Genomic DNA, 72089 nt, shown 5'->3' on the forward strand with positions numbered 1-72089 from the left:
AAGCATTGTTGATAGCCCTGCTCAGTTCTCTCCTGCTGGACTACAGATCTCCTCCCTCTCTCTCCTTTCCATAACATGAGAGGGGGTGGGGTCTAGGGATACACCAATACCAGTTTCGGTGCCTATACTGAGTATTTTCACGATTATTCGCACTCGTGACGATGCTCCCGAAACCGATACTTTGCTGTGCAATGTGCGTCCATACAAAATGAATGGTCTCAAATCGCACTACAAAGAGTCACATTGCGATTTGAACAGAAATGCAGTGTGATTCCTGTCTGAATTGCATTCGAGTTCCCCCACCGCTCCTGTGTGTGTGAACCCAGTAAAGAAAGCGAAGCGCCATGTAGTGCAGAAATAGGCAGCTTATTAAAATGTTATACATGGTGCTTCACTTTCTTTACTGGATTCACACGCACAGGAGCGCTGGGGGAAATCGCAAGCGATTCTTTGCAGTGCGATTTGTGCCTATTCATTTTGTATGGACGCAAATCGCACTGCAAAGTATCAGTACTCATACTTGACTGAAAGTAGGGTTTTCCTGATACCGACCATTTGCGTGAGTACTTGTACTCGCACAAATGCTCCCGATGCCTTATCCGATACCCGGGAAAGGTGGGCGTAGTCAGAGGCTGAGAGGGCGGGGGCGGAGTCAGCGGAGCGGAGAGCGAGCCCTCAAGGGCAGTGGAACTAGCTAGGTAAGCTGGCAGGGGTGCAGGGCGCAGCTGCATCAGGAGCGGTGACTGGCGAGCGGAGCCATCACATTCGGTTGCTGTCAGCGGTTGAACATCCCGACGCCCATCTTGATACACCCTGCACTTGGCCACAGTAAGTCAGCTGCGGACATCTTGTTACACCCTGCCCATATAATCCGGGCTGGGTGTAACAAGATGTCTGCTGCTGCTTACTGCGGCTGAGTGCAAGGTGTACCAGGGTGGGCGTCGCGGCATAGCATTTCAAATTAAATCCTTTCCTCTCATGTAATTTATTGCTACATTTCAGTGCCTGCCCATCAGTGCCCATAAGTGCCACCTATCAGTACGAGCCACCTGTCAGTGCCAGCCACCTATCAGTGCCCATAGGTGCCAGCCATCAGTGCCAGCAACCTGTCAGTGCCACTTATCAGTGCCCATAAGTGCCGCCTATCAGTGCCAGCCATCCGTGCCAGCCATCTGTCAGTGCCACCTATTAGTGCCTATCAGTCAGTGCCATCTATCAGTACCGCCTATCAGTGCCAGCCATCAGTCAGTGCCCATCAGTCAGTGCCATCTATCAGTGCCAGCCATCAGTCAGTGCCACCTATCAGTGCCCATTAGTCAAACTGTCACATGACATTAAAAAAAAGTATCGGTATTTGTACTCGGTCTTAAAAAAGTGGTATCGGGACAACAGTAACTGACAGTATCGGTACTCGAACTTGCCGATAAAAAAACTGGTATCGGTGCATACCTTGTGGGGTCTGTATTCGAGAAGGGGAGAGCTCAGCAGGGCTGACAATACTGCATAGGAGGAGTGCAGCAGAGGCAGCGTTGGCAGCTCCCTACAGGAAGTTTTGAGCTCATTGGATTTCTGGCAGAACCAGCAGGTATATTTCTGTTCCTGCAACATTGATAAAAAGATAGAACATGGTCAAACTGTTCAAGTATTGCAGAGATGTATTACATTGTTTTTTTTATTTATTTTTTATTTTGCCCAGGCATACACTTTAATGGCCCCTTTAAGTGCTCAGGTTTTCAGATTTGTGTATTGTTGGGTAGGAGGTATATTATGTATATCTGTAGGAGAAATCATCCTGTGCAGAGGCTTGCGTATGACTGTCCTGTCCCTCGCACCTGTCACTCCGTCACCGAGTGTTTCCTGTCACATTCCCCGCGTAGGCTCGCTCTCCTCCTTTCCACCTCTCAGCTCGCATATATGATATGTTTTGATGCAGTTCTGGCTGCCTCTCTGGGAAAGGAAATAAGCTGTCAAATGTAAAGCCTCAAGTGAAGAGAATGCAAGATAAAAGCATGCCCAGATCGCTGACAAAAAAAAAAAAAAAAAATTTCAAACAAGCCAAGTGTCCAGAGGCAGGCGATTACATAGAGCCATTTGTGAGTGCTGCACAACGTGGCTGATAATGTCTCATAGTTCTCCTGGTGCCATACAGTACATGCGTGTTTGCTAATTCTCAAGACATCTGAATGAGAAACATATTTCACATACGCGTTTTTTGAGAGGTGTTTGGAGGATTAGCGGTAGCCGTGATTTTAGAAGGTGACATGGCAGTCAGACAATTGACATTCCACCCTCCAGCCATCTTCTTACTAATGCCTTTCACTCATCTAATAGTGATTGTTCAGAAGAATGTCAAAGAGAAGATTGAAATGATTTACTGCATAATACCAAATATTAATGTCTCATTTAACCACTTCAGCCCCGAAAGGATTTTTCCCCTTAATGACCAGGCCATTTTTTGCGATACAGCACTGCGTCGTTTTAACTGAAAATTGCGCGGTCATGCGACGTTGTACCCAAACAAAATTTACGTCCTTTTTTACCCACAAATAGAACTTTCTTTTGGTGGTATTTGATCACCTCCTGCGGTTTTTATTTCTTGCGCTACAAACAAAAAAAAATTAAAAAAAAAAAACGATTATTTTTACTTTCTGCTATGATACAAATCCCCCCCAAAAATAAAAAAACAAATGTATTCATCAGTTTAGGCCAATATATATTCTACATATTTTTGTTAAAAAAATCGCAATAGGCGAATATTGATTGGTTTGCACAAAAGTTATCGCGTCTACAAACTACGGGATAGATTTAGGGACTTTTTAAAATTGTTTTTACTGGTAATGGCAGCGATGTGCCATTTTTAGTGGTACTGTGACATTGCGGCGGACAAATCTGACCCCAAATGACACTTTTTGGTGACCAGTAACATTATTACATTGATCAGTGCTATAAAAATGCACTGATCAATGTAAAAATGTCACTGGCAGGGAAAGGGTTAACACCAGGGAGTGATCAAGGGGTAAGTGTGCTCCCTAGGTGTGTTCTAACCGTAGGAGGGAATAAGCTCACTGGGACATGACAGAGACTCCTGTTCCCGATCGCTGGGAACAGAAGATCTCTGACATGTCATTAGGCAGAATGGGGAATCGCCTTGTTTACATAGGAAGTTCCCCATTCTGCCTCTGTACACCACGCCCGCTATCCTTTTTGCACAGACCGATGCACAGGTACGCCGGTTCGCGCAGGAGAGCCGAACTGCTTCAGTAAATGTATGTGAGCTGGTCAAGTGGTTAATAATCCAAGGTATTAAATAGTCTGAGATATGTACTAGAGCAGGGGTATGCAACCTTTGAGAGGTGGAGATCTACCTAGACAACATGGAAATATCACGGGGTACAGCGCCCTTTTAAAAACCAGAGAGTGCAAAATCTGGCACAGCTGTGCATGGTAGCCAATCGGCTTCTAACCGCAACTTGTTCAATTAAGCTTTTGACAAAAAAAAACAAAAAACAGAAGCTGATTGGTTTTTAAGCAGAGCTGCACCAGATTTTGCACTTTCCAGTTTTAGTAACTCAACCCCTTAGGCCCCTTTCACAAGCTTCACTGATCCCTGCCAGCAGGCAGATGACAGGTCCATCACTGCTCACTGTGAAGAGCAGAGACGGACACAGTCTCACTCTCCTCTATGGGGAAATCGGGTGAAAATGGACAGCCTGTCTGTTTCAATTTGATCCTATCCAGTCCGCCAAACGAATGGAAAATAGGACCACCATCCATCTGGATTTTGCGGACAGGATCCGATCAGATAACGGCAGATGTCAGCGGACATGTCTCCGCTGACCTCTGCCTCTTCATAGGGGTGAATGGAGGGTCCGATCAGGTCTGCTTGAAAAACTGCGTTTTTCAGGCGGACCTGATCGGACAGCCCGTGTGAAAGGGCCATAGCGTGTCACAGTTGTGTCCTCTGCTTCCCTTCACATCATTTCCCACAGTTGTAGTAAGATGATACCAAGATGATACCTAAACCTGCAAGCATCATTCCAGTATAACCACTCAAAGTCCAGCAACATACCAGTATGTCGCTGGTTCTTGTTGGGCATATATTGTAATGTTCATTTTTTTCATGCAGCCTGTGGTTTAAATGTTAAAGAGGCTAACAGATTCCTCCATTCACATTGATTGATCTGTGGTATGACGTGTGACGCTAATACAGCGATCAGCAAAAAAAATCTGGACACTATACTAATACCACTGTGACAGACAGTGTTAATTTTGGCAGCAAATTTCGATTTAGTTTTAGTCTTAGGGCTAAAATGGCATTTTAGTTTTAGTCCCATTTTAGTCTTCTGCAATTGTTTTAGTTTTAGTCGACTAAATCTCCAGTACATTTTAGTCGACTAAAATGTCCTACGTTTTAGTCGACTAAAATGTCCTACGTTTTAGTCGACTAAAATCTTCAGTACATTTTAGTCGACTAAAACTAATTTTTCTCAATTGTTTTAGTTTTAGCCGTATTTTAGTCGACTAAAATAGTATTCATTTAGTCGACTAAAATGTTTTAGTCGACAAAATTAACACTGGTGACAGGGATTGAAAGGGTTAACTGGGGGGTAAACAATGGGTTAAACCTTTATTTAGGGGATATATGGGGGGTAACCTAAACCTATTAGGGCCTACCACCAACTGCCCTAACGCTGATTAGTGTCACAAGTGACACCAGTGCAATGATCAGTAAACTGCACTTGGTGACACTGTGACAGAGCGTGACAGGGAGTGAAAGGGTTAACTGGTGTGGGGGCGATCAGGGGGTGAAAATATGTGCGTACGTGTACTGGTGTTAGTGTAGTGTTGGTGTACTCACTGTGAGATTCTTCGCTCCAGGACGGGAGATTGCATCACTTCCTGTGCCTGTGTTTACATTAGACAGGCATAGGAAGTTTGTCTATTAGTCAGAACCGATCAGCAGGACCATAAATCATTGGCGTGGACCTGTTGAGTGATCGGTTCTGAACCGAATCGGGTCATCGTGGTGATCATAGGGGCACGTGCACGCCCCCCGATTCGCGGGTGCGAGTCACGTACATGACTTTGCACAGCCAGGCCACCCTGCCGCAGTAAATGTACGTGGGGCGGTCCGGAAGTGGTTAAAGTTGAATTCCAGGCATGGTATATTTTTACCAGCCTGAAGCAATGTAACTACTGTAAGTATATACCATACCTGGCCAGTTCCCCTGGAAGCTGAAAATCACTGAAGTAGACACTGCTACTCCACTGCTACTCCAGTGATCTCCACTTCCAGGTCTTGTGCTGAGTGGCTTGCCTGATGCCCTGGCAATTCAGGAGTTCAGCCACTCAGCATGGACGCCATTCATAGAATGCTCTGCATTTCTGAATGAATGGAAAGCTTTCTCTGATTGATGAGGTGGAGATCGTGACGTCACTGCCCTCCCTCTCGACCTCATCCACAGTTACATTGGTCCAGCTTGGAAAAAGTGTTCTTTGATTGAACGAGGTGGAGAGGTGTGGAGGTGACATCACACTGTCCACCTCGTCTAACCAGAAAATAATTTGCAATGAAAAGCATTCCCTGAATAGTGAATAACAAAATACGTGCAGCCCAACTTAACATATCAATATAAATACCAGGAAAACATGCCAAAAAGATATATACTGCTAAATATATCAATACAACTAATCCGTATTACTTATCAACCTTATAATGCATTGTGCTGGTGTACAGAAAATATTTGAATTTATATCCACTCAGAATAATAAAAAAAAAGTCCAATCATTAAATGATGTACCTCCACGTTGATAATGTGCACTGAATAACATAATGTGCTTTGTGTCTCCACCACCCAGATAAGTTGGCCGCTCACCTCAGGGCTATGACCCCTGCATTACCAGGACGGTCAAAGCAGGCTCTGATGATCGCTCAGTAAATCCTTGCTCTTTTCCCCAGAAAATACATACACTGATCCTCAGGAGCTCAGGATCATCAGGTGCCTACATGGGAGGCAAAGAGTAAGCACACAGAATTTAGTGTTCTTCTTTTAAAAGATTTAATATAATTAAAAGATATAGGTATTGCACTTACAAGTGTAGCACTGCAGCCAGTGCTAACTCGAACACACGTGTACTAACAACAGCCGTCATACAGCTCACTTCCAAGATGGTCACAGGATGATGTCACGCTCCTATACGCGTTACGTCCAAGGCGGGGACTTCTTCTTTCCTGAATGGTGCCCATGCCGAACGGCTGACCTCCTGTGTTCACAATGCAGCCTCTCAGCACTAGATGTGGAAGGTAGCAGAAATCACTGCAGTAGCAGTGGCTACTTCAGGGATTTCCAGCTTCCAGGTGCATCGGCCAGGTATGGTTTATACATATCCAAGGTGGACCAATGTAACTATGCAAAAATATACCATGCCCGGATTCAGGGCCGGTGCTACCACTGCCTAGGCGCGCCCGGCCGCTGATTTCCCTCCGCGTCTGAATGCTTTGCAGGCTGCAGCATGTAACTAACTCAGTCTCAGGCTCTGTCTGTCCGGTAGTATAATTAGAGGCACAGCACAGCACTGGAGCCAGCGCTAGAAGAAGCAGAGCCGATACTTCCAGTATAGCGCCGCATCCTGTCACATGGGCAGAGCAAAGGGGGTAGAGTCAGTGGAGCCAATGGGGGTGGCAAAATGAGGTTTCGCCTCAGATCTCAGCTGAAGGCTGCTGGTGTTCATTTGTAGAGCAGTGTTGCCTATTCCTTAATTGATCCCTATGCAGGGCTATTGCAACATCCCCACAATACTTTCAGTGGCTTTGCAAATGTGACATTGGAAAGGGAATGTTATTTTTTTTTTAAATCAAAAGGTTTTTTTTTTTGAGAATAACACAACCAATTACAATGCAAGGGAATGTTATTAAATGGATGCATTGCCTCCCGTAGGAAGGGAAGAGGTTAAATATAAATTGATGAGAAAGGTCTTACTGGCACCGTATGACTTATTAGAACTTCCCACAATAATTCTGCAGTTTAGAAATCCTCTGAGCTCCCTGCGGATCTGGGTTTTGAGAAGTTCCATAGCTGGCGGGATGTGCGGTTCATGCTGCATATTTTGACATGCGTAAGGTGTCATTGCTCATCCGCTATCTCGCCAGCCATATCTCAGGGAGGACTCAGTGTTCCGCTGACCGTCCCTTATCGCTGCGTCCGTCCACTTTTAACAAGCCATCTTGGAAAGTGTCCAGAGGCTCTGGAACTGGATCCCTTCCACCCCTGAGCAGCTTTAGCTTCCAATTTCAGAATGTGCAGCCGGAGTTTAATATTGTACAGACCCGTCCCCCCTAATGAATTAAAGGCCCGCTGTTATTACATTGTCATCTTACTCGCTGCTGATGAGCCAAGTACATTTTCTCTGTAGTTGTAAAAATCTTAAAGCCTCTTAGGAAACCCGCCAACAGTGCGTGAGGAAAAGAAGAACTTGCTACGCCAACACCGAGAAGGCTGCCGCCAGCTATGCTGTTTGATATGACATGAGAAAGTGTCATGGAAGCCTAAGGAAGCCTGGCTTTTTTTGGTTTGTTTTTTTCTGCAGAAGTGTATTTCCCACTGTCCTCCTGTAGCCATCTTGGTATATTAAATCTGCTTCACCCTGAGATTTTGCTTGCTGTTTTGGAATTGTCTGCATTGCATGTGAGATTGACTTAATGTGATTTGTAAACCTCAGAAATGAAAGCAAAGAAAGACAAAGCACATCTCTCTATAGTGTGTGCTTGTCTTAGTCCAAAGCACTAAGGCTCCGTGCACATCTAGGCGTTTTTGGGCTTTTTCTGCTCTAAGCCTCAGCTCTAAAAACGCCCAACAAGACAAATCCCATTAATTTCAATGGCCCCTGTTCACTTCTGATCGATCTGTCACCTAAAGCAAAACGCCCGTCGCTCAAAAAAGTACATGAGCTTCTTTTTTGGCAGATTACAGGCAGTTTACTGCTTTTACATTGAACTTCAAAACGCCTGTACAAAAACTCAGCAAAAATGCCTGAAAAAAACACCTGAAAAAATGCCTGAAAAACGCCTGTAAAATAGCAACGCCTAGATGTGAATGAAGCCTAATGCCCCGTACACTCGAGCGGAATTTCCGTTAAAAAAAGTGTGATGGGAGCTTTTGGACAGATATTCCGACCGTGTGTATGCTCCATTCAACTTTTTCTGTCTGAATTTCCGCCAGCAAAAGATTGAAAGCTGGTTCTCTATTTTTCCAAAGGAAAAAGTTCTTGACGGAAATTCCGTTAGTCTGTATGCAATTCTGACGTGCAAAAAACCACGCATGCTCGGAAACAATTCAACGAATGCTCAGAAGCATTGAACTTCATTTTCTTGGCTTGTCGTAGTGTTGTACGTCACCGCGTTCTTGACTGTCGAAAGTTCAGAGAACTTTTGTGTGACCGTGTGTATGCAAGCCAAGCTTAAGCGGAATTCCGTCGGAAAAACCATCCAAGATTTTTCTGATGGAAATTCCGCTTGTGTGTACGGGGCATAAGTGTAATTTTTGTTTGCTGCCTCCTTCCTCTGCTATCAGCATGAAACACTTCTGACACCAAGAGAAAAAAGGTGACGGGAGGGACCTCCAGCTGATTGGCAGCATCAGCTCTTTTCCCGTGTGCTGTGTGAAGGGGGGTGTCCCTTCCCTCCCCTCCAATCAGCTCTCATAGCTCTCCTCACTGAGTTTTGCAGAGTGTAACTTTAGCTCTCCATCCCCTTTTTTCTGACCTCTCAGACAAGCATTATAATTCAGCATTTTGAACAGATGTAGAGAAGAGAAGACCGCAGATAAACAGGTACAACCTATGTAGGAGGATTTGTTTAATCTCTATGTATCATCTGAGGCCAGTCACTTCACTGGGTAAATGGAAGGGTTTACAACCACTTTAGGCCAGCCATAGATGGATCGAATCTCGGCTGGTTCAGCAGATCAGGCTCCGCGGTGATCTACACTGTGTCCTGCCCCTCCTCCGTCCCCCCCGCTGTCTTCTGGGAGACAGACAGGTCCCAGAAGACAGCAGGGACCAGTGGGGATGCGCAGTAGGAAACCAGGCTGTGAAGCTGCAAGGCTTTACTTCCTGATTCCCTTACCGAAGGTGGCGGCACCTCCACCCGAGAGCCGAGGGACGGGTCGACTTCGGGTGAGGACATCATGGGCACCCTGGACAGGTGAGTTTCCATATTTTAAAAGTCAACAGCTGCAGTATTTGTAGCTGCTGACTTTAAAAAAAATTATTTTTGCCGGAACTCCGCTTTAAGTGCTAGTTCACACCAGATGCAGTTACATGCACTTTTTTCTACACTAAAAATACATGCAGTGTTTTTAATGTATTCCAATAGCACTAGTTCACACCAGTGCGATCAGTTTCCGGTGCAGAAAAAAAAGTAGAGCGTGCTGCATTTTTTCTGCACAAAACTGTACTGGAACCTAGCAAATTGTATCAAAAATGCACTGGAACTGCGCGTGGTGTGAACTGTAAGCAAAAAACGGATTCGGAACGTATCCAGAGTGCATTTTTGTGGTGTGAACTGGCCCAAAAAATGCATGCACAGTGTTTTTTCCATGTATTCCAGTGGCTCTAGTTCACACCAGTGCAGTCAGTTCCAGTCAGTTTCCGGTGCAGAAACTGACTGGAACTGACTGCATTGGTGTGAACTAGAGCCATTGCAGTACATTGAAAACACTGTGCATGCATTTTTAGTGCAGAAAAAAAGCGCACGGATTTGCATCTGGTGTGAACGGACCCTTACAGGGATAGAGAGGTTAGTTAGTGTTAGATCTGTGCTGTCTATAGATGCAGGGATTTTAGATTTTGAATGGACTTCCACTTTAAGATCAGTGGTAATGGTGGCAGGCTGGTGTTTTTGTACCATAACCTACATTTTTGGACTGTGGATTTGGAGAATGTTTACACGTGGGGCACCATGGACCTTTGAGAACTGTAAGGAATCTGTTGTGACTTGTAGTTCGGAGTTTGTAGTTACGGAGGACTGCAGAGTTCTGATGTCTATGATTGCACCTATCCAGAATTTTCCCTCTGATTTCTGTACTGCTGACGCTCTTTCTCCTTCTTGGTTAGTGAAGCATTTACATGGAAATCTGGATATAGAGCCTGCCCAGGATTCTAGGATTACTTCTTGTAAGTTGAGGGAGAAAGTAGTGACCATCGCACAGCTGTGCCAAGAGCACTCAGTCTTTCTCACCTTGTATCTCTTGTTGTTCTCTTCACAAGTGACCCTTATATTGTTCACTTTGACATTGGGAAGGGCTGACACTTGTAGCGTGTTTCCCGTTAATAGATTTGTATGGCTTCCTTCCAGTATTGCTTTTCTAAATAAAGAACGGAAATGACACTGGACATTTTCCCATTTTCTGCGCTCAGCATGGTCAGTCTGTGCTGGTTCTGTATTGTGCCGTTTTCACCAAATTGACTGAAAGGTATAAAATGTAAATTGCTTGTACCCCGCCAGGTGTAAGGAGCAAAGTATGCTGGACCTGCCATAGCAGGCAAATATTTGTCTACATCTGTATGTAAAGCATTGTTCTGTGTTAAAGTGGTTGTTAACGCTGTTACACCACTTGTACCACTTGTACAGGAAAGCCTATAATAAGGCTTACCTGTAGGTACTGTAAATATCTCCTAAACCTGCACGGTTTAGGAGATATTTATCATATGAGCTTGCGTCAACGTCATCGGCGCATGCGCTGTAAAGAAACGGCCCTCCGTGTCGTTTCTTCACTCCCACGACTCCGGCCAGTCACAGAGCCAGAGTCTGCGGCCCTAGAAGGAGAAGGGGCGAAGATGGATGCGGCCACCAGCGGGGACATCGCGGGCTTCGTTTGCAGGTAAGTGCCACATAATGGGCTAGTATGCAAAGCATTTACTTTGCAGGGGAAAAAAGGTGTATAACAATGAGCTTTATTATTACTATTATATTATTATTATTATACAGGATTTATATAGCGCCAACAGTTTACGCAGCGCTTTACAATATAAAAGGGAGACAATACAGTTATAATAAAATAAAATACAAGAGGATTAAGAGGGCCCTGCTCAGAAGAGCTTACAATCTAATAGGGTGAGGCAGATGGTACAAAAGGTTGTAACCGTGGGGAATGAGATGTTGGAAGTGGTAGGAGATTAGTTGGAGACGTGATAGGCTTTCCTGAAGAGATGAGTTTTCAGGGATCGCCTGAAGGTAGCAAGAGTAGGGGATAGCCGGATAGATGGAGGTAGAGAGTTCCAGAGGATGGGAGAGGCTCTGGAGAAATCCTGATTATTATACAGGATTTATATAGCACCGACACTTTACGCAGCACTTTACAAAATGAGGGTAGACAGTACAATTACAATACAGTTTTAATACAGGAGGACTCAGAGAGCCCTGCTCGTTAGAGCTTACAATCTAAGTGGGAGGGTCAAGAGATACAAGAGGTAATAACTGTGGGGGATGGGCTGATGGAGAAAATAAGTACAGTACAGTTGTTAGGTGGGGGCCAGATAGGCTTCTTTGAAGAGGTGAGTTTTCAGGGATCATCTGAAAGTGGACAAAGTAGGAGAAAGTTGGACAGATTGGGGTAGTGAGTTCCAGAAGATTGGAGAGGCTCTGGAGAAGTCCTTAAAGTCTCTTAAGCTGGCCATACATGGATCGAAATTTGGACAGTTCAGCAGGGACTAGCCAAATTTCGATCCATCTATGGACAGGATGATTGTACCCAAGTCGATCCATTGATCGACTTGGGTCCAACCAGCCTGTCAGATTTTTCTGCATGTGATTACTGCCAGCGGCTATACCTGCTAGCAGTAATCATTGTATTCTGCCGGCCAGATAGGCTCCCTGCTTATTTGTTTAGGATGGGTTCAAATCTATCCCTGTCTGTTTTTGTCCATTTATTAGGCTACTTTCATACTAGGGCGGTGAGGGCGCCGGCCGCTAGTGGGGCGCTTTTAACCCCCGCTAGCGGCCTAGGAAGGGGTTAATGGCGCCCGCAAAGCACCGCTGCCGAAGTGCTTTGCAGGCGCTTCAGCAGCGCTGCCCATTCGCTTCAATGGGCGGGGCGTTTTAGGAGCAGTGTATACACCGCTCACGCACTGCCCCAAAGATGCTGCTTGCAGGACTTTTTCTAACGTCCTGCAAGCGCACCGCCCCAGTGTGAAAGCACTCGGGCTTTCACATTGGAGTGACAGGAGAGACGCTTTGCAGGCGCTATTTTTAGTGCTAAAACGCCTGTAAAGTGCCTCAGTGTGAAAGTGGCCTTAGTGCATTATTTAACGTGCATTGCAGTACATGTCACATGTGATTTCAATATTCTGTTGGGCATCACAGCGCAAGAAAATGCACAGAAGATCGGACATGCCTCATTTTTACCAACACATTGCAACACAGCGAACAGACGTGAAGGAACTCATTGGATTCAATGTATTTTTTATCGCACATGCGTCTTTGTGCATTCCCAATCGCACATAACGCCAACGTGTGAACCAGGCCTTAAACAGAACAACTTTAAGAAAACAAGGGTCACGAAGCCTTTTCTTTTACTTGACCCACAACGCTTAGACTGTCGAGAGCTTTCACAGAGATTTCCAGAAGCGCATTTCAGCGTCTGTACAATGGATTCCATTGCACACAATGTGGTTTATATCTATCTTCGTTCAGCAACCATGTAAGAGGAGCCATTACGGCTCTCACAGAGCTTGGCCAAAACTTTATTACAAGTCGCAAATCGAAGACCTATTTATTTATTTTGGCTCTGCCGCCCCGGCTTGGAAAGGGGCCTGTGATTCATTTAAGAGCTGCGGTTACTAGTCACTAAATATAGTGCATTTTTTACTAATTGTATTGATTGTGCAGAGTGCTTTTCACTGGATTCTGTTTATAGTCCTGTTGCTTTCTTTCCCTCCAGATCCCCATTAAAGTTTGCTTTGTTATCCTCTAATAATTAAGCAACATTACAGAAACAATTTTGAGAAGTGGAGTCGGTTATAAATCACATTTAATGGTACACTGGGTCATTTTTTTTGTTCCTGTAGGTAAGAAAGGAAGGAACAGTGTGTACACGGCAGGATGTGGTATCAGAAGTTTTGCTTATCTTCGGTGCATGCTGTTTCTACAGCGTTAGAGGAAATTAATTGAATAAAATAGCAAGAAATTATTTGAAGTGCATGATAAACCATAACAAGGAACATAGTTGCTCACTTTTGGTCTGTTAAAGCGCTATTAACCCCTAAGGCTCGGTTCACACTAGGACGACTTGGGATCCGATTTGTAAGCCCTCAAGTCGCCCCAAGTCGCCCCAGAAAGAGATTCACATTACAGTGAATGGGAGCGTCTTAATAGACACTACTGAAGTCGCTCCGACTTCAGAGCGTACTCCCTGTACTACTTGGATCCGACTTGGTAGGCGACCTGTACCATAGAAATCAATGGAAGTCGCCTCCAAGTCGGAACTCTCTCTACAGTCAAGCGACTTTGCAGGGAAAAAATTTAGTTTGCCCAGGCAAACCCCTCCCTCCCAGAGAGCTGATTATCCTGTGATTGGCCGCAGCCAAAGTCGCCTGTCCTGGAGGCGACTTGAAGTCGCGTTGTAATTTGCTTAAGTCGCGCTGAAGTCGCGTTGAAGTCGCCGTACAAAGTCGCGCTGAAATCGTGTTGCCCCTGTGTGAACCGAGCCTCAAACAATTTCAGCTTACCAATCATGAGATGTGGTGGCTGCATTAGTTTTCTTTATCCACTTCAGCTCTGGAAGGTTTTACCCCCTTCATGACCAGGCCATTTTTTGCTATTCGACACTGTGCTACTTTAACTGGTGAATGCTTTACGCAAACAAAATTGATATCATTTGTTTCCGACAAATAGAGCTTTCTTTTGGTGGCATTTGATCACCACTGCGTTTTATTTTTTATTTTTTGCGCTATGAACTAAAAAAGAGCATACGTTTTGAAAAACATATATTTATATATAAAACATATCCTTTAAAAAAATGTTCCTTCAGACTCGGCTTATCACAGAATGGGGTAAAGGGCCAATGACAGCAGCCCTTTACCACATGATCAGCTGTCAGCCAATGACAGCTGATCACTGAACTAAACAGAAGCCGGTTATCGGCTTTTTTTTCTCCTCACGATCAGCATGAGGATAAAAGAATAAAGCCGGTAACCAGCTTCTGTTACAGGGACAACGGTCCCCTTCCTTGGTGCCTACCAATGCTGCTAATTAGTGCCACCTATCAATGCCCACAAGTGCTGCTAATCAGTGCCCACCAGTGCCACCTATCAGTGACTATCAGTGCCTCATCATCATTGTCATCTATTAGGGCTGCCTACCAGTGCCCATCAGTGCCACCTATCATTGCCCATCAGTGGTGCCTATCAGTGCCACTCCTCAGTGCCCTTCAGTGCTGCCTATCAGTGACACCTATCAGTGCAGCTTCATCAGTGCCTCCTCATCAGTGCAGCCTCATCAGTGCCGCCTCATCATTGCCATCTCATCAGTGCCTATCAGTGCAGCCTCATCAGAGCACATCAGTGAAGGAGAAAAATTGTATAAAAAACTATGAAAATCTTTATCCCCCCCCCCCCCCAATTTTTGGTCTTTTTTTTTTGTTTCATTAGCAAAAAATAAAACCCCTAGTAGTGATTAAATACCACCAAAAAAGCTCTATTTGTGTGAAAAAAATTTTAAAAATGTTATTTGGGTAAGTGTTGCATGACCGTGCAATTGTCATTCAAAGTGCAGCAGCGCTGAAAGCTGAAAATTGGCCTGGACAGGAAGGAGGTATAAGTGCCCAGTAGGCAAGTGGTTAAGGTCATGCCACAGCATCTCAATCGGATTTAAGTCTGGGCTTTGACTAGGCCACTCCAAAACCTTCATTTTGTTTTGTTTTTTGAGCCATTTAGAGGTGGACTTGCTGGTGTGTTTCGGATCATTGTCCTGCTGCATAATCCAAGTGCGCTTGAGCTTGAGGTCAAGAACTGATAATCGGACATTCTTCTTCAGGGTTTTCTGGTAGAGCGCAAAATTCATGTTTCCATCAATGATGGCAAGTGATCCAGCTCCAGACCATCACACTACCACCACCATGTCTGACACGTTGGTATGATGTTCTTTTTATGAAATGCTGTGGTCATTTTACACCAGATGTAACGGGACGCACACCTTCGAAAATGTTCAACTTTTGTCTTATCAGTCCACGGAATATTTTCTCAAAGGTCTTGGGGATAATCAAGATGTTTTTTGGCAAATGTGAGATGAACCTTTGTGTTCTTTTTGGTCAGCAGTGGCTTTGGCCTTAAAAACAAAGAAGAGAGCCATCTAAGTGCAACGTGATAAAAACATTTTAATATAGGACAGATGATTTTAAACTCACAAGATTGTAGAGATTACAGCGCATCTGAAATGGTATAGGAAGTTCATCCACTCTTGGGGGGAAGGCGGTCGGCTTGCAGGTGGAGAGGCAGCTGATGTTCCCGGCTGCGCTGGTGGCTCCCAACGCTTCCTGGTTCTCAGATTCGGCTCACGGGTGGCTGGACACGTCACTTCCGGATGGTGAGAGAGTGGGGAAGAGCGTGCGTTCGGAGCTCGCATGCTCCTTCATCAGTGGCTTTGGCGTTGGAACTCTTCCATGGACACCATTTTTGCCCAGCTTCTTTCTTATTGTTGAACCATGAACACTGACTGCACCTGAGGCAAGTGAGGCCTGCAGTTCTTTAGATGATCTGGCTCCTTTTATGACCGCCCGGATGAGTCGTTGTACTCTTGGAGTCATTTTTAGCCGGCCACTCCTGGGAAGGTTTACCACTCTTCCAAATTTCTCCATTTGTGGATAATGTCGCTCACCGTGGTTCACTGGAGTCCCAAAGCCTTAGAAATGGCTTTGTAATGCTTTCCAGACTGATACATGTAAATTACTTTGTTTCTCATCTGTACTTGAATTTCTTTATATCGCGGCACGAATTGTTGCTTTTTTAAATCTTTTAGCCTGTTTCGCTTTGTCAGACAGCTTTTATACAAGTGATTTCTTGATTCAACAGGTCTGGCACACTAATCAGGCCTGGATGTGGCAAGTGAAATTTAACTCAGCTTTCTCTAAATGTGGTTAATCACAGATTTAGCAAGGGGGGGCAATTACTTTTTCACAAAGGGCCTACATCCCAGGGGATTTCCACAGTCTCCTTGGCTTGTAGTGTAATGTATTGAAATTGTAGGGCCACACCACTGCTAAGAGGTCCAGATACAACTTTATTACATTAAAAGTCAGGAGTACAATCCAAAAGAGTATCCAATGCGTTTTGGGGTCCAGGAGCCCCCTTCATCATTATTTTTCTAGGGTAAATTACAAGCACGGCCTTATCAGCAGCTTGTTTGGACCCCCGAAACTCATTGGCTAATCTTTTAGATTTTAACCCTTGACTTTTAATGGAATAAAGTTACATCTGGACCTCTTAGCAGTAGTGTGGCCCTACAATTTAATTTTTCATTACATTACACTACAAGCCAAGGAGACTGCGGAGATCCACTGGGGTGTAGGCCCTATGTGAAAAAGTAACTGACCCCCCCCCCTGATGCATACACTTCACATCAGTCATATATACAGTTACCTAGCCTGCTTCGTGGCTGGTTACCCATCTGGAAGGTTGCCCTGAGTTGGGGGTTCTTGTGGACAGGACATTTCGGTGGTCTAGGGACTTTTTTTAAGTCATCACGGTGACCTAGCAACTAGGATCTGTCCAGCCCTGCTTTGAATACTTTGCCGATTACCTGTCATGTTAGCATCTCATTCCGCTGCTTGGTGCAGACTCTTCATCAAGAACTTCCCACAATTACCATCGTAGTGGCTAGCATCATAACTTAAATTTTGATTCACAGGCTTTTCACCCTGTAGAGGATATTGCATGGTTTTGGAAATGTTAATATGACACAGGACTGACTAACATGTCTGAACATTCTTGAGCAATATACTGGGTTTTTTTGTGTAGAAAGTTAAAAGTCAACAGAATAGTGAAAAGTCATAATTGAGCAACTTTGTTCCCAACCGTCTCCAGTTTCAACGAAAGTTCCCATGAAATGCCAGGAAATTCTCTTCAATCCAGCGCCAGTTGCCTATCATTGCCATGTTCACACGGTTCATCAAACAGCAGGCACTGGGAATGGCAAAGCCCAGGTCTACCAAACATATACAGTCCCAGCGATATGTATATACCTTGAGCTGTGTGTGTGTAAAATTAACACCCAGGCAGGAGGTTACGAAAGAAAAAAAACCTCTTTAAATGTTTGAATGGGAAGCAGATGCTCCATGATTGAGTGCAGATGGAGGGAAAAAAACGCATTGCTCTTTGAACATGGCTTTTTTAGACTAACAGGAAGCGAGACATCACGTTAACACTGGCTCTCCCTAACTGCCTAATTGTAGACACTGCGCTGATAAGTCACCGATACGGATCACTGGAGACTTGCGAGCCACTGAGGTGCCAGGAAGACTGGCAGATTTTAACTGCGTGCCCCCATTCAGCAGGGTATGTTGTGCTGCGCGCTTCATCACACCCATAAACTTTGCTCATAAAATAGCTATTTATCAGGTCCAGGAGGAAAGCACAAAAAGTTGATCAACACCACATTTTCTGAACCAAGAAAGAGTCTTTATAGTTCTGATGAGGTTTAAGTTGCATAAATATATATATATATATATATATATGCACAGTATCTCACAAAAGTGAGTACACCCCTCACATATTTGTAAATATTTTATTATACCTTTTCATGTGACAACACTGAAGAAATTACACTTTGCTACAAATTAAAGTAGTGAATGTACAGCTTGTGTAACAGTGTAAATTTGCTGTCTCACACAGCCATTATTGTCTAAACCGCTGGCAACAAAAGTGAGTTCACCCCTAAGTGAAAATGTCCAAATTGGGCCCAAAGTGTCAAAATTTTGTATGGCGACCATTATTTTTCAGCGCTGCCTTAACCCTCTTGGGCATGGAGTTCACTGGAGCTTCACAGATTGCCATTGGAGTCCTCTTCCACTCCTCCATGATGACATCACAAAACTAGTGGATGTTGGAGACCTTGCTCAATAGGGTTTAGGTCTGGAGACATGCTTGCCCAATCCATCCCCTTTACCCTCAGCTTCTTTAGCAAGGCAGTGGTCGTCTTGGAGGTGTGTTTGGGATCATTATGTTGGAATACTGCCCTGCAGCCCAGTCGATGAAGGGAGGGGATCATGCTCTGCTTCAGTATGTCACAGTACATGTTGGCATTCATGGTTCCCTCAATGAACTGTAGCTCCCCAGTGCCGGCAGCACTCATGCTCTCATGCACACATTTTCACTTAGGGGTGTACCCACTTTTGTTGCCAGCGGCTTAGACATTAATGGCTGTGTGTTGAGTTATTTTGAGGGGACAGCAAATTTACACTGTTATACAAGTTGTACACTCACTACTTTACATTGTAGCAAAGTGTCATTTCTTCAGTGTTGTCACATGAAAAAATATAATAGAATATTTACAAAAATGTGAGGGGTGTAAAAAATGTATAATATATGTGTTGAGTGCGCTACTCAATATTCAATACACCACTCCATGTGTCATTATGTGTCCCCAAACATTTCTAAATCACAACCTAAAATAGAATACTATTAAATAATAATACCATCGACATCAGTATATAGAACAATGTGTCATCAATTCACCATGTCCCAATTTATGGGAACAACCCCACATTAATGTGCATATAAATTTAAACATATGATCTTATAAAACAATTAAAAGTTGTATAGTGTCCAAAAGTCCATGTGCAATGTGCAATTTTTTTGAATGCAGCAACTCAAAACTTAAGGGAAATATTATTGTTTGTTTTGCGCCGGTGACACATATATATCTAATGTGAGGGGTGTACTCACTTTTGTGAGATTGTGTATATGTGTATATATATATGTATATATATATATATATATATATATATATATAGTGTGTAAAATAAGTACGTCACCATTTTTCTAGGTAAATATATCTCTAAAGGTGCTATTGACATGTCGGTAACAACCCATGCAATTCATACAAAGAAACCAAAACAAATAAGTTCAGAAATTAGGTTAAAATTTAATGACACAGGGAAAAAGTATTGAACACGCTAAATGAAATTTATTTAACCACTAAGCCACCGCCCACCGTCATATGACGGCTGGACGAGGCTTCTGTTATTCTGGGAGGACGTCATATGACGTCCTCGCCTTCCCGAGCCACTAGGGGGCGCGCGCCCGCCGTGTCACTCGGGACCCGGTGCGCGTGCCTGGCGGCCGCGATGTGCGCCGGGCACCCGCGATTGCCGGGTAACACAGCAGGAGCGTGGATCTGTGCATGTAAACACAGATCCACGTCCTGTCAGAGAGGAGAGGAGACCGATGGCGTGTCCCTTGTACATAGGGACAGCGATCGGTCACCTCCCCCAGTCAGTCCCCTCCCCCCACAGTTAGAATCACCTCCTTAGGTAATACATTAACCCCTCGAGCGCCCCCTAGTGTTAACCCCTTCCCTGCCAGTCACATTTACACAGTAATCAATGCAATTTTATAGCATTGATCGCTGTATAAATGTGAATGGTCCCAAAAATGTGTCAAAAGTGTCCGATGTGTCCGCCGCAATATCGCAGTCACAATAAAAATTGCAGATCGCCGCCATTACTAGTAAAAAATAAATAAATAATAAAAATGCTATAAATCTATCCCGTATTTTGTAGACGCTATAACTTTTGCGCAAACCAATCAATATACGCTTATCGCAATTTTTTTTTACCAAAAATATGTAGAAGAATACGTATCGGCCTAAACTGAGGAAAAAATTTGTTAAAAAAAAAAAAAAAATTGGATATTTATTATAGCAAAAAGTAAAAAATATTGTGTTTTTTCAAAATTGTCCCTCTTCTTTTGTTTATAGCGCAATAAATAAAAACCGCAGAGGTGATCAAATACCACCAAAAGAAAGCTCTATTTGTGGGGAAAAAAATGATAAAAATTTAATTAAGGTGCAGTGTAACATGACCGCGCAATTGTCATTCAAAGTGCGACAGCGCTGAAAACTGAAAAATGGCTTGGGCAGGAAGGGGGTGTAAGTGCCCTGTATTGAGGTGGTTAAAATCCTAGATTGTAAGCTGTAATGATCAGAGCTCTCTGATCCTTCCTGTATTGAATTGTATTGTAACTGTGCTGTCTACCTTTATGCTGTTGCAAAGCGCTGTGCAAACTGTTAGCACAATATATAAATGCTGTATAATAATAGTAATACTTCGTACAAAATCCTTTGTTGGTAATGACGGCTTCAAGATGCCCCCTGTATGGAGAAGCCAATCGCATGCGTTGCTCAGGTGTGATTTTGGCCCGTTCTTCCACACAAACAGTCTTCAAATCTTGAAGGTTCGGTGGGTTTCTTCTATGAACTCTGATCTTTAGTTCTTTCCACAGATTTTCTATTGGATTCAAGTCAGGTGATTGGCTGGGCCATTCTAGCAGCTTTATTTTCTTTCTTTGAAACCAATTGAGAGTTTCCTTGGCTTTGTGTTTGGGATCATTGTCTTGCTGAAATGCCCACCCTCATTTCATCTTCATCATCCTGGTAGATGGCAGCAGATTTGTATCAAGAATGTCTTGGTACATTTTTCCATTAATCCTTCCTTCAATGACATGAAGATTGCCAGTACCGTATGCTGAAAAACAGCCCCACCCACACCATAATGCTCCCACCACCAAACCTCACTGTTGGTAGGGGGGTGTTTTTGGGGGTGATGTGCCATGTGACCTCCAAACATGGTGTGTATTATGGCGTCCAAAGGGTTCAATTTTGGTCTCATCTGACCAGACTTTATTCTCTCAGTATTTCACAGACTCTAAATGTTGTGCAGCAAACTTTAAACGAGCTTCAACATGCATTTTCTTCAGCAGTGGAGTCCTGCGTGGTGAGCCTGCATACAGGCCATGGCGGATGAGTGCATTACTTATTGTTTTCTTTGAAACAATTGTACCTTCTAATTTCAGGTCTTTCTGAATCTCTCCACAAGTGGTCCTTGGCTCTTGGACAACTTTTCTGATAATTCTTTTCACTCCTCTGTCAGAATTCTTGCGTGGAGAACCTGGTTGTGGCCGGTTTATGATGAAATTATGTTCTTTCCACTTCCAGATTATGGCCCCAACAGTGCTCACTGGAACATTCAGAAGTTTAGAAGTCCTTCTGTAACCAATGCTATCAGTATGTTTTGCAACAATAAAGTTGCAAAGGTCTTGAGAGATCTCATTGTTTTTACCCATCATGAGATGTTTCTTGTGTGACACCTTGGAAATGAGACACCTTTTTACAGGCCATCAGCTAAGACTGAAGCAGCTGATATTTTTTTGTCCTGACAAGGGGCAGGATTGCTTTCTAATTACGGATAGCTTTTAGATGGTGTCTTGGCTTTCCATGCCTTTTTGCACCTCCCTTTCTTTATGTGTTCAATACTTTTTCACTCTGTCATTCCATTTTATTACACATAACTTAATTTCTGAACTTATTTGTTTTGGTGTCTTTGTATGTATGGATTGCATAGGTTGTTACTGACATGTGGTGAAAATTTCACGTCAATATCACCTTTTAGGGCAAGTTTAGGCTTGCTTCAAAACATGGCTTTGGACACGCTTTGTTAAAGCTCTCTGAACTCCAGTCAAATCCCCTGTCACTTAATAAAATGGTTAGCTTACAGTCCTGTTTACACCTTGCTTTTGCTTTGATTTGCTTTGCTTTGGCTTCGCTTCAAAAATGATACCCCATGTAGCTTTAGTGGGGCTTCAAAGTTTCTTCAAAGCCTCCATAAAAGTCTATGGCACCTAGAGCTTTTGAGAGGCTTTAATTCAGCTTTGGAGGAATTGCAGGTATGAGATATCCACACACATACAGGGCATCTGCCAAGCTTCAACAAAGCTTCAAAAGAGCATCACTATAGCTTCATCGAAGCACCACCGAAGCATCAAAAACATATTGTAAAAGCTTGTTGAAGTGGTAGGCACTTTAATGTGTGTTGAAGCCGAAGCAAATGTAAATGAGCCCTTAGAAATATATTTACCTAGAAAAATGGTGATGTGTTCAATACTTATTTTAAACACTGAATATATATAAATAATACTGTATATACACTACTGTACAAAAGTTTTAGTGTGTTGCTAATACTGCAAATGAAGAATGCTTTCGGAAATCAAATAGTGTTAATAGTTTATTTTTTATCAATTAACAAAATTAAAAAGTAATTGATCAGAAGAGAAAACCAAAATCCATTCAATATTTGGGGTGACCCCCCCCTGCCTACTTATGGGTAGACTTGCACACAGTTGTTGAAGGAACTTGGAAGGTAGGTTGTTCTGTGTACATCTTGGAGAACTAAGAACAGATCTTCTGTTGATGTGGGCTCTCTCAAATCCTTCTGTCTCTTTATGTCATCCCTGGCAGACTCGATGATGGTGAGATCAGGACTCTGTGGAGGCCAAGCCATCACTTCCAGGACTCCTTGTTCTTCTTCACGCTGAATAGCATTGGCTGTAGGTTTGGGGTTAATGTCCTGCTGCAGAAAAGATTTGGGGCCAATCACATGTCTTCCTGATGGTATGGCAAGATGGAGAAGTATTTGCCTGTATTTCTCAGCATTGACCCTGACCAAATTTGGAACTCTATTGACAGAAATGCAGCCCCAAACTTGTATGGAACCTCCACCATGCTTCACGGTTGGCTGCAGATGCTCATTATTGTACCGCTTTCCAGCCCTTCCCCCCAACAAATTGATACAGCCAAATATTTCAAATTTTGAGTCATCAGTCCAGAGCATGCCCGTTCCTACAAAAGATCTTTTGCAGATGAAGTACCTGTAAAGCAGTGATATCCAACGTGCAGCCTCCGACATGTGCCAAATGAAGGAGCACACGTTCTCCAAATGTGTGCCACCGTGTCTGTGCTGTCACAGGCGTGTCAATGTAAGGCTTTCCAACAGCCGGGGAGCTCCAGGATCCGAGGCTCCTTGCCAGCTACAGCACGGACCTAGAGCGGGACTAGACCGGTCGATGCAGCTGGAATTACAGCTTGATATGCACTGTTCAAGTTCTTACTATTTGAGTTGCTTACCTTGTGATTTAAGTTGGTTTACATATATACTACACTCAAATGGTGCTGCTCCACTCTTCCTTTTTACATTGTATTCTGACAGCGTACCTGCCGCTGATCAAAGGCTGCAGCTGCTGATCGAGAAACAGTTTCCAACCTGTCCCTTCAACAGAAGTCGAACAGATGAGTCTTTAATCAGTGTATGGCCAGCTTTAAGTCAGCTTGCAACTCAAGACGCAGCGACAAAAAAAAAAATAGTTCCAGCACTACTTTTCTGCTTCTTCCTTGCGACGTGAGTACCATAGACCGCAATGTTAAAATCACAAAAGTCACAAAGGAAGTAGTTTTTGTCTTAACTTTGCGACTTTGGCTGCGACTTCAGAGGGTTTTGTAAGTTCAAAAGTATGTGTCACACTGTATGTTCTGATTTGCCAAAGTTGCAAAACATTGAAGGCGCAAGTACGTGGCAATGCAAAAGTTGCACTGGAGGTCGCATGACTTTGGGGTCGCAGCAGTGTGAACCGAACCGAAATGTCGTTGTATAGGGCCTTGGTGCCCTTTTATTTATAATATACCAGGTTCTTTATGTTGGTTCTGGAGGGGTCTGTTTATTACAAATAGCACCTGTAGTACACTTTAAATTACCTTGAGAAACATGAAGGCAAAGTGGTGTTTATGTAGTCACTGGCTCTTCTGCAAATAAGGTTGACGTCCTCACGATCATTGGCTTCCATCGCAGCCCCGAGTTCCAGCATGTTGGGGAAGATTCGAGATAAAGCCAAAGACATACGCCCAAAGGTGACCTCAGTTTACATCATCTGAATGTTCTGAGTGTGTGTTCAGTACGACACCATCCTGGCAATTGTTTCCTACAAGCAATGACATCACAGAGAGAAATGCCTCTGCTGTCATTAATTCCTGCTACTTTTCGTTAGGCTGTACCTGAGGACATTATAAACCAGTGATAGAACCTTTTCCCAGATCCATTCTGGTTCCAGTTTACATAAAGTCCAGTTTTCATGCCAGAAAATAAACATGTGATAGATGAAGTTGGAGTTTCTAGATTTATTGAGCCGGGGGTGAGCTGCTGATAGATGAGAGCTCTGGATTTATTTCAGCTGGTGATAGAGATGTCTAGTTAACTTTGATTTCCAGAAACACATTGTCCTGGAATGGATTATGTTCCTTGTCGGCCTCTGGATGCGATTCCTCCAATTAAAATCATATAATGAATATCAGTATGGCACAGTCCTGTCTGAAAGTGAACCTGTTAGGCATTTTAAATGTTTAATGCTCAACTTCCTTTATAAGAGTAGGTACCCTAAGGTGTATACTATTACCTTTATTGGCCAGAAAAGGCCTCTTCTTTTGCCCTTTCTGAGTTAAGTGGTTCTTAAGGCAGAGGGTTTCATACCTTATTGCATTCACTGCATTAAAGTGGTATAGGCACAAGGTTCTTTACCTTCATGCATTCTATGCAAGAAGGTAAAAAAAGTTTTTGTGTGCAGCAGTCCCCTCAGCCCCCCCTAATGCTTACCTGAGTCGCCCCTCGATCAAGGGATGTCCATGGCAGCCTTGCCTCTCCTGGGACTCGCAATCCTGATTGGCTCCCGCTGCTGACAATCAAAGCCAGTGAGCCAATCAGGGGACGGTGGGGCGGGCCACGCCGCAGCTCCTTGTGTGAATGGACTAATCAGTAGCGCACTTGCTCGGGTGGCCCCATTGCAAGCTGTTTGCTGCGGGGGGCACCTGACAGGAGGGAGGAGCCAGGAGCGCCGGCGAGGGAGCCGGGAAGAGGAAGATCTGGGCTGCTCTGTGCAAAACCGCTGCACAGAGCAGGTAAGTATAACATGTTTGTTATTTTTAAAAAAATAGACTTTACAATTGCTTTAAGGTAAAAAAAACATTTTAGGAGCAGCTTCCCCCTGCTCCCCCCCCCCTACTTGTGTCTGAACTCAGTCCAGCGCTGTGCCTGAGAGCGGCACTGGACTCAGTAAGAGCAGCGGGAGCCATTGGCAGCCCAGTGATGAAGGAGTAGGGGGCGGGGCTGAGCTGCACTGTGTGTGTCAGTAGAGGTACACAGTGTGGCTCAAGAGTGAGCCAGCACAAGTATGCCCCTTAGCAAGGAGCTTGCCAGGAGGAGCCAGAAGTGCCGGAGGGGGACCAGGGCTGCTCTGTGCAAAACCATTGCAGAGAGCAGGTAAGTATAACATGTTTATTATTTAAAAAAAACAACACAAAAATGAGACTTAAATATCACTTTAAATTCATTTTATTACCTGGGGCTTAACCTGTTACAGAAACAACCACCTAAAAAGAAAAAAAAAAAACAGCAGCCTATAAGCAACTCATTAGTGCATAATCAGTGAAGATTACTCTCAACTCCTTGGAGACTTGGCTATTCCCCCATTGGACACTGCCATCTTCCCTCTCACACAGCATAGAGGAAGTGAATCCAGGATCATCAGTTGCAGATCAAACAATATAGACACTTGTGTCCTTTCTATGACAGTCATACAGTATAATTTTGCTTTCTGCATATGTCAGTGGCCAGGGGGAGTAATTAGGATAGAGAGGAGTTATTGGCAGTTACAATAATGTTCAGTTTTGCATACTAGCAAAGACCCTGGTTTGTCCACCTAAACAACCTAATTTCCCCTTACAAATAAGTGGTTGTAAACTCTTCCATATACCCAGTGAAGTGACTGGCCTCAGTTGATACACAGAGATTAAACAAATCCTCCTATGTAAGTTCATCTGCAGTCTTTTCTTCTCCACAGCCATTCAAAGTCCAGAATTTATACAGCTTGTCTGAGCTGTCAGAAAAGGGGGGGGGGGCTGAAGTTACACTCTGCAGAGCTCTGAGAGCTGAATGAAGGGGACACCCCTTCACACAGCACACATGAACAGAGCTGAGGCTGTCAATCAGAGGCTGTGTGTTTGAGCTTCCTCCCCTGTCACTTTTCTTTTCTTGGTGTCAGGCAAAGTTGTCAGAAGTGACTCATGCTTATAGCAGAGGAAGGGGGCAACAGACAGAAATGACACTCAGTGCTCTGGATTGAGACAAGAGCACACTAAAGAGGGATATGCTTTGTTCTTATTTCATGTCTGAGGTTTACAACCAATTTAAGCCAGACATCTTTGCGAAAGGAGCAGCCCCACCCTAAGATAAAACCCTTCCACCCACCCCATCTAACCCTCTAATTTAATAAAACTACAAAAAACAAATACATAAAATACATAATAAAAGCCATTTTTACCAGTCATGTGATGATCTGGCTCAGAGTCTTCTCCTCTTCTGTTTACCTTCTTTTTTGGGTCCTTCGGGTGTCCACACCAGTGCCTGTCTACCATGAACACTTCCACTCCCTGTTGGATGGGCTGCAGCAGGGCCCTCCTGGGATCTAGAAGAGGATGGTGTCATGGAGGGGGGTTACTGGCGTTCTTAGGGTGGACACCAGTGGTCACCCCACCCAGAAGCAGAGGTGGTGTAAGACCTGGATGGGGGACTTAGGTGAGTATATTTCGCTTTACATGGTAAGGGGGGAGGAAGACTATTAGTATGAGCTAGAGGTTTTTTTTTGTTGGAATGAGGCTTTAAAAAGCTATTGGAAAGGATTATCATGGTACTACTTCGTTTAAATATTTGTAGGAAGGGAAAGGTTCACTTGAACCGCTGCCCACAACTGTCAGTGGTGTTGGATGATAGCACTTAATTTGCCATTAAGGGTACTTTTAATGGTCAGGAAGGGTGCAGACATGTGCATGGATATTTAGGCTACAAGTCAAACTTCTAGCAACTGTTTTAAGGTGAGCAGATGGACTCCAGAACCAAGTGACATGGGCAGGGGTGCTTCCTTAGCCCATTTCTGGGGGCTACGGCTTTTCAGATGCTTAAAGCGGAGTGTACCCTTGATGGGGTGGGGGGGGGTGTACCCTTGATTTTGTGGGACTTCCTGTCCCATTTCCTGCCTTCTATCTTAGGGCGACTCCTCATCTCGCCCTAGGCGGCCCCTCCCTGCCAGCAATCTTCTGGGACACAACTCAGGTCCCAGAAGATCGGCTGGCCAATAGGAAAGCGCAGCGTGACTCGTGCATGCGCAGTGCGCTCCCGGCCGTGAAGCCGTAAGCTGTCACGGCCAGGTGCCCACAGTTACCATAACGGCACCGAGGAGAGGAGGGGGAAAGGAGCTAACCTCCGGGCGGCCACATCGCTGGACCGTGGGGCAGGTAAGTGTCGGTTTATTAAAAGTCAGCACTATGCTTTTTGTAGCTGCTGACTTTTAATAAACTTAAAAACGGGTGGAACTCCGCTTTAAAGCCAAACTCCAGGAAAAAAAATATTGTCTAAATAAAAGAAGCTTGTAAAGTCGAACTTCAATCTTTAAAAGTAATCCAGCTTGAAACAACTCCTGCACTTTGGATCTGTGCAGAAGCGTTCTGCGATAAAGACTGGTCAGCGTTGCTCTCTTCATGCTCAGGGTGACTGGCCTTGTAGAAGGCCTGTAGTGTGAGAGGACCTTCTCATGGCTCTGATCTCTGCACTAACTTTGTTGCTTCCTTTATATGGTAATAAAAGGGGTTTGCATTTAGTGCCAACAAGCTAGATTTGGGACCATTGATGAAGATATTTAAAGTCGTTGTGCCTGGAGTTCAGACTTAAAGCGCTATTAAACCCAAAATCAAAAATTTAATATATTGCAGCTTACCAGTTATTTAGTTATTTTATGTTGTAACTGCATTTGTTTTCTTTTCTTTGGCTTTTTTCCGCTCTTTTTTCATCTGGTGATCTGGCCAGTAACACACCTCCTGTATGGATGAAGGAGCAAGAGAGACACCTTTGGACAGCAGCATTGTAAGTCTGGAGGGAGGGGAGTGTTAGATGTACTAGCAGATTTAAATACACTAACAGATCGAAGACAAACTCCATCTAATACTTTATAAGCAGTTACAGCAAACAGTTTTTGTTTGGGATAAAGGTTTTACCTAAATAAAAAAAGCTGATCTTTGTAAGTATCCCTGTCAGTGGTAAATGGTTTGCCTTCTCTCTGTAACTGATACATTCTGCTGGAGAACTTGTACTTTTGGATACAACAAACCTACTGGCTGAAACACTAGATGAAGATAGAAGAAAGACTAATGCAGCCATCACATCTAGGAATTGTTAAGCTGCAATATAATAAATGTTTACTTTTGGGCTTAATACAATTTTAAGTAAACCTGTATTGAGTACGTTATCTTTAATATAGATTTTTTTAACTACTGTTTTTGTAACAGCAGAATATCACTGATGGTCCATGAGAACATTTTGGTTGTCCCCAAAGGTTCTGCCGCAGATTAACATTGTGGCGGATGTATACCGCCCAGTGTTGTTTCCAGTGTTGTTCTCACTGCATGCTGACAGTCAATACTGACAGCACGCATTGATACCCAATGCCTTCTCTGTAGTTCTGGCTCCTGTGAACTCAGAGGGAGGCGCCGGGAGTAGTGCAGAGAGCGGGAGGGGAAGAAGGAGGGGACTTCCAATAGCAGTGCTGATCACAGACTGTGGGAGGGAGCTTGAACACATGGCTGGATAAGGAGGTAAGATCCAAAGATGAGTCTGTGTAAGGCAGCCGTGCAATGCAGAGTGAGGGGGGCAGAGAGCCAGAGCATTGTGTGTATAAGGCAGTAGTGTGATCCAGGGGGAGGGGGACAGAGAGCCAGAGCATTGTGTTTATAAGGCAGCAGTGTGATCCAGGGGGAGGGGGGCAGAGAGCCAGAGAATTGTATGCATAAGGCAGCAGTGTGATCTAGGGGGAGGGAAGCAGAGAGCCGGGGTATTGGGGTATGCAGGGTGATGCAGAGTGAGGTGGGCAGAGAGCTGGAGCATTGTGTGTATAAGGCAGCAGTGGTATCCAGAGGGAGGGGGTCAGAGACCCAAGGCATTGTGTGCATAAGGCAGCAGGGTGATCCGGGGGGAGGGGGGTAGAGAGCCGGAGCATTGTGTGTATAAGGCAGCAGTGTGATTCAGGGGGAGGGGGGCAGAGAGCCTGAGCATTGTGTGTATAAGGCAGTAGTATGATCCAGGAGGAGGGGGGCAGAGACTTGGAGCATTGTGTGTGTATAAGGCTTCATTGTGATCCAGGCGGAGGGGGGCAAAAAACCTTGAGCATTGTGTGTATAAGGCAGCAGTGTGATACAGAGTGAGGGGGGCAGAGAGCCAGATCATTGTGTGTATAAGGCAGTAATGGGATCCAGGGAGAGGGGTGAAAAGAGCCGGAGCATTGTGTGTATAAGGCAGTAATGGGATCCAGGGGGAGGGGTGAAGAGAGCCGGAGCATTTTGTGTATAAGGCAGCAGTGTGATCCGGGGGAGGGGTGAAGAGAGCCAGAGCATTGTGTGTATAAGGCAGCAGTGGGATCCAGGGGGAGGGGTGAAGAGAGCCAGAGCATTGTGTGTATAAGGCAGCAGTGTGATCCAGGGGAGGGGGGCAGAGATCCGGAGTAATGTGTGTATAAGGCAGCAGTGTGATCGGGGGGGGGGGGGTAGAGAGCCAGAGCATTGTGTGTATAAGGCAGCAGTGTAATCCGGGAGGAGGGGGTACAGAGCCGGAGCATTGTGTGTATAAGGCAGCAGTGTGATCCGGGGGAGGGGGGCACAGAGAGCCTGAGCATTGTGTGTATAAGGCAATAATGTGATCGGGGGAGGGGGCAGAGAGCCTGAACATTGTGTGTATAAGGCAGTAATGTGATCGGGGGGCAGAGAGCCGGAGCATTGTGTGTGTATAAGGCAGCAGTGTGATCCAGGGGGAGGGGTGAAGAGAGCCGGAGCATTGTGTGTATAAGGTAGCAGTGTGATCCGGGGGGAAGGGGGCAGAGACCCGGAGCATTGTATGTATAAGGCAGCAGTGTGATCCCGGGGAGGGGGGTAGAGAACAGAAGCATTGTTTGTATTAGGCAGCAGTGTGATCCAGGGGGAGGGGGGCAGAGACCCGGAGCTTTGTGTGAATAAGGCAGCAGTGTGATCCGGGGGAGGGGGGTAGAGAGCCGGAGCATTGTGTGTATAAGGCAGCAGTGTGATCCAGGGGGGAGGGGGGCAGAGAGCCTGAGCATTGTGTGTATAAGGCAGCAGTGTGATCCGGGGGAGGGGGGTAGAGAGCCGGAGCATTGTGTGTATAAGGCATATAAAATTCATGTTTGTGGTCCATGGGATTGAAAATTGTGAGTTTAGTGGTCCGAAATGTTGGTGACCACTGCTTTAGATAACTTGAATGTCTGTTAAGAGATTTTGAATGCAAGTTACTTTCTACCAAAAGTAACAGCAGGCAACAACTGAAATTCCAACAAGCCAAGGATACACTGTTAACGTGTTAAAGAGCAGGGCCAGGCGTATGTAAAACCATCAAGTGGACCACTAACTTGCTTAATGGTAATGGAAGGGAGCAATGCAATTACAGCCATGACTGGGCTGATGTATCACTGCCTGCCATTCTCAAGGATGCAGTCAGCAGTGACTAGCTTTATATCTCAGCTGTGAACTCTCACATTGGGTCTGTTGTGAGAATTTCTTCTACATTTTATCATCTGGGAATCTCAGAATGGCCACTGGCATCCCTAATCTATTACACAAATGGCTGCCAAAATCTCCACATCTATTCACAATGGGAAACTGCCCTGTAAACAGTGTTTCCAATTTAGAAGAAATTACAGGAAATATCAGAGAGAAGAGAGTTTGATCTTCTACCATCCAGCTGGACGGATGTCAGACACTTTCAGAAAGTTTACACATCTTCGGCTTGGTGAAAACACGCATAAACTCTGTTACAGCCAAACACAGATCCCGCCTTAGAATCTTGTGTGAAGCAAAAAAGAAGCCAATATTTATATTTTCTCTTGATGTTATAGTGAACCTTTCTGGACAGTTTGAATCTCAGATTTAAGGCCTCAGTCCAGTGCTGAAAATTGCCAGTACCCACCTCCCAAAGGCTGTATTAATGTCAGGGTAGACATGTCAGGTGTATTCTGCCTGGGAACAAGGACACCAAGAGTCAGCTGGTGGCTCTTCTCAGGTCTACAGTTTTTTAAATTTTTACTTTCAGAGAGAAGATGGATTGGTCGCTTCTTTTCCTGGAGGCATAACACTGAGAAGAAATCTCTACAAAGTTATGGGAAATCTCTTCGTAGACAGTTGTTACAGAAACAGAATTCACAATGGACCACAATTAAAACCTTGCAGGGATTTTGGAGCTTCTCTATTCCATCCAAAGCTTAAAAAAAAAAAAGCAAAAAAAAAAAAACGTAATCAGATTTCCAAGGTTCAGTTTTCCAAGAGAGCGGTCACATCTACCCCAACACAGGTGGTCAGACACTAGCTGGCTACTGTGTTCTTCACCTATAGCAGCCCCCTTTCCATAAGGCAAGCAGGCCTACCAGTACTTGGTTGCCCCCAGGACTTATACATAATGCTGTAGTGCCTGGCTACCACGCCTGGGCAGATGCGAATTGAGCAAAGCAAATAGATACTTGCGCTTAGCAGACAGCGTGGTTCTATGACAGTCCAGGTAAAAGGCAGGCTGACTTCAAGGAATAGTCCAAAATTTGGTCCAAAATCATACACAGGGAAATTCAATCTAGCAGAGCAGGGCAGACAGACAGGGAGCTTGTTCAGGAACAACACACGTATCACTCTATCACAAGCACCCAAATGAGGTTTTAGCTGGCTTATAACAGGCTTGGTTTCCACCCAGAGACTGATCACATTAATCAGCCTGCAGGCGGACAGACAGACAAGGAGCATGCCATAGCCAAAACCCTGGATGCTGGAATGAGGAACAGAGTGGCTTGAAGCGGACAAAGCTGGTGTCAGCAGAGGTCTGGACATCCACCTGGTAAAGCTTAACAATTGTATGAACAGGGGACCAGGTGGTAGCCTTGTAAATCTAAGAAACCTGCGCCTGATGGTGAAAAGCTCAAGAGGTATCAACTGAATGAGTTGAGTGAAAGAAGAGGAGCAAACCTGTCTTTCAAGGCATAAGCCTCAGGAGAACCTGCCATCTTGTTCCACCATTTCTAATTCACCTTGAAATCATGGAATGAGATGCAAGAAACCCTGTGTGAGACCCTGCAGAGAGGACAAAGAATAATCAAGATTCAGGTGGAAGCAATGACCAAGAGAGAAACTTGCACTGCACATGTGGATAGATCTCCTTGAAATGCTTTGGAGCTGGACAAATAGGACAGGTTAATTTCCTGATTATTGTGGAAGGAAGAAGGCCACTTTAGGGAGAAAGGAGTCCCAAGGCCTCAAAACCACATAGTCTTTATGAAGAACAAGTACATGTTCTTTACAAGATGAGGCCGACAGTTCTGAGACCTATCTCGTTCACGTTCTAGTGACGAGATAAACAACCTTCGAGTAAGGACGGACAAGAGAGTATCTCGAATAGGCTCAAAAAGAGGCTGACAGAATTAAGTTAAGATTCCAGAGAGAGACAAGTGCATGAATGGGGCAGCCACCCTATGAACAGAGGCCTTTACCAGTGAATGAGTGGCCAGAGGCTTCTGAAAGAGAATGGCCAAGGCTGAAACTTGACCCTTCAGGGTGCTTAAGGCCAAATGTTGCTTCAGCCCAGACCAGAGAAAGGACGATGTTTCGTGAAGGATGAATACTTCCTTGATTTGCACCATGTGAAGCAAGCCTTGCAATAATGGATCTCCTGAGAGGTTGATATCCTAGCTTTAAGCAGGGCAGGAATAATAGAGATCCTGATCTCTCAGGACTTGGGTTTCAACAGGCAAGCTGTTAAAGTTAGCAACTGTGAAGCAGGATGTTTGACTGGTCCTTAAAGTGGTAGCAAACTCTGTTCTACCACTTGTTACTACAGGCAAGCCTATAGTTGAGAATATCTCCTAAACTTGCATAGTTTAGAAAATATTCAGAGTGCATGAAGCCCGTGCCGTAAATGTAGCCCGAGGACACAAACCCGGAACAAAGGCCAGGGGAAGATGTCAGCCCTCTCAGTGGTGACAACTCTGCGCCGGAGGGCTTCGTTCTAAGGTAAGTCTCTCATAATATGCTAGTATGCGATGCATACTAGCACATTATAACATTGCCTTGCAGGGGATTTTTTTTCCCCATCAACTGTGGTTTACTACCGCTTTATGACAACAGGTTGGTTTGGTGTGGAAGTGCCCATAGAGTGTCTTCCAGAAGTTGGAGAATGTCTGAGTACCAAGTCCTTCCGGATCAATTTGGAGCCACCAATATCATCGGAATGCCCTCTGTCTTGGTGCTCAAAAACAGTTGAGGAAGAATCTGTAGTGGGGGGAGGCATATATCGACCCAGATTGATCCCATGGGGTCACCAGTACATCCATTGCAAAGGCCTTTGCTTCCCCGACCATGATTCCAACTCAGGAAGTCCACCTGCCTATTGTCCACTTCAGGAAGGTGGACTGCAGACAAGGCTGGAACGTGCCTTTTGGGCAAAGTCAGGATTATGTTCACTTCTCGAAGGGCCACGTGGCTTCTGGCGCCACTCTGATGTGTTGTAAGCCACGCCTGTGGTGTTGTCTACCTATCCTCTCGTTGGTCTTCCCTGCTGGTTGATTCACTGCAGCAGGGATAGGCAAATGACCCTTAACTGGAGAACATTAGAAGTCTAGACTCCTTCACAACCATGTCCCTTGGACCATTTCCATCCCTAGGACTCCTTCCCTTTCCCAAGAGTCTGAGTCCATTGTGAGAACTGTCCAGATTAATGTGCGTCAGAGATACCTTGGCCTTGGGATACAAGTGCATATGTCGGTCCAGAGACTGAGGGAGTTTTTCCAACGCAGTAAGTTCATTGCTTTGCAGAGGCCTGAAGTGAAACTGGGGAAACATCAACTTGCAAGAAGTTAAGGCCTCTTCAGGTCTAGGATGGGGGAAACACTCCCATTGGGCTTTGGGACCATAAACAGGTTTGAATAAAAATTGCAATAGCTACACTAACTCAAAATATCAAGGTACCCACATCCCAAATTGGATAATGTAAGAGAAAATGGAAAGGGGGATTTTCATGGTGCCACAGGTATAGACAAAGAATGTAATTTTCATAAAATTATTTTATTAATATCCAGATATAAAGAGGAGTAAACAGTGTTGACTCTCAAGAACAAAGACATAGATATAAAATTATCACAAATGATAGAAACAATAATGTGCACGTAAATCTATATGTAGCTATATAAATGCCTGTTGGATGCTACATGTTTCGCTATATTGCTTCATCAGGAGTTGTAAGGCATATATTGGCTACAAAGAAATACAAAAAGAATATGTAAGGTATATAGAATACATAACAATCAAATACAGAATCATATTATACAAATGGGTTATCATGCAATTAAATATATGGAAAAAAATCCAACAATGAAGAGAAAAGAAAAACCAAAGGGGGGTATAATAAACACCCCACTCAGATGGTCTCTGGCTATATGGATCTCACAGAGGGGAATAAGTGTGATGGCAATAGAGACTTACCCATCATATAGAGGATAAGTAGATATGTTATAATTCTGTTGCCTTACAGTTCCTGAAGAAGCAATATAGCGAAACATGTAGAGTCCAACAGGCATTTATATAGCTATATATAGCTTTAGATGCACATTATTGTTTCTATCATTCGTGATAATTTTATATGTGTGTCGTTATTCCTGAGAGTCAACATTGTTGACTCCTTTTTTATATTTGGTTATTAATAAAAATAATTGTATGATAATTACATTCTTTGTGTTTACCTGTGACACCATGAAAATCCCCCATTTCCATTTTCTCTTAATAGATTTGAATAAAAAACCCAGGGGGTCCAAAGACCACCCTCACACTGGGGCGGGCGGTCGTTGACGGTAAAATGCTGCTAGTTTTAGCGGCGCTTTACCGTCATTTTAGCGGTCCTATTTGGCTGCTAGCAGGGCGCATTTAACCCCCACTAGCGGCCGAATAAAGGGGTTAGATGCTTTGCAGGTGCTTCGGCAGCGGTGCCCATTCATTTCAATGGGCAGGAGCGGTGTGTACACCGCTCCTTCACCGCTCCAAAGATGCTGCTCGCATTACTTTTTTTGACGTGCTGCCAGCGCACCGCTCCAATGTGGAAGCCCTCAGGTTTTCACATTGGAGTAACAGGAGAGGCGCTTTGCAGGCGCTATTTTTAGCGCTATAGCGCCTGTAATGCACCTCAGTGTGAAAGGGGTCAAAGAGTGAAGTTGCTAGAGAGAAATCTGAAGGGCCACAATGTTATTGGAGAGGTGGAAAGATTTAAGAGCATAAAGCAGGGAGGAGGCAGCCTATATCCCTGAAACACTGCGTCCCAGGCTCAAAGATCACAAATGTCCTTAGTCCAGGTTTGCGAAAGGGCCAAAAGACGTCTCCCCATGTCAACCCCACGAGGAAAAGGACAAAGCGCTAAACTTACCACAACAGGGATCCAAACACACAATCTTCTGGCTTGTACGGATATGCCACGTTTTGCTGCCCAATTGTAACCATTTGACAATAGAGCTCCGAGGAAGAGGGTAAGTCCCTCAAAACGCGTTAGCCCTTTACTACTTTACCAAGGGGGAATAAAAAGACTTTTTCATGCAACAGAGTGTAGCTTTCTCAATCTTCCAGGTGGAATCGGAATTATAAGCCAGAAACCTGCTCTTGGTAGAGAGAGGTTGTTCATCGTTTAAGGACACTAGCAAAAAAATACAAGGATTGCTGGGAGTGGGAGGGGTTTATATGGAATGTCCTAACAACTTTGTTTGCTGGAAGGTGGCAGGATATAACCCATTGTCTTGATTATTGGAAGCCTGTACCTTGTATTGTACGATTAGGAAATCATGTTTGCAATAGTTTGATCTCTGAATAAAATAAAATGGCTCTTGTAAAATGGCAGCTAATATTATAATTTCCTGGTAGAAAGACTTGGGTGATTGTGGGTGTAATTGCCATCATCCTGTTTATATAGATCCTGAACATATTCTCATTTTTGGGACTTGAAAGTCGATTCAACCATAATTTATTAAAAGACTATAGTTTATTGGAAAAATATCATTAAAAAAGTTAATATAAGAACAGTGTACAATTTACAACAACATACAAATTATATCATAGCATATATCAAGATATTGGGAAGATGAAATATGATGAGATACATGGAGTGCATGAGAAGTGGTATCCCCCAGATATGGAAATGGCAGCAATCCTGTCCTTCATGGTGCTGGTGGGAAAGAAGAAAGCATTTTCTTAGGATTATGGGAGTGCTTAAGCCAAGGCATTCAATATGCTAAGTGATACTATTCCTGAGGAAGGAGCTCTTTCTATTCATACTTTGAAACACGTTGACTACCCCTATCTGCTGGATTTTTTCCATCAAATTATCATCATGGTGGAATTTACAAGCGAGTAGCTGGGGGATACCACTTCTCATGCACTCCATGTATCTCATCTTATTTCATCTTCCCAATATCTTGATATATGCTATGAAGTAATTTGTATGTTGCTGTAAATACTATTCTTATATTAACTTTTTTAATTATGTTTTTCCAATAAACTATATATTTTTTTTATTAACTTATGGTTGAATTGCTTTAAAGTCCCAAAAATGAGGATATGTTCGGAATCTATATTATCCTAAGCCTATTTTTGAAATTTGGTGTTTACAAGTTAAAATCCGTATTTTTTGCTAGAAAATTACTTAGAACCCCCAAACATTATATATATATTTTTAGAAGAGAATCTAGAGAATAAAATGGCGATTGTTGCAATATTTTTTATCACACGGTATTTGTGCAGCGGTGTTTTAAACGCAAATTTTTGGAAAAGTGACACTTTCATGAATTTTAAAAAATCCAAACAGTAAAGTTACCCCAATTTTTTTGTATAATGTGAAAGATGATGTTACGCCGAGTAAATAGATACCAAACATGTCACCCTTTATAATTGCACGCACTCGTGGAATGGCGACGAACTACGGTACCTATGAATTTCCATAGGCGACGCTTTAAAAATTTTTTACGGTTACCAGGTTTGAGCTACAGAGGAGGTCTAGGGCTAGAATTATTGCTCTCGCTCTGACGATCGCGGCGATACCTCACATGTGTGGTTTGAACACCGTTTACATATGCGGGCGAGACTTCCATATGCATTTTCTTCGCTGCGCGAGCTCGCGGGGACAGGGGCACTTTAAAAATTTTTTTTTTTAATTTATTTTATTTATTTTTGTACTTTTATAAATTCTGTTTAAAATTTTTTTTTTTTTTTTTTTTTACTTTTATTGCTGTCACAAGCAATGTAAACATCCCTTGTGACAGTAATAGGTGGTGACAGGTACTCTTTATGGAGGGATGGGGGGTCTAAAAGACCCCCCATCCCTCCTTTACACTTCAAAGTATTCAGATCGCCGAAAACGGCGATTCTGAATACTGTGTATTTTTTTAAATTCGGCGCCATTGGCAGCCGATAAATGGGAAGTGACGTCATGACGTCGCTTCCGTGTTTACAACAAGAAGGCTGGAACGAAGCCGCTCACAGCTTCGTTCCAGCCCGCCCCCAGCCGCCGAAGAGTCCCGATTGGACACCGGGCCTCCCGATCGCATGGGAGGCCCGGTAACAGCGGCGGGAGGGGGGGGTTGTCCCCTCCCGCTCCTCCGGTATAACAGCCGAGTGACTTTTAGCCGCATCGGTTGTTATACTCGGGTAGCCGATCGCCCGCTGAAAACAACGGTACCGGGATGATGCCTGCAGCTGCGGGCATCATCCCGGTATAACCCCGGAAAGCCGAGTACGCATATGTGCGTACGGTCGGCGGGAAGGGGTTAAATTTTCCATGAATTTCATGGGCTGGTACTCCATTTAATAGTTTCACTATCACAATGAAAGAGACACTAATCCAGCTGTTCTTCCTATGCCGTAGAAAGGGTAAATTTCAATAAAGGGGTTAATGTTCTGTATTTCTTTTGGTTACTGCTATCCTTGACAACTCTCTGGACCTTTGTATTCACATTACGTTCACAGCACAGCGTGGATCTTATAAAAGATAAACAGATGTATGTTCTATGGGCCGGGTGTCAGAATAGACCTAGTTTGTGCCTGCCTCACTTTTTCAGAGTGTTTGGCTTCACTGTCTGCTGTCTCTCTGCCCCCCCTTGTAAATGCTACAAGTCATTCCCACACTCCAGCTTAATATTTATTTTATAAAGTATTAACCACAACGCAGTTTTGCCACAAAGGGGGGGAAAAAAATGCCTCTCTGCTTTTTCTCAAAAGGGTTTTCTGGGTTCTTGAGGGAGCTGTCAACCTGCAGATAAAGCCAAGGATGGATGGTCCCAGCAGGATGTTATATAAAGTTATATTGCGCTTTGCAGGAGGTTTTAATAAGCCCTAAGACAGGGATGTCCAGAGGAAGTAACCTGGTATACAAGGCGAGCCACATTTATCAGGTAAAGGAAATACTCCCTTGTATAATGAATCTGGCACAGGACCCTTGTGCTTCAATCCCACGATCCCGTCTGCTACCAGAAGGCCGGCTTATCTGCGCCACTAAATAAATAGTCTTTTAGCGCAGCTGATCCCCGGCAGCCTCTGGTTTTTGTCTGCGCTCCTTGTACCTTTTGTAAGGGCCAGCCTATCACAGGGATTAAATTAAGCTTTATTTATAAATCAAAGGCAATATATAAAAGAACTGACTGATTAAGCATGTAACACATCACAGCCCAAAAACAGGGATTTCTCAAGGCAGATAAACTCAGAGATATTGATGGCTGGAGTGTATCAATCCTCCTCTTTATTCCCACTATTGCCAGTTGTTTCATTAATGGACTCTTGTGGCAATTTGTTACTTTAGATCCATACTGGTCAGGGTTTCCAAGTCAGAACATGCAGGAATTGCCAACTCATGGAACCCGCTACTACTAGGGAGAGTTTTTATCCATGTCTGATAGGGTTGGTGCACATTGTGACCATCAGTTGTCATAGGAGGACAATGCTTTAATGATCGTTCAATAGTAACATTGTGCAGCATCTTCTTTTCCTGTGTAGCAGGCTCAGGAAATCTTTCATTGTTAAAGCTGATATTTTGTGTCAGGGTGGATTTGATTTAAATCAAGTTGATTTAAATCATAATTTTAAAAGAGCAACTGTCATCTTTGTCCCGCAGTGGCTCCTCCTTTGACCCGCTGTTGACTCACCGACAGTCCCATACACTTTAATGGGACGGCTGGTGATGCGGCAGTGACGCAACAAGGTGAGGGACGTGGCGGCAGCAGGTGAGTAGATGTCCGCTAACAGGAGCTGCCATAATGGATCTGAAATGACAGGTGCTCTTTAAATGTGAGGACTTATGCCCTGTACACACGATAGGATTTTTCGACAACAAAACCGTTTTTTTTTTTTCTGAAGGATGTTGGCTCAAACTTGTCTTGCATACACACGGTCACACAAATGTTGTCGGAAATTCCGAACGTCAAGAACGCGGTGACGTACAACACGTACGACGAGCCGAGAAAAATGAAGTTCAATAGCCAGTGCGGCTCTTCTGCTTGATTCCGAGCATGCGTGGACTTTTGTGCGTCGGTCTTATGTACACAAGATCGGAATTTCCAACAGCAAGTTTTGTTGTCGGAAAATTTGAGAACCTGCTCTCAAACATTTGTTGGCGGAAATTCCGCCAACAAATGTTCTATGGAGCATACACACGGTCGGATTTTCCGACAACGAGCTCAAATCGAACATTTGTTGTTGGAAAATCCTATCGTGTGTACAGGGCATTATTCTTGCCGGTAGTTAGAATCTTTAATATTTGCAAACAAAATGAAGGTTTCCTATTTAGAATAATAAGCTGTCAGGTTAGTAAAACAGCGATATCAGAACCGATTCAGTCATACAGTTTGTAGTGTACATAGATTTGCAAAACAATGGGATAAAGGAATATTCTTGAACTTTGTTTTATCTCGTGCTTACTGTGAAATTGTGTGAAGGCATCAATGCAGTGCATGTTATCTCAGCTTGCAGAGCTTAGATTAATTAAATGAGTTTACCAAAAATTAAAATATCGCAGAATATACAGCCTCATGCTACATAACTGAGCTCCATTTCATGCTGAATAAACTAAATTTTTACTGTATCTTAAATAGAAAACTAGTATAAATTTGATAAAAAAAAAAAAAAATCGATTTAAATCCAAAAAATCAGATTTAAATCCAAAATATCATTGATTTATATCCACCCTGTTTTGTGTTGTGTATTTGCAATAAGCTGTACAGAAAGTGCTGGATCTTGAAGGCACCACAAACTGCCTGAACTTTATCTGTTTTCTTAGGGCTCATTCACACCACAACGCATCTGTTAATGAATGCACGTTTTTAGTAATGTGTTAGAATGCGCGCATTGTAAATGCGTTACGATTGTTTTTATTTGCCTTGATATGACTTGCAGTGCACTGCGTTGATGCGTGTTTATGTGCAGTTGAATGCGCTGAAAAAAGTAGAGCATGCTGTGCTTTTTTTCATCGCTGGGCAAATGCAACGGAACGCAAGGCGCTGGTGTGAACTGTATTCGTGGGGAACCATTTTTCTTTTTGTTTGCCCTCTGTCAGGAGTGTGCTCACAAACACACCTCAGTGCATCTTGTGTTAGGCTGGGTTCACACTGGAGAACGCAGTGGTTCACCGCAGGAGTCTGGTGCGTCTCCGTTCACCGTTTCAGGTCCGATTTCAGCCCGAATTTTGGGATGAATTTGGACCTGAAACGGACCAAAAGACACACAGGACCGCTGTGCAATTCGCACTGGAGCAGCTGCGGAGATATGTGAACCGGCTCCATAGAGGGCCGCTCACAATCTCCTGCTATGCGAATTGGTTATGGGGAAACCCACATCCAATTCCGCATAGGTGTGAACCCAGCCTGAATGAACTCTTAGGCCGGCCATACACGGTTCAAAACTTGGACGGTCCAGCAGGAACCGGACAAGATGAAAACCGTTAATGGGCAGGCCGATATCAACTTGGGAACGACCAGCCTGACAAATTCTCTTGCAAATATCACTAGCGGCTGCTATAGCTGCTAGCAATAATCACTGTCTTTTTCCGATGGGGACGCCCCACCACCAGGAGAAGACAACTGCTGATTCCCCTGTCAGCAGTGTCTGTGTTGATGGGGGAATTGTGCAAAAAAGAAATTTGCACCGTGTATGGCCTACCTTAGTCTGGGTGTTTTTAGGACTTGACAGGTTCACTTTATAGTACATCTCTAAGTAACAAGTGAAGTTTGACAGTAGTCTGGTAATGTTGTCCAGAAAATCGTTTTAAATATGAAAGTGTACTACATTACTCTGGCAGGGTTCACACTAGTGCGAATTGGATGAGGGTTTCCCCGCATCCAGTTCGCATGACAGGAGATTGTGACCGTCTCTCTACGGAGCCCGTTCACATATCTCAGTGGCGGCTGCGGAGCGGCTTGCACGGGAGTCCTGTGCGTCTTTGGCTCAGTTTCAGGGCCGAATTCAGGCAAAAATTTGGCGCCCCTGGGAATCGCTGATTGCCTTTTTCCTCCCCACCTTGGATAATACCTTCCTGTTCTACATACCGCTTTTATATGTAAGTGGATACTTTTATTGTCTATTGGTAAATAAATCATTTTACTTAGCGGCGCTCCTCTTCTTTTGTTTTTCGTCCCTGAAACGGAGGACAGGGACGCACCGGACCCCAGCTATGAGCCGCAGTCATTTCCAGTGTGAACCCAGCCTCTACCTTTAGGCCCCTTTCACACTGAGGCGCCTCTAAACCGCCAGTAAAACACAGCGCTTTTGAAGAGCTTTTCAGGCGCTTTTGAAGAGCTTTCCATTCATTTCAATGGAGAAGGGCGTTTTTTCACCGCCCTGCCAGCGCACTGCCTCAGTGTGAAAGCATTCATTGATTTTAATGGAAATACGTTTTCGTAAGCTTTTCAGGCGCTTTTTTTAGCGTGAAAGGGGTCTTAATATAACCCTCAGCACCCTGGATCAGCAAGCTTCCCATGACGCATCTAGTATGGACTGCAGCTTCCTGTCTTGTGTTTCTCTAAATATTTAAATTTTTCACCAGCGCCCAATGTGTTCCCAAACCAATTTAAGTCCAGCAGCCAGACAATACAGCAACTCCTCCCTTCCCAGGCGAGTTCCAATCTTTTCATTTTTCAAACTGTCTAGCGCTTCAGATATTCAAACGCAACCCCATCAATCTCCTATCAGGTTTGTGTATCCAGGAAGATCATTCTCCCAGACTCTTACTGGATTGCCGACCCATAAATTATTAACATGATGCAGGGATTATTTGCAATACATTGGAGTAGGATCTTGATTGGGGTGATATGAATTATAAAGTTTGATGTCTGGTAAGGATACAGGCATAGAGGGGTGAAGGAATAACAGATTAATGGGGCAGTCACTGCATGGTGTTATACATGAATGTGAGCACAAGTTTTGGAGATTTTAATTATTCAATTAAATTTTTTGGGGATACATGTGAGGAAAAAAGGAAGATCAGTAATGAAGACACTGAGCCGTTGGTCTTGTGTTTCTAGTGCCTTCCCTTTCTGGAAGACAGCAAAGAGCCTCAGTTGGGCAGTTTAAGAATTCTGAGGATCCCAGAACACGCACGATTTCAAAGCCGCATTATTAGGTCCGACTTGAAAGACATGCACTGATGTCTATTGAAGTCGCACCCGAAATTAGTGCAGGAACGGTGCCATTGCCAGGAATAGTCATGCGATTTGACCTGTCATGACAAATCGCTTCAATGTGAACGGGGGCTTATTAGCAAAGCTTAACTGAACAAGCTGAAGTTAGAAGCTGATTGGTTACTATGCACAGCTGCACCAGATTTGGTGTGCCCAAGTTTTAGTAAATCTCTCCCTATTTTGTTTTTTTTAAATAGGCTCCTGAAATTTGTGCAATCCTGCTTTAGGCCCGGTTCACGCTAGATGTGTTGCAAATTTGCTGCAAATCCAACTTGCATCAGAATCGCAACCTGTACAGGCGAACCGATTGCGGAGTGTAATGTAATGTTAACGACACCCCGAAAATCAATTTGCAAAACGCAGTGCGATTTGCAGATTCAGATCACATGGGTGTGAATACCCATGTGATCCGATTTTGGTGCGGACAAAAAAAAAGAATCTTACATGAGTTTGGTGTGAAGGTGGTGCGAATTGAGCCATACAAATCCATGTCTCAAATCGCACACCCCAGAGACACCGCATGTCAATCGCAGCGCATTCCTGTGCGAATGACACGCGGTGTCCCGCATCGCAGCAGTGTGAACCCCCGGCCTTATACAGAAATGCCTGTCAGGTTTGTTTCATGTGACAACATTGTCATCTGGTGATGACATCACAGCCAGGATCAGTTCACCTGAGCCGTCCTCCCACAGGTGGGCTTCAGATATTGTGAGAGGTCTGTTCCCCCATCTGGACTCTTCTGCTCAGACTGATGAAACAATGTGAGTATTGTCAGACCCGCCAGCAACATATCTGCCTTGTGAAGTGGTGTGCTGTGATACATTGCATTATGCCGTGCCTACCTACTTCCCCAGCATCCCACCATATGGTTATCTGACACAATCTGGAGGACCGTGATGCAACAGAGACCGTGATGAATTGGCTTAAAGTGAAATTTATTTCAAATGACTTTAGTGGCAAAGGGCCCAGTCTTGAATCTTAAAGATTTTGCTTCTTCTATCTTTTTGTAGAAGATAACTTTTTTTTTTTCTTGACTGTTCACTTATTAAAACCTTGTCTGCTTTTGATTTCAGTTGAGTGGCTGTCGGGGAAACTTCTGTAACTCAGAAAGACGGCAGATTGTTTTTTTTTCTAGTGCGAGAAGTGCAGCTTATTCCTGACATATGGGCTGATAAAGCTTAGAGATGAGATTCGTCTTTAGACTTGGTGTCTGTCGGCAGCAACATACTTACATTACAGTTATAGAAAAAAAAGAGTGGAAAGTGTGCAAACCAAAAAAAAAAAAAATAATGCAAAAAATAAATAAAAAGGGGGCTCTAATTGGTCAAATCACCATATATTCTGCTCTGTTGGTAGATCTCAACTCTCCTCCGTAACATCTCTAAAATCCCCTTTTTAACTAATGAAATCACTAAGCTACTCATAAAATTTAATGTAAACATCCCTTGTGACAGTAATAGGTGGTGACAGGTACTCTTTATAGCTGCATCGGTTGTTATACTCGGATAGCCGATCGCCCGCCCTAAACAACGGTACCGGGATGATGCCTGCAGCTGCGGGCATCATCCTGGTATAACCCCGAAAAGCCGAGTACGCACATCTGCGTACGCTCAGCGGGAAGGGGTTAATTACACAGGTTCTGTGGCTGTTTAAAAAGGAAGTGGGAAGTAAAGTCTTCCTCTTTATAATAAGGCTTACCTGTAGGTACTGTAAATATCTCCTAAACTTGCACCGTTTAGGAGATATTTACTATATACGCTGTCGTCGACATCATAGGCACATGGCCTGCTCGTGCCATTTCTTCAGGGCCCGTGCTGTGACCGGAGGCACCCACGCAAATGCGCAGGAGTGACGTAATGTGAACCCGGAAGTAACTCCGGGAAACATGTCGGCCGTGGGAGCAGTGTGCCGGCATTGATCCAGGGCTTCATTTTAAGGTAAGTATTTCATAATGAGCTAGTATGGGATGGATACTAGCTTATTATGCCTTTGTCTTGCAGGCTTTTTTTTTTTCTTTGGAGGTTTACAACCTCTTTAAGGTGTTAAATAAACTTGGTGCCTTATCTGCATTAAATTAGCCTCAGAACCTGTGTAATTCATATGTGTTCAGGTTTAAAGGGATGAGGTGGCAATCCTACTGATTGTACCCAAGTCAATCGATGGATCAACTTTGGTACAGTTAGCCTGCCCATACATCAAATCTCGTCTGGTCCCTGCAAAATGTTGATCTGTGTATGGCCGGCTTAACTGTCATCTTGCAGATTCAGGGGGTGCATGGCCTGGAGCCTGGCTAAAGACCTATGGAGTTAAAATGAAATACATGATAACCCACCTAGAGACCGAGAAGGGACTTTACTAAGACTGGAGCATTCAAAATCTGGAGCAGCTTTGTATGACAACCAGTCAGCTTCTGTCTTTCATTTTCAAAGCTTAAAGCGGCGTTCCACCCAAAAATGGAACTTCCGCTTTAAGTGCAGATGACCCCCTGACATGCCACATTTGGCATGTCATTTTTTTTTAGGGGGGGGGCAGATACCCTCTTTTTAGAAGCATCCAGCTCCCACTTCCTCCCGGGGGGTCCACGACGCCAGAAGGAAGTTCACCTCTCCCCCCTCCCTCCCTACAATCTTCTGGGACAGGGCACAGGTCCCAGAATATTGCCCGGCCAATCGCAGCGCGGCCCGCTCATGCGCAATGCGTGCCCGGCTGTGAAGCCACAGCTGGGCGCCCACAGTAAAGATGCCGGCGCCACAGAGAGGAGGGGGAGAGGAGCGGGGCTTGGTTCGCCCGTATCTCTGGACCGTGGGACAGGTGGGTGTCCGATTACTAAAAGTCAGCAGCTACACTTTTTGTATCTACTGACTTTTAAAAGGGTGGAACTCCGCTTTAAGACCCCTTTCACACTAAATCGCTGCTAAAACAGCCGCTAAAGCGCCCGTAGTTTTTGCAGTGCTTTAGAGGCGCTAGCGGGGTGCTTTTTATAACGTGACCTAAAAAACTCCCAAAAAGACCCATTTTGCTGCACATTAGAAACACTTTTAGGGCGCTTTGGAAGCGTTGCCCATTCGTTTCAATGGGCAGGGGCTTTTTGAAATACTGTTTACAGAGCTCCAAACACGCCCCAAAGATACTGCTTGCAGGACTTTTTCTACTGCCCCAGTGTGAAAGCATCCATTCAAGTGAATGGGAGGCAGTTTTCAGGCGCTATTTTTAGGACTAAAACGTGTCAAAAACTGCCTAAGTGTGAAAGGGGTCTTGCTGAACAAGCTGAAGATACAGTGCCATAAAAAAGTATTCATACCCCTTGAAATTTTACAAACTTTGTCATGTTACAACCAAAAACATAAATGTATTTTATTGGGATTTTATGTGATAGACCAACACAAAGTGGCACATAATTGTGAAGTGGAAGGAAAATGATAAATGGTTTTCAACATTTTTTACAAATAAATATGTGAAAAGTGTGGCGTGCATTTGTATTCAGCCCCCATTACTCTGATACCCCTAACCAAGATCTAGTGGAACCAGTTGCCTTCAGAAGTCACCTAATTAGTAAATAGAGTCCACCTATGTGTAATTTAATCTCAGTATAAAACACAGCTGTTCTGTAAAGCCCTCAGAGGTTTGTGTGAGAACCTTAGTGAACAAACAGCATCATGAAAGCCAAGGAACACACCAGACAGGTCAGGGATACAGTTGTGGAGAAGTTTTAAGCAGGGTTAGGGTATAAAAAAAAATATCCCAAGCTTTGAAAATCTCACGAAGCTCTGTTCAATCCATCATCCGAAAATGGAAAGAGTATGGCACAACTGCAAACCTACCAAGACATGGCCGTCCACCTAAACTGACTGGCCGGGCAAGGAGAGCATTCATCAAAGAAGCAGCCAAGAGGTCCATGGTAACTCTGGAGGAGCTGCAGAGATCCACAGTTTAGGTGGGAGAATCTGTCCACAGTACAACTATTAGTCGTGCTCTCCACAAATCTGGTCTTTATGGAACAGTGACAAGAAGAAAGACATTGGTGAAAGAAAGCCAAAAGAAGTCCCGTTTGCAGTTTGCGAGAAGCCATGTGGGGGACACAGCAAACATGTGAAAGAAGGTGCTCTGGTCAGATGAGACCAAAATTGAACTTTTGGCCCAAAAGCAAAATGCTATGTGTGGCGGAAAACTAATACTGCACATCACCCTGAACACACCATCCCCACCGTGAGCCATGGTGGTGGCAGCATCATGGTGTGGGGATGCTTTTCCTCATCTGGGACAGGGAAGCTGGTCAGAGTTGATGGGAAGATAGATGGAGCCAAATACAGGGTAATATTAGAAGAAAACCTGTTAGAGTCTGCAAAAGACTTGAGACTGAGGAGGAGGTTCACCTTCCAGTAGGACAACGACCCTAAACATACAGCCAGAGCTACAATGGATTGGTTTAGATCAAATTCTATTCATGTTTTAGGATGACCCAGTCAAAGTCCAGACCTGAATCCAATTGAGAATCTGTGGCAAGACTTGAAAATTGCTGTTCACAGACGCTTTCCATCCAATCTGACAGAGCTTGAGATATTTTGCAAAGAAGAATGGGCAAAAATGTCACTCTGTAGATGTGCAAAGCTGGTAGAGACATCCCCAAAAAGACTTGGAGCTGTATTCGCAGTGAAAGGCGGTTATACAAAGTATTGACGCAGGGGGGCTGAATACAAATGTACCCCACACTCTTCACATATTTGTAAAAAAAAATTTGAAAAACAATTTATCATTTTCCTTCAACTTCACAATTATGTGCCACTTTGTGTTGGTCTATCACAGAAAATCCCAATAAAATACATTTACGTTTTTGGCTGTAACATTAAAAAATGTGGAAAATTTCAAGGGGTATGAATACTTTTTCAAGGCACTGTAGAAGCTGATTGGTTAAATCACAGCTGCTCTCTATTCTGTCTGCTCCAGTTTTAGCAATTTCCTCACAGATTTTTTTTTAGTTAGTTTGAGTAGAATGATGAGGTCTTTAGAGAGATGGGAGGGATCTTGGCCAAGCAGGCATGTTCTAGCAGTCATCTAGACCCTCAGATGTCAGGGTGCTACATAAACATAAACGTTTGGCTTGGCCGAATGTTCCTGGCTATGTCTGTGAAAAGGTAGAATGCTGGAGAAGTTTGTTAACCTGTCAGACTGATCTTCTCATTGAAAGGGGTTGGCCTGTCCCCATAGATATGAGATTGTCAGGTAAAAAAGATCTGGATTTGACCTTGTCACAGCTTAGACCTGCACTGAGAATACGCAGCAGAAATGTTTGATCAGGCATTGCTTGGAATGGGTAGGATTGCGCTTCCTGTGTGTCACACCCATGTAGCAAAGTGGGTCCAGGGGATTAGAAATAAATGAAATCTGGTGACATGTCGACTTTAATCGCTTCAGCCCCAGGAAGATTTTACCCCCTTCCTGACCAGAGCACTTTTTGCGATTCGGCACTGCGTCGCTTTAACTGACAATTGCGCGGTCGTGCGACGTGGTACCCAAACAAAATTGACGTCCTTTTTTCCCCACAAATAGAGTTTACTTTTTGTGGTATTTGATCGCCTCTGCAGTTTCTATTTTTTGTGCTATAAACAAAAAAAGAGCGACAATTTAAAAAAAAAAAACACAATATTTTGTACTTTTTGCTATAAGAAATATCCCCATTTTTTTTTTAAAAAATATTTTTTTTCTCAGTTTAGGCCGATATGTAAGAAAAAAATGCAATAAGCGTATATTGATTGGTTTTGCGCAAAAGTTATAGCGTCTACAAAATAGGGAATAGATTTATAGCATTTTTATTATAATTTTTTTTTATTTACTAGTAATGGTGGTGATCTGCGATTTTTATCGTGACTGCGACATTATGGCGGACACATCGGACAATTTTGACACATTTTTGGGACCATTGGCATTAATACAGCAATCAGTGCAATTAAAAATGCATTGAATACTGTAAAATTGTCACTGGCAGTGACGGGGTTAACACTAGGGGGCGCTCAAGGGGTTAATGTGTTTCCTAATGTGTGTTCTAACTGAAGGGGGGAGTGGACTGTGTAGGGGAGATGACAGATTGCTGTTCATACTTTGTATGAACAGACGATCTGTCACGTCTCCCCTCAGAGAACCGGGATTTCTGTGTTTACACACAGAGATCCCGGTTCTCGCCGTGTTATGAGCGATCGCGAGAGGCCAGCAGTCATCGAGACCGCCGGGCACTCGCATCGGCTCCTGGGGCGAGCAGCGGGCGCGCGTCCCTAGTGGCCGCCTCGAGAACCGACGTAACATGACGGAGTTTTGCGCAGCCGAGCCATGTTGCCGCAGTACAACTGCGGTGGCTTGTAGGAAAGCGGTTAAAGAAGAATTCCCGGTATGGATATTTTATACATCGTTACACTGCTCCACCTTGGACCAATTTATACCATACCGGAGCGATCACCACGGAAGATGGGAATCGGTGAAATAGACAGTACTTTTACTGCCTTCTGAGTCTTGTGTCAAGCGGCTGCCTTGCTGCATTCTGACCACAGGAGGTTAGCCTTTTGGCACGGGCGCCATTCAGTAATTGCTTTACCAGTATTGATTAGCCATTTTACTGGCACATAGTATTTACCCCGTGCACACTGATTTACTTTGGATGGTCACATGAACTTGAGTTGTGCCCTAGGCCACTCCCTAACAGTTTAAATTCTGGGAACACGGCGAGCTTTGCAGCTGATTTTACTCATAGAAGGTTATCGTGACCATAAATAACAACTGCATTTCAGTTGTAGGTCCTCATAAATTTTTTTTTTTTTACGTTAACCGCTTGCTGCCAGCCCACAGTACATCCACTGCGAATAGGTGGCACAGCCAGGCTAGGCAACGTATCCATACCTTGTGGTCTTTCTTCCAGGTTTGGGGCGAGCAATGCACGCACCCCCCTGCTGACCCAAGCTGTGATTGGACACAGCACAAGTTTGTCTGCAGATTTCAGCCAATGATTTTGGCTGAAACCTGCTGATCGGCTGTGGCAAACACACAGAACTCTGTACACAGACAGCAATCTGGCTGTTTTTTCTCCGTGAAGTCAATTTGGGGCCCCCATGCACACGCCCCTTGCTGACCCTGTCGTGGAAATTCCACTTTACACTATGTGTAATCCATGTTTCCTGCGCTAATAAAGTGCCCTTTCAGCCTCTTGGTATAATGCATCTTAGTAAACCCGTTTCCTGTATCCTCCCAAGTAAACAGACATGATCACCGTCCTTACATCCTTAGCTCCACAGGCAGACTTTTCGATAATCGGAGCAATCTTTACTTAAGAGCCCTTTCACACCGAGCCGCCCATAGCGTCGGTGGTAAAACACCGCTATTTTTAGCGGCGTTTTACCGTCGGATTAGCGGCGCATTTTTGCCCCTAGCGGGGCGCTTTTACCCCCCCCGCTAGCATCCGAGAAAGGGTTAAAACCACCCGCAATGTGCCGCAATAGCGGTGTTTTGCCAGGGGTATCCCAGCGCTGCCCCATTGATTTCAATGGGGAGCAGCGGTGGAGGAGCGGTAAACACGCCGCTCCTTCACCGCTCCAAAGAAGCTGCTGACAGGACTTTTCCTGACGTCCTGCCAGCGCAGCGCTCCGGTGTGAAAGCCCTCCGGCTTTCACATTGGAGACAATGCTGCAGCTGTTTGAGGGCGGATTGCAGGCGCTATTTTTAATGCTATTAAATGCTGCAAAACGCCCTCGGTGTGAAAGGGGTCTAAAAGAACAATAGAACTTGTTAGCTTCACAATCGGTCAAACACAGGCATTCCTTCAAACAGGAGGTGTTATACAAATCTCAACCAATGAACAATGACTAGGGGAGTCTATGGGTGTGTCTTGGCAGGAGCAGTGTGTATGATTTTCCGCACCCTGTACCTGTAAGCCATGCTCTCCAGTAAGACAAAGGAAGGCACATGGCTGGTCTTGAAATCATGGACGCTGTCCCTGACCATAACTCAGTCAAAGACTGCCGTTTTTACCGTTGGCGTGAATCCTTATTCTGCATTATTCAGAGAACAACGCATACCCGGATTATACTACCATTCCTGAGGATGGGAGATTATCTGCAGGAACACGCCATAGCCTCCCTACATGCTTATCAGACACACAGAGACACACGAGCATGCATAACCGATAATGTCTTTACAGAGTGAACACCTCCCCCCCCCCAAGACGATAGTCTGTGCATTGCACAGGGGCCCCCTCGCTGGCGGACATATCCCCACTCTGCAAACACTTCTCTGCATCCTCAAGAAGCTTTAGAGCGGGCTACAGGAGAACTAACACTGGGAGACACTGTGACAATACATATTAAATAATTCTTGATAAAATTTCCACAACAACCCGTGCTATGATTGGACACAGCATGAGTTTGTCTTCAGATTTCAGCCAATGATGTTGGCTAAAACCTGCTGATCGGCTGTGGCAAACACACAGAACTCTGTACACAGACCGCAAACTGGCTGTTTTTTCTCTCTGAAGTCAGTTTGGGGCTAGCATGCACACCCCCCCCTGATGACCAGTGCTGTGATTGGACACAGCACAAGTTTGTCAGCAGAATTCAGCCAGTATTTTTGTCTGAAACCTGCTGATTGGCTGTGGCAAACACACAGAACTTCTTTCAGACAATGATCTGGCTGTTTTTTCTCCCTGAAATGAAGTTTCAGGGGGGAGGGGGGTGCAAATACCTGTCTAAGACAGGTATCTGCACCCACTTCCGGGAATAGACTCCCATGGGAGTCACCCCCCCTCCTGCACTCCCCCGCTGTCTCCTGGGAAAGACACAGGTCCCAGGAGTTGGCAGGGACCATTGAGAAAGCGCAGCACGACTCGCGCATACGCAATAGGGAATCGGGAAGTGAAGCCGCAACGCTTCACTTCCTGATTCCCTCACCGTGAATGGCGGCGGCAGCACCCGAGATTCGAGGGACGGTTCGGTCTCGGGTGCCGACATCGCTGGACCCCGGGACAGGTGAGTGACCTTATTTTAAAAGTCAGCAGCTGCAGTATTTGCAGCTGCTGACATCTAAAAATGTTTTTTTCGCGGGACTCCCGCTTTAATATATGTTTGGGAAAAATTTTGTTTTTTTTTCATTGCCAAAGACATGTAGCAGAATACATTTTGTTCTAAATTTATGAAGAAATTCGATTTTCTTGGATGTGTTTTATAACAGAAAGAAAAAAAAAAGATTTTCCCCGAAAAATCTTCGGTCCTTTTTCGTTTTTATATAAAAAAAAAAAACCTAGTGGTGATCAAATTCCACCAAAAGAAAGCTCTGTTTGTGTGAAAAAAAATGATATAAATTTAATTTGGGTACAGCGTTGGATAAACGCGCAATCACCCATTAAAGTAGCGCAGTGCTGAATAGCAAAAAATGGCCTTGTCATGAAGGGGGGGGGTAAAACTTTCCGGAGGTCAAGTGGTTAATATACACTCACCGGCCACTTTATTAGGTATACCTTGCTACTACCGGGTTGGACCCCCTTTTGCCTTCATTCTTGGTGGCATAGATTCAACAAGGTGTTGGAAACATTCTTCAGAGATTTAGCTCCATAGTGACATGATAACATCACACAGTTACTGCAGATTTGTCGGCTGCCCATCCATGATGCGAATCTCCCGTTCCACCACATCCCAAAGGTGCTCTATTGGATGAGATGTGGTGAGTGTGGAGACCATTGGAGTACAGAGACCTCATTGTCCAGTGGTGAGATGATTGGAGATTTGTGACATGGTACATTATCCTGCTGGAAGGAGCCATCAGAAGATGGGGACACTGTAGTCATAAAGGGATGGACATGGTCAGCAACAATACTCAGGTAGGCCGTGGTGTTTAAAGCACGCTCAATTGGTACTAAGGGGCCCAAAGTGTGCCAAAATATCCCCCACATCATTACACCACAAGCCTGAACCGGAGATACAAGGCAGGATGGATCCATGCTTTCATGTTGTTTTTGCCAAATGTTGACCTGACCATCTGAATGTTGCAGCTGAAATCGAGATTCATCAGACCAGGCAATGTTTTTCCAATCTTCTATTGTCCAATTTTGGTCAGCCTGTGCGAAATGTAGCCTCGGTTTCCTGTTCTTAGCTGACAGGAGTGGCAGCCGGTGTGGTCCTCTGCTGCTGTAGCCCATCTGCTTCAAGGTTCGATGTGTGGTGCGTTCAGAGATGATATTCTGCATACCTTGGATGTAATGAGTAATTATTTGAGTTACTGTTGCCTTTTTATCCTCTAGAACCAGTTTGCCCATTCTCCTCTGACCTCTGACATCAACCAGGCATTTTCACCCTCACTGGATATTTTCTCTTTTTCCCACCATTCTCTGTAAACCAGAGAGATGGTTGTGCGTGAAAATCCCAGGAGATCAGCAGTTTTTTAAATACTCAGACCAACCGTCTGGCACCAACAACCATGCCACATTCAAAGTCACTTAAAGTGGTTGTAAACTCTTACACACCACTTTTACCTACAGGTAAACTTATAATAAGGCTTACCTGTAGGTACTGGAAATATCTCCTAAACCTGCACGCTTTAGGAGATATTTACGCTTGCGCCAACGTCATGGGCCCATGCGCACTAAAGAAAGGGCCCGTGCCGTGATATTCGGCAACTCCAGCCAGTCACAGAGCCGGAGTCCATGGCCCCGGAAGGAAGAGGGGTGAAGATGGGCGCAGCCACCAGCGGAGACATCGCGGGCTTCGTTTGCAGGTAAGTGCAACATGCATACTAGCCCATTATGCTTTTACTTTGCAGGGGAATAAAATGGAAGTAAAACTCATCAGGGTTTACTTCCGCTTTGAATCCCCTTTCTTCCTCATTCTGATGCTCGGTATGAACTTACGGCAAGTCATCTTCACCACATCTAGATGCCTAAATGCATTGAGTTGCTGCCATGTGATGGTCTGATTAGCAATTTGTGTTACCAAGCAATTGAACAGGTGTACCTAGTAAAGTGGCCGGTGAGTGAATGTGCCATGTACAGCTTTGGCCGCACTCAACGTCGTGTGAGATAAGTATTACTACTCTGCAGCTGACTTAGTTTATATAGTTTGGAGTACTTGTAGTATTTCTCCCTGGGAAAAGTTTATGTGTGTGACTCTCTGGCTCGTTCTGAGTTATGTACGAGGAGGTAGCGGGACCTGTCCTTCTTCTCCATGGTTAATACTGCAGAGTAAATACCTTCTAAGATCTTCTCAAAACAAAGAATCCATCAAGTCTCCAGCTGAAGAACTCTGAAGTGTCTCCTCTGCTGGGAGTCTCAGATGTTTTTGTCTGTTCTGCTGTCTTGGGATAATGTTGCGTTTCTTGTCCTTCCAAGTGTTTCCAAAACCACCATTCATTATTTGTACCTGTCTAGCAGACCACAACACACTGTATTATATTAATACTTCAGCGGCAACACTTGTTATATCCCAGCCTTGCATAGTTTGTGCTGAGATCGTTTATTGCTTCATTTATTCCATGTAGTACATCAAGGCCACGTACTTTTTAATACGTTGACAAAGAGCAGCAGAGTTTGGAGGACTTGCATCAGAAAAAAAAGGTGGGTGTCAGAGCTTCAGGATGGGCCTGTAGGGATTCCTAGTACTTATAAGTCTGCTTGTGATTAATAACTCGGGAAGAGGAGACATGGAGCTCATGTCAACCTGCTCTCTTATCACCCAGACCTTCTGAAGGATGGCTTCACAGCTAACGATTCCCAGCTGCTTGGACACCATCAGCCAATGCTGACTTCAACCATTCATCTCCTGGACAAGCCCATTTCATATTCTCCTACTAATGAAAAAAGAAAAGTGGACATTAACATTTACCAACCACTTAAGATTTGCAAAGCTATTTTTACTCTTGCAATGTTTACGCAACACCCGGAAAAAGTCATTGACACTCCGGGTGAACTGATGTGTGTCTTCTCCATAGGCTTCAGGGTTGTTATTGACTTCTACGCTCCTGTCTGCGGTGCTGCAACAAAACGGAAAGCAGCTTGTTTGGTTGATATTCTGCTGGTTGGGTTTAATTTTGCGTGCCTGGATGTAAGCTTTGTGTTTTACATTTTTATTATTAAAAGGGAAACATGGCAATATCAAGTTCTGTTAGAAAAAAATATATTTTCTGAGTATTTGCTTAATAACAATGTATGAATGAAAGTATTTCTTTAGTTACAAAAGGATGATGCACTGTCACAGCATAAGGGATTTGTTATGCTTTTATACTTGTTAATCAGATAAATGAAAGAGTCTTATTTCTGAGCCTCGGTAGTGAACTCCTCTTTAGTTAGCAATTAAAAATATCACCTTTGTTATGTTATCAAGTAACATGCACAACTGTTAGGGCTCGTGCACATTGCAGCTCAAAAAAAACAAAAAGCTGCTTTAAGCCCTGGTTCACTTTGCAGCATATTTGTCATGCGATTTGACATTTCCGTCTTTTGCCGGCAATGGCATCGTCCGAATCAGTGCGACGACACCCGTTTTCCCAAAAGTAGTTTCTGTACTACTTTTGGTGACTTTGGGGTGCGATTTCAACAGACATCTGTGCAGATACCCGCACAGATGTCTCTGACATCGCCCCCGAAGTCGGGACTGACATGCGGGAATGAAATGAACTCCATTTCATTCCCGCTGTCAGTGTGAACCTAGGCTTACAGGCATTTGAGCTTTTATTTTAGCTTGAATAAGCTTGTGCTTTTTTGTGCTCTTGTGCATGTTTTTATTGAGCTTTTTTGAGCATAAGTGTTTTTTTTTTTTTTTTCACAAACTCTCCTAGATAGTATTTTCTTAAACAAAACAAAAAGCTTGAACAAATGTTTTCAAGCTTCTTTGAGCTCTTTTGAGCTTTTTTTTTTTAGCTCTATGGGGGACTAGGTCCTCTTAAACATGCAATTTTGGTGGGTTATTGTTCTGCCTGTAGGAGCATATGCCTAAAAAAGGCCTGAAAAAGCCATAGTGTGCATGGACACATTGACTAACATAAAGGAGAGTTTCCAGGCAGAAAAAAATAAGAGTTCAAAAGAGCTCAAAAGCCTGTAGGAGCCGCTTCTTTGAGCTGCAGTGTGCATGAGCCCTTAAAGTAGAACTTTACCCATAACAACTTGGTAAAACATAATGGGCTCCAAGTATGCAGTAAGATACCGCACAACGTTTTTCAAAAAAAAAAAAAAATTTTAATTCAATAAAAAAACGCTACCAAAATACCACATGCACTATTTTATAAAGTGATGCAATATTTTAGCAGTGAAAGCTTGCGGTAATTTAACATAGGCAGTGGCCGGAGTCTTTAACAAACAGTGGTAAATAGCCACCGCCGTCCTTAACAACCAGCACCTGTTATGGTTGTTAAGGACACGGTGGCCGCCCACTCCTTAACAACCATGACAGTTACTGGTGTTAGGGATGCCGGCGGCCGCCAGCTCCTTAACCACTTCAGCCCCGTTACTCCCTTCCTGACCAAGCCCTTTTTTGCGATACGGCACTGTTGCGCGGTCGTGTGACGTTGTACCCAAACAAAATTGACAACCCCCCCCCCACAAATAGAGCTTTCTTTTGGTGGTATTTGATCACCTCTGCGGTTTTAATTTTTTTGCGCTATAAACAAACAAAAAGAAAAAGTGACAATTTTGAAAAAAAAAAAAGCAACATTTTTTTACTTTTTGCTATAATAAATATCTCAAAAAAATATTATAAAAAAACAAATTTCTTCCTCAGTTTAGGCCGATATATATTCTACATATTTTTGGTAAAAAAAATAAATAAATCGCAATAAGCGTATATTGATTGATTTGCACAAAAGTCTACAAAATAGGGGATAGATTTACGGTCGGCAAGTGGTTGACAACCAGGTAGAAACAAACACTTTCCTTAAAGGGGTTGTAAAGGTAAAAACTTCCGACAATACCGCTGCCCCCAGCTCCCCCCCCCGTTTTACTTACCTGACACCTCGAAAGTCAGCCGCTCGCTCCCGACATCCATTTCGCCGCTCAGCCTGGCTGCTGATTGGCTACAGTGGATGGATTGAAAGCAGCACAGCCATTGATACAGCCAATCACATCCAATGACGCGGCGCGCCGGGGGGCGGGGCCGAGTGATACAGTGAGCGGCTATAGCCGCCGGCTGTATCACGGGAGCGCGCCCGCAAGAACTAACCACCATGCGAGGGAGCTCGCATTAAGGTGGTTAGTTCTTGCGGGGAGGAGCTGAAACAGCCGCCGGGGGACCCCAGAAGACCAGGTTCGGGGCCACTCTGTGCAGAACGAGCTGCACAGTGAAGTTAAGTATAACATGTTTGCTATTTTAAAAAAAAAAAAAAACTACCTTTACAACCCCTTTAAAGCAGAGTTCCACCCAAAAGTGAAACTTTCGGTCATTTGCCCCCCCCCCTCCTCCGGAGCGGATACCTGTCTGCCTACATTTACCAAAACCATATATTATGGTCAAACCTAAACACTCTCAACTTGTATGCAATCAGACAGGCCCTTGCACTACATAGTTGAAGGTAAGTTTAAAGAAAATTGAACAAGATAAATATATACGGTAAGAGAGGAACACTGCTGTTTTTGGCTTCAGTCGTTTTTTTTCTACAGGACGATCGGGTTCAGGCGCTCTGTGTATTCTGCTCACCACACGCACTCTTGTGTGTCACAGACCCCAGGCTTCGGTGTACAGGGTGAGAGGCGGAAAACGGGTTCAGATCCTATTAAGGGAACTGATTTATTTTCTTCAAACACAAACATGTTTGGGTGGTCTTCGTATTCTCTGCAGAGCAAAACAACATGCATGAGATGTAAGGATAAAATAAGCTTTATCTTCCATTGTATGCAGAGCCGTGATCAGTGTAATGAAAATATTGCATTTCTATTAACACCCATTGTAATCCTAGTAATAAGAGGAGCCAGTATTCTCTGTCTGTAAGATCTCTGGTGTTAGGCCGGCCATAGACAGATTGAAATTCATCCGGTTCAGCAGGGACTGGCTGAATTTCAAATGATGCGTGACCATCCTTGTTTGACAGAAGTCGATCATTTGGGGGGATTGCTCCATCCTCCTCGCTGGTGTGGATGGAGGAATCTACTGTCTGTGGGCAGCTTAAAGTGGTTGTAAACCTCAGACATGAAATATGAACAAAGCACATCCCTCTATAGTGTGTACTTGTCTCAATCCAGAGCACTACAGTGAGACAGCTCTTTGGTCTTGGCCAGGGGTCCCCAAACTGTGGCCAGATGCGGTCCTTTGTGCCTGCCTTTATCTGGCCCTTGGGACACTATTCATCCCACTGATGAGAGACACTATTCTGCCTTCTGACACCAAAAATGGGACATAATTCATGCCACTGGCACCAACAATGGGGCACTAGTTCTCCCCCTACTGTCAAAGATGGGGCACTGTTCACTCCAACTGATGCCTGGAAAGTTTTCTATTCTGACTGGCTGAGAGATTAGAATCTGATTGCTTCTGAGGACAGCTGTCTTTTATACAGGTAACAAACTGAGAACAAGCTAAGATTCGGAGCACTCCCTTTAAGAGAGTGCTCCTAATCTCAGCTCGTTACCTGTATAGAAGATACCTGGGAGCCAGAAATCTTGCTGATAGGGGATCAAATACTTATTTCACTCATTAAAATGCAAATCAATTTATAACTTTTTTTAAATTTCATTTTTCTGGATATTTTTGTTGTCATTCTGTCTCTCACTGGTGAAATAAACCTCCCAATAAAAGTATAGACTGATCATTTCTTTGTCAGTGGGTAAACGTACAAAATCAGCAGGGGATCAAACACTTTTTTTTCCCTCACTGTAAGTGTCATTTCTGTCTGCTGCCTCCTTCTTCCTCTGCTATCAACATGAGTCATTTTGTGTCACATTTTCCTGACACCAAAATACAAAAGGTGACAGGGAAGGGACCTCCAGCTGATTGACAGCCTCAGCTCTGTTCCTGTGTGCTGTGGGAAGGGGGGAGGGTCCACCTTCCCTTCCCTTTCCTTCCCTCCCCTCCAATCAGCTCTCAGAGCTCTTCTCACTGAGCTTTGCAGAGTATAACAGCTCTCCTCCCTTTTTTTTATGAACCTTCAGACAAGCTTTAAATATTGAGCACTTTGAACAGATGTAGAGAAGAGAATACTGCAGATAAACAAGTACAACTTATGTAGGAGGATTTGTTTTATCTCTGTGTATCACCTGAGGCCAGTCGCTTCTCTGGTTGTATGGATGGGTTTACAACCACCTTAAAGCATAACTGAACTGCTTCTGGATTGCTTCATCCACCGCTTTTCTGCACTGCCAATTTTGAAATTCCCGCACATGCTCAGATGTGAAGCCAATCTCTTCCAAGCATTTGAAATCAGGAAGAGACTGTCGGTGCATCTGCAGGAGGTTTTCCGCATATGCATACAAATTCCGCCAGCTTCTGGTGGATGGGCAATACAGCGCCCAGTGGCATTTGTGCGCATGCAGAGAAGTCTGCTACGCACATATGCGCAGCTTAGTAACCCACTGCCTGCTGGGATAGCTCTGACGTAGCAATCCCAGGAGGCAGCGGCGCCCAGGAAAAGTGCTGTCTTGCAGCACAAGAAAAGAAGAAAATGGCTAATAAATAGAACAAAAATTTGTAGCGTTTTTGTAAGATGGAGGGGGAGTGACAGAATAAGTAATTGTTGTTTATTTGAGTTTAGTTCTGCTTTAAGTCATATTACACTTAAAGTGATTGTAAAGTTGTTTTTTTCTGTAAAAATAACAAAGGTTATACTTACCTGCTTGTTGCAGTGGATTTGCACAGAGCAGCCCAGATCCTCCTCTTCTCGGCTCCCTCTTCGGCTCTCCTGGCCCCTCCCTCCTGTTCAGTGCCCCCACAACAAGCAGTTTTCTATGGGGGCACCCAAGCTGAGTCACGGCTCCCTGTGTCCATTCAGACATTGGGCCCTAGCTCATCCCCTCTGTCCCTTGATTGGCTAGCTGACCTTGATTGACAGCAGCGGGAGCCAATGGCACTGCTGCTGTGTCTCAGCCAATCAGGAAGGAGAATCTCGGATGGCTGAGACACTCGTGGACATCGCTGGAGAGAGAAGGACCTCAAGGTAAGTGCTAGGGGGGCTGAGGGAGTGGGGGGGCTGCTGCACACAGAAGGCTTTTTATCTTAATGCGTAGAATACATATAGATAAAAAAAAGTCTGTTTTTACAACTCCTTTAACCACTTCAGCTCTGGATGGATTTACCCACTTCCTGACCGGGCCATTTTTTGCCATACAGCACTGTGTTATTTTAACTGACAATTGCACGGTCGTGCGTCGCTGTACCCAAATAAATTGTATGTTCTTTTTTACCCACAAATAGAGCTTTCTTTTGGTGGCATTTGATCACCTCTTTTTTTTTTTTTTAGCTATAAACAAAAAAAAATACCGACAATTTTGAAAAAAAAATAAATATATATATATTTTTTACTTTCTGCTATTAAACATATCCATTGTTTTTTTTCAAAAATCTAATTTCTTCATAAATTTAGGCCAATATGTATTCTGCTACATATTTTTGGTATAAAAAACCCCCAATACGCATATATTGATTGGTTTGCGCAAAAGTTATAGTGTCTACAAAATATGGTTGAAGGTTTATGGCATTTTTACTAATAATTTATTTTTGACTAGTAATGGCGGTGATCAGCAATTTTTAGCGGGATGGCGACATTGCGGTGGACAGATCGGACACCTAGCTGATATATTTGACACTTTTTTTTGGGAACCAGTGACATTATTACAGCGATCAGTGCTAAAAATATGCACTGACTTTGTACTAATGACACTGGCAGGGAAGGGGTTAACATCAGAGGCGATCAAGGGGTTAAATGTGTTCCCTCAGTGTGTTTCTAACTGTGCGGGGGGATGGGCTGCCTGGGACAACACACAGGCCCGTCTTCCTGCATCGCAGAAAGACAGGATCTCTGTTTCATCCCCTGACTGAACGGAAATCTGCCTTGTTTACTAAGGCAGATCCCTGTTCTGCCTCCCGATGTCCGCCGGACCCGCTGATTGGCTCCCCCGCTGACAAATGTGTGCATGCACACGCCCACAGAACCTCGTGCACGAGCCGACGTACACCTATGCCGATTTGCGCTGGCAAGCCAACCTGTCGCAGTACAACTGCGGAGGCTGGTCGGCAAGAGGTTAAAGTTTATCTCTACATAAAATCTTTTTTTTAATAGAGTAAGGAAGGGCTAGAACCTTTGTCAGGTCTTTTCTGCTGCCTGTATCAGCCTCCCTATTAGTGACCATTTTTACCGAGGCAGACAGTGAGGGGAAATGCCAAATTTTGTAGCTGTCCTTAAAACAGGAGGTTAGGGGAAAGCTTCTAATGGGGACACCTGTTCCAGCAACAGCTGTCTAAGATGGGAATTCCCCTCACTTTGGAGAGAGGCCCATCCGCTTTCTGTTATGTCTCCAGTTTTAAGAAATGAAGGAAAATCTCCCTAACAGGGAGCAAAAGCTCAATGGGGGTTTTCAACTATGTATTACTTCCCTTAAAATTTAGCTAGAGATACACCTTAGGTTGGAAAGGTGCATTAACTTTTTTACACAATATAATGTAAGTCTATAACTTACCATGCTTAAATTGTGTTGATCCGAGCTTAAATGACCGCCTTAGATCAGGGGTCTCCAAACTTTCTAAGTAAAGGGCCAGTTTACTGTCCTTAAGGCTTTAGGGGGGCCGTACTGTGGCTAGGGTGAGTAGAAAATCCTCCAGAATCAGTGCCCCATCATTGGTTTTATTGGGAGGACTAGTGCCCTATTGTTGGTATCTCTTGGAAGAATAGTACCCAATTGATGGTATCAGTAGGGAGGATGATGCCCCATCATTGGAGTCATTTGGTGGAATATTGCCCCAAGGGCCAGATAAAGGCAAGCAAAGGGCCACATTCGGCCCCTGGGCCGCAGTTTGGAGACCCACTGCCTTAGATGAATACAAGCTGAGCTACTACTAATAGATTTGGAAGGGTAAGTGATTATTTGTGTCTGTCTGTAGTAATTCAATGTTTGCTTTCTTCTTACAGTTAAAGTGGAATTCCAGGCAAACCCTAAGTAGCCTTGTCCTCTACCGCCTCTTAACAACTATTTTGAGTAACCTCTCTAGAAAGATGTATACACTCAGGTATTTTCAGCCTACGCTGGTCCAGTCAAGTTACATTATCCCTTGTGTCAGCCAGCAGCAGCTGCAGGGGAGAGGGCGCTCTGACAATGACTGGTGAACCCTGAACCAATGACATCACTCCTAGTCTTCAAAGGCTAAACCTTTGTTGGCAGTCCTTCCTCTTCCCCGCAGCTCCCCTGTGTCAGCCAGCGGTAGCTGCAAGGAAGAGGAGGGAGCACCAACGAGGGTTGGGCCATTGAGCCAGCAGCAGGGCAGAGGAGAGTGCACTCTGACAATGACTAGTGAACCGTGGAGCAATGACATCACCCTTAGGCTTCAATGGCCCCACCCTTTTGGCGCTCCTTCCTTTTCCCTGCAGCTACCCCTGGCTGACACCGGGGAGCCTGATCATATAACCGGAGCAGAGTCGCCTGAAAATAGATAAGTATACACATCTTTCTTACACAGGTTAGTATGCATAGGTGTTAGGAGGGGACAGTTTAAGGTTTGCTTTTAGTTTTTCCAGTTAGAATAGCTATTGTTGACGTATATGTCACTCTGGTCATATGATAGACACCAATGGTGGTGATGACTCTCTGACTCTCCCTTCCCAAAGCGCTGCCTCTGATGATGCTGCAGATAGGCATTTTGTAAATAGCCAGATGTAGACGGCGTCGGAGACATGACACCGTGGCTTATGTTTATCATACCTGCAGCGTGTGTTACAGAAAAAATACCACATCTATTATGGTTTTGTGATTTGAGCCTAGTGAGGTTGTACAGCGCCTTGAGATTGTCCACATTTTGTCATGTTACAACCAAAAAAGTAAATGCATTTTATTGGGATTTTATATGATAGACCAACACAAAGTGGCACATAATTGTGAAGTGGAAGGAAAATGATAAATGGTTTTCAAACTTTTTTTTTACAAATAAATATGTGAAAAGTGTGGGGAAAATTTGTATTCAGCCCCCCTGAGTCAGTACTTTGTAGAACCGCCTTTCACTGCAATTACAGCTGCAAGTCTTTTTAGGGATGGCTCTACCAGCTTTGCACATCTAGAGAGGACATTTTTGCCCATTCTTCTTTGCAAAATAGCTCAAGCTCTGTCATATTGGATGGAGAGCGTCTGTGAACAGCAATTTTCAAGTCTTGCCACAGATTCTCAATTGGATTTAGGTCTGGATTTTGACTGGGCCATTCTAACACATGAATATGCTTTGATCTAAACCATTCCATTGTAGCTCTGGCTGTATGTTTAGGGTCGTTGTCCTGCTGGAAGGTGAACCTCCGCCCCAGTCTCAAGCCTTTGGCAGACTCTAACAGGTTTTCTTCTAAGATTGGCCTGTATTTGGCTCCATCCATCTTCCCATCAACTCTGACCAGCTTCCCTGTCCCTGCTGAAGAAAAGCATCCCCACAACATGATGCTGCCACCACCATGTTTCACAGTAGGGATGGTGTGTTCAGGGTGATGTGCAGTGTTAGTTTTCCGCCACACATAGCGTTTTGCTTTTAGGCCAAAAATTTAAATTTTGGTCTCATCTGACCAGAGCACCTTCTTCCACATGTTTTCTGTGTCCCCCACATGGCTTCTCGCAAACTGCAAACAGGACTTCTCATGGCTTTCTTTCAACAATGGCTTTCTTCTTGTCACTCTTCCATAAAGGCCAGATTTGTGGAGAACACGACTAATAGTTTAGATTCTCCCACCTGAGCTGTGGATCTCTGCAGCTCCTCCAGAGTTACCATGGACATCTTGGCTGCTTCTCTGATTAATGCTCCCCTTCAGTTTAGGTGGACGGCCATGTCTTGGTAGGTTTGCAGTTGTGCCATACTCTTTCCGATGATGGATTGAACCGTGCTCCGTGAGATGTCCAAAGCTTGGGATATTTTTTAGAACCTAACCCTGCTTTAAATTTCTCCACAACTTTGTCTCTGACCTGTCTGGTGTGTTCCTTGGCCTTCATGATGCTGTTAGTTCACTAGGGTTCTCTAACAAACATCTGAGGACTTCACAGAACAGCTGTATTTATACTGAGATTAAATTACACAGGGGTGGACTCTATTTACTAATTAGGTGACTTCTGAAGGCAATTAGTTCCACTAGATGTTAGTTGGGGGTATCACGCCACACTTTTCACATATTTGTAAAAAAAATTGAAAATCATTTTCCTTCCACTTCACAATTATGTGCCACTTTGTGTTGGTCTATCACATAAAATCCTAATAAAATACATTGACGTTTTTGGTTGTAACATGACAAAATGTGGAAAATTTCAAGGGGTATGAATACTTTTTATCAAGGCACTGTGTATGGATCGTTGATGTGCCTATGGATGATAGAGTGTATATTGCTGTGAGGATGCCTTGCGACTTTGTGTACATTGATGTCATCAGTATTAATGGCTACGGATGCAGCCTTACATTGGAGAACTATCATTGAATATATGGTGGCTCTAAAGCACACAGAACAGCGATGTTGAAACTTCCTCCCACATTGGAAGTACCAGACAAAAACAGACCGAAAAGGAAAGAAAAAATTCCATCGTTCTGACTTTTGATGCGTCGTCTCCCTGCGTTTTCCCAGGGGAAAATGTACATCCATGAACTTATTACTAATGTTTCCTGTCCTTGACACTGGAGCCAGTTGATGTTTGAGAGGAGAGGGGAGAGAGAAATTCGGGGTCACTTCTAATGCCTGCAGGCTGTCTTCAATCTGCTTTTCACTTTTCTAACAGGCCAGTTTCCATCTTCACACTGAGCTAGGTTTAAATAAAACATGATTTAACCTCAGCCAAACTTCCTCCCAGTGTTTATCTTTGGCTGGGGGCTAATGCTTCGTGCAGCCAAATCTCATCACCGTACACCAGTGACAATGGCTTGTATCGAGGCTCCTTTACCCGTCAGGAGGGATATATCAGTCTCACCCAAGATCAAGAGCAACGCTATTGTAACTGAGTGTAATGGCTTCTACCAACACCCAGCTCTTGGCTTCTAGGTAATATACACATGTGCTATGGAGATTTCCCATCCTATAGACTGCAGAGCTGGAAAGCCGTAAATGAAATCATAGTTGTAGAACGACTATAGAATTTTGTCTTAACCAGTTTAATACCGGAACACTTTCACCCCCCTTCCTGCCCAGGCCAACTTTCAGCTTCCCCTGCTGTTGCACTTTGAATGATAATTGCACGGTCATGTACCCATATTACATTTTTAGCATTTTTTCACACAAATAGAGCTTTATTTTATGATATTATTATTATTATTATTATACAGAATTTATATAGCGCCAACAGTTTATGCAGCACTTTACAATATAAAAAGGAGACAATACAGTTATTATACAATAAAATACAAGAGGATTAAAGCGGAGGTCCACACATATTGTAAACTTTATATTAATCCCTTCATAACATTGAACAGATGTCTAAATAATAAAAAAAAAAAAAAAAAAAAAAACGTTTTTTTTCCTGTGTGTTTACCTTGTAATCGGTCTTTATAGTGGAACTTCCTGTTTCGCACCCCCGCGGGAGTAGGCGTGTATATTCTTTATCCCCGGCGGCGCACTGTATCCTGGGAGGGCGGCGCACTGTCTCCTGGGAGCTAAGTTTCTGAGCTTTGCATCGTTTGTTTTGTATTGTTTCTGTTGCCATCACAACAGGGCGGGAACTTCCGACGCCGACGCCCGTTGTGATGGCAACCTGGAGGTTTACGACGCTCCGTGCCATTAACACCGAGCATGCGCGGGAACGAGAGGTGAATGCTGGTAGCTCAGCATTCACCGCATCCAGGAAGTAAATGCTTGTGGGCTTCACATGCCCACAAGCAAGATGGAACCGGCCGTCCACAATTTTTAAAACTTTGTTTTTTATTTGAAACCGGACATCGGGGGACATAGTTCACCTAACAAGTGGGTGTTATTATGTCAGTGTCTGCATGGTTAAAAAAAAAAAAAAAAAGGAATAGTCGGTGGACCTCCGCTTTAAGAGGGCCCTGCTCAGAATAGCTTACAATATAATAGGGTGGGGCAGGTGGTACAAAAGGTTGTAATTGTGGGGAATGAGCTGATGGAAGTGGTAGAAGATTAGTTGGAGACGTGATAGGCTTTCCTGAAGAGTTGAGTTTTCAGGGATCGCCTGAAGGTAGCAAGAGTAGGGAATAGCCGGACCGGTGGAGGTACCGAGTTCCAGAGGATGGGAGAGGCTCTGGAGAAATCCTGGAGACGAGCATGGGAGGAGGAGACGAGAGAGCTTGAGAGTGGGAGGTCTTGAGAAGAGCGGAGAGGACGATTTGGGTGATATTTGGAGACAAGATTGGTGATGTAGCTCAGGGCAGAGTTGTGAATGGCTTTGTATGTTGTGGTTAGTATTTCGAATTTAATTCGCTGGGTGATTGGGAGCCAGTGTAGGGATTGGAGGAGAGGGTTGGTATTTAACCACTTAAGGACCGGAAGGATTTGCCCCCTTAATGACCAGGCCATTTTTTGCGATACGGCACTGCATCGCTTTAACTGACAATTGGCGCGTTCGTGCGAAGTTGTACCCAAACAAAATCGATGTCCTTTTTTCCCCACAAATAGAGTTTTCTTGTATTTGATCACCTCTGCGGTTTTTATTTTTTGCGCTATAAACAAAAAAAGAGCGACGATTTTGAAAAAAAAAACAATATTTTTTACTTTTTGCTATAATAAATATCCCCAAAATTAAAAAAACAAAAAAAAACAAATTTCTTCATCAGTTTAGGCCAATATGTATTCTTCTACATATTTGTGGTAAAAAAAATCGCATTAAGCGTATATTGATTGGTTTGCGCAAAAGTTATAGCGTCTACAAAATGGGGGATATATTTATGGCATTTTTATTATTTTTTTTAAACTAGTAATGGCGGCGATCTGCGATTTTTAGCGGGACTGTGACATTGCGGCGGACAGATCCGACACTTCTTTGGGACCATTGACATTTATACAGCGATTAGAGCTATAAATAGCCACTGATTACTGTATAAATGTCACTGGCAGGGAAGAGGTTAACACTAGGGGGCGATCAAGGGGTTATTTGTTCCCTAGGGAGATGTTTCTAACTGTGGGGGGGGGGGGGAAGGGGACTGAGCGGAGGAGGAGGGAGATCGCTGTTTCTGATCACTAGGAACAGCAGATCACTCTCTACTCCCCTGTCAAAACAGGGATCTGTCTGTTTGACAAATCCCCGTTCTGGCTCTCTGAGGAACGATCACGGGTGGCCGGCCGACATCGCGGCTGCCAGCCACGTGCATCGGCTCCAGGTATTGCTTCTCAAAGCGGCCAATGTACAATGACGACGATTCGCACAGCCGTGCCAACCTGCCACAGTATAACTGGGGCGGCTGATCGGCAAGTAGTTAATCACAACAGGCTAAAAGGCTCCTGCAGGCAGGTGGCTTATTCAGTCTTGCAAACCTCTGATTTGGTACCCACCGGCCATAAGAAGTATGTTACTAGAACCATGGAATATATACAGAGTGTGCAAAAGGCTTCCTCTGCCGAAACTTTTTCTAAATGATAACCGGGATAATTTGATAGAAATTCAGTTTTACTATTTTGCTAGAAAAATAGTAAACATAGAACACCCCAGGTTCATAAACTGGCATCATTTTAAGCACCAGTGTGGTTCAGAGAAAGCATACCAACAGATTGTATTCGTTGTCCTATCTGTGGCATGGTTGTGGCAGTGGCTGTGGACCTTGTTTGAAACCTTGTTGGAAAATCTACAAGCTGTTGTGTGGTATTGGGTGAGAGGAGGGTGTCCTCAGACTGTGTGATAGTGACATGATAACATCACGCAGTTGCTTCATATTTGTCTGCTGCACATCCATGATGCTGATCTCCCGTTTTATCACATCCCAAAGGTGCTCTATTGGATGAGATCTGGTGAGTGTGGAGGCCATTGGAAAACAGTGACCACATTGTCCAGTGGTGAGATGATTGGAGCTTTGTGACATGATGCATTATCCTGCTGGAAGGAGCCATCAGAAGATGGGTACACTGTAGTCATAAAGGGATGGACATGGTCAGGAACAATACTCAGATAGGCCGTGGTGTTTAAACGATGCTCAATTGGTACTAAGGGGCCCAAAATGTTCCAAGAAAATATCCCCCACACCATTACACCACCAACAACCTGATCTGTTGATACAAGGCAGGATGGATCCATGCTTTCATGTCTACGCTAAATTCTGACCCCACCATTTGAATGTCGCAGATGAAATCGAGACTCATCAGACTAGACAACGTTTTTCCAATCTTCTATTGTCCAATTTTGGTGAGCCTTTGCGAATTGAAGCCTCAGTTTCCTGTTCTTAGCTGACAGGAGTGGCACCCAGTGTGGTCTTCTGCTGCTGTAGCCTTTCTGCTTCAAGGTTGGATGTGTTGTGCTTTCAGAGATGGTTTTCTGCATACCTTGGTTGTAACAAGTGGTTATTTGAGTTACCGTTGCCTTTCCATCATCTGGAACCAGTCTGCCCATTCTCTTCTGACATCAACAAGGCATTTTCCCTTAACGTCTTTCAGGACAGCTCTTGAGAGAGTGACTCCTCCTCTTGCCAATAGGAAACGCCTCTTCCACCAAACTTTAAAAGGAGGCTCCTTCCCACACCTTGTCAGTTTTTGTGTTTCCTCCGGAAGGAACACTTGGTGGGGAGTCAGGGCTCTTGGGTGCTGTCCTGAGAGACCAGGCTTCCTGCTCCACCAAAACGTTCGCTTTTACCTCACAAAGCTGTTCCTCCCATTCCACAGGTCGCTGCTGGATGGGCTCTTTCTCCCTCTCCATATGGCTCAGGGAGAGGCGAGGGTGCTGTGGGCATCACTCCTAGGCAGCGGTGAGGTACAGGCGGTCACGTTTTTTTTTTTACTGGGGACGCGTCTGATGGGCAGTATGTGTCAGTACGTCTGTTTTCTTTTAAACCTCTTGGGAATGCCTAACCAATACCTATAGATACCAATGTAAGTGTAATAGATATATGTATATTTATGTAACTATATGTTTTTTGGTTTTGATTTTCACGTATATTTACTATGTCTATGTTGCATATGCCATTTCCCACACAGAAATTTCTATTTAAAGCTTACAATCACCCCTGAGGAAGGAGGCAAAAGCAACTCCGAAACGCGTCGGGTGCAAGCGTATTGGTATCACTAGCTCTATATCTATGGAACTGCATTCCCTGTTTTTATCCATGTCATTTGTTTGATATTTACTTGAGGAATTTTCTTTGTAATTAATAAACTGTTGTTTACTATATATACTCTCCTTAATATTCCTTTATATGTGCCTATAAAGTCCACCAGGGGAATTTTCTCTGTCTTCAAATTTTTTTTACTGTGCCTCCGCCTGTTTCCTCTGACGCTGCCGCCATCTTGGGGATGGCATGCCGTGCACCATCTGCCGGAAGTTAGGTATCCGGAGGGGGTGGGGCCCACAGGGCAGGCGTGCGGCGTCATTCCCGCCAGAAATCGCAGGGGGAGGAACGGGGCTGGTGCTTATTTGCCGGTTCCGGTCCGGCGCAGTGGCACTATTGGAGTTCGGGAAACCGGCGTCCAGTCATACACAGCAACTCCTCGATGGAATCGATGGCGGCAGCAAGTGGGACAGGCACCACATCAAGGCCCAGGTAAGGGGGAGATGTGAACTGTCCTCCTTTACTGTAGGGTCTCTTCCCCCGGCCCCCCCCCCCCCCGGTGGCAGGGGCCTGTCTGGGCACATGAGGCGGCTGTTGTTCTCACTGTGCACCTGTGGTGAGCCTCCTTCTTAAAAGGAGGACAGGATGTCTCACTGGGGTGTTTTTTTTTTCCTTGTTTTGTCTCATGGCAGGCCAAGAGCTCTGATCCAGTGGCAAAAAGGAAATGTCCTTCATGTAAGGCAAATCTACCTGAAGGATGGAAGAAGACTTTGTGTCAAGCCTGTATTGATTCGCTAGTAAAAGAAGAAGCTTCTTCCGCTAGCAGCGATTTGATTGCATTGGTTAAAAAAGAACTGGATGCGGCAATTCAATGATTCCACTCTTCTCTAGCAAACCCATCCCTGAGTCAGCCAACTACTTAACAGTCCTCTCAGGGCTCACTGATAGTCCCGACGGTGGAGACTGAGGCATCTCTTACCCAAGAGGGACATTCCCCCTCCCATTCTAGGGAAGAATCGGATGAGGAAGGGGACAATGTACCTTCTAAATACAAGTTGTCTTTAAAACAGGTAGATGGCCTGTTAAAAGCAATCTATACCACACTGGGTCTGGAAGAGGAAAGAAAGGAATTATCTTTGCATGACAAGATGTATGCAGGGCTCAGAGAATGTAAAAATTGCACCTTTCGGGTACACTCAGTAATTTCTGAGGCTATCAGGAAGGAATGGGCAGAGCCACAAAGAATACCTTTCTTTCCTAAAACCCTTAAAAGGCGTTTTCCTTTTGATGAGGACCCAGTACGGTTTGGAATAAAAATCCCAAACTGGATGCCGCTTTGTCCCAAGTCTCAAGATCAACTGATTTCGCATTTGAGGATATGGGGGTATTAAGAGATCCCATGGATCAGCAGCTTAAGAGGGCTTGGCAATCCGTCATGGGCAATCTCAAACCTGCCATGGCGACTACTGTTGTCTCTAGGAACACAGAATTTTGGTGTCAACTTAAGGCCCATATTACGGCAGACTCACCAAAACAAGAAATTTTGGATTCTTTCTCGACCCTACCAGCTGCTGTAGCCTTTATTTCAGATGCTTCAGCAGAATCAATTAAAATGACAGCAAGATCTGCAGCCGTAACTAACTCGGCTAGGAGGGCTCTGTGGTTAAAAACTTGGCCGGGGGATGCTGCATCCAAAAATAAGCTGTGTGGGATACCGTTCCGGGGGATTTGCTTTTTGGGCCTGACTTGGATTCAGTCCTAGATAGGACAGCTGATAAAAAGAAGTAATTTCCTGTTAAAAAGAAAAAACAGCCAGTTAAGCGTTTTTTTTTTCCGTTCTCAAAGGGCTCAAGAGCAAAGTACAAAACCCCAGAAAAAGAGAAGAAATTGGTCCTCGCAGAAGGGGAAAGGCAAGGGAAATGTCCTTTTCCATCCTCCTGCGTCCTTCAGCAAAATGCAATGACTTGTCCCTACCAGTGGGAGGAAGGCTTCTAAATTTCCTCCCTCTTTGGGCCAGCATGACAAAAAGTCAATATATTTTGGAGATGCTGTACCAAGGTTACAGAATAGAATTTTTGGATCGTCCTCCAGAAAGATTCTTTGTGACAAACCTACCAAGGGACTCAACAAAGGCCCTGGCTATGAAGAACCTTTTAAAGGATCTGATGCACCAGAGGGTTGTGATACCGGTATCTCCAGAGGAACATTGTTAGGGATTTTATTCCCACATATTTCTGATAAGAAAACCATCTGGAAACTTCCGTTTGATTCGCAACCTGAAACCATTGAACAAGTCACTCCTATACAGAAAATTTTGTATAGACTCAATCTTCACGGTCAAGAATATGCTGACCAAGGAATGCTTTATGGCATCAACAGACCTGAGAGATGCTTACCTTAATATTCCTTTAATGCCTCAGTCCCAGAAATTCCTGAGGTTTGTGGTGAATATGGGCAAGGAGGTTGTACATCTACAGTTCAGGGGCCTTCCCTTCGTCCTTTCATCAGCTTCGCGGACTTTTACAAAAGTAATGGCGGAAGCCCTTACCCCTCTTCGACTCCAGGGGATTGCGGTAAACCCATATCTGGATGACCGCCTCTTTTTTGCCCTGTCCAGGGAAAAGTTGCAGGAGGATCTGGACAGAGCCCGCAGTCTGGGGTGGATAGTGGATAGTGAATGTTCAAAAGTCGAATTTCATTCCAGCTCAGCCAGTACTTTTTCTGGGGTACCTAATAAATTCAGTGGAACAAAGAATTTTTCTCCCCAAAGAGAAAAAGATCAAGGTCCAGAAGGTAGTAACTATGCTTCAAACGAATCAGCAGATTTCGGTTTAAAGGATTATGTCGGCTTTGTGAACATTAACCTCATCTATTTATTTTATTTATTTATTTCAGGTACTTATATAGCGCCGTCAATTTACG

This window comes from Aquarana catesbeiana, linkage group LG12 (assembly GCF_042186555.1).
Source record: "Aquarana catesbeiana isolate 2022-GZ linkage group LG12, ASM4218655v1, whole genome shotgun sequence".
Taxonomy (NCBI): Eukaryota; Metazoa; Chordata; class Amphibia; order Anura; family Ranidae; genus Aquarana; species Aquarana catesbeiana.